The following is a 72,089-nucleotide window of genomic DNA, read 5'->3' on the forward strand; positions in this document are numbered from 1 at the left end:
AATCGAGAAGGGTAACGGAAGGGGAAAAAAGCCTCCCACACAAAATGTGCAACGGAAGGACACATATCAAAGCTCTAACAAGCATTTCTACCAACGATTAGCAAAGAACGTGGAGCACGGAAGGAACGTTGTTACCTGCATTGTTCGTGGCGGATTGAGTTGGATCTAACAATCATCAACTCTTTCTGTTGCCCTAACAAGCCGCTAGACCTAAAATCCACAGCAAGAACCACAACACCGTCGCAAATCAAACAAAAACTCCAGCTTTTTCTCATAAAATCACCATATTGGAAACAAAAAAAAATGGTCGATTCAAAAAGCCCAACAAAAAGATCCAACTCGACCATCACCTCCATAATGCAGCTCCACGATAACCAACAAAAGCAAGACATAAAAGCAAACAGATCGGCCCACTCCAACCTTAGCTTGAGGACCTGACCGAAGGCTGCCGTCTCCAACAAGCCTTAACTGCTAAGTCTCCACTAAGTCTTCAGATTTCGACGATAAACATTAAAAAGTAAGGAGAAGCAAGGGAGAAGCAAGGGCGGAGAAGGGCTCCTATTCTTACCTAGAGGGAGGAGTTGGAGGAGATGCGGTGTGGTTGGACGAAGCAAGGGGCGTCTTGATCCTGATCGGGAGAGGTAGGGGACGACGCGATATAGGTTTAGGTTTGGAGGGAAGAGTAAAGTGTTGCAAATTTTGGCTAAGTATTGGTGGAAAAATTAAATTATTTTATTGTATCATAGACACCGGGTTTTAAAAATCGCTGTTAAAATCGATGTCTATTAACGAAAAAAAGGCGCTCATAGACATCGGCTTAAAAAACCGATGTCTATGAGCGAAAATCTGCGCTTATAGACTCCGATTTTTGGAAAAACCGGTGTAAAATACTCAAAGACATCTGTTTTTTCTTAAAATCGTTGTTGTTCCACCGATGTCTATGAGGATTTTTCTTGTAGTGCAGACTCTCGCCCCAGTGCGAGTTATAAGTGAGCATGGCTCTCACGCCCAACGACCTTCCAGGTCGGCTGTCCCAGACTCTCGCCCCAGTGCGAGTTATAAGTGAGCATGACTCTCACGCCCAACGACCTTCCAGGTCGGCTGTCCCAGACTCTCGCCCCAGTGCGAGTTATAAGTGAGCATGGCTCTCACGCCCAACGACCTTTCAGGTCGGCTGTCCCAGACTCTCGCCTCAGTGCGAGTTATAAGTGAGCATGACTCTCACGCCCAACGACCTTCCCAGTCGGCTGTCCCAGACTCTCGCCCCAGTGCGAGTTATAAGTGAGAATGGCTCTCACGCCCAACGACCTTCCAGGTCGGCTGTCCCAGACTCTCGCCTCAGTGCGAGTTATAAGTGAGCATGACTCTCACGCCCCAACGACCTTCTAGGTCGGCTGCCCCAGACTCTCGCCTCAGTGCGAGTTATAAGTGAGCATGGCTCTCACGCCCCAACGACCTTCCAAGTCGGCTGTCCCAGACTCTCGCCCCAGTGCGAGTTATAAGTGATCATGACTCTCATGCCCCAACGACCTCCAGGTCGGCTGTCCCAAACTCTCGCCCCAATGCGAGTTATAAGTGAGCATGGCTCTCACGCCCCAACGACCTTCTAGGTCGGCTGTCCCAGACTCTCGTCCCAGTGCGAGTTATAAGTGAGCATGCCTCTCACGCCCCAATGACCTTCCAGATCGGCTGTCCCAGACTTTCGCCTCAGTGCGAATTATAAGTGAGCATGGCTCCCACGCCCCAATGACCTTCCAGGTCGGCTGTCCCAGACTCTCGCCCCAGTGCGAGTTATAAGTGAGCAGGGCTCTCACGACCAACGACCTTCTCGGTCGGGCAATGATTTTCTCGAGCAGTATATCTTATATTCACCGACACACCAAGCCGGAAGCTAAGTTATCGCGTCTGGCTGGTCAATAAGCAGTATTCAAGAATACTGATTACGTAGGGAATCTCACAGGCCTATCTTCGACTGGCTCATTGACTTTGGTCAAGAGTTCATATGATATGAGGTAACATTAGGTAAGCAATATACCTTTTTTATCACTGTTATTTTTGTTAGAAATATTAGACAGACACAGGTGTTCTATAAAAACATGATGATATCCAAAGCAAAGTGTGGAGCTACAATAGGAGGGGAATACAAAAAACAACTGTTGTTCCATCAAAATCAGAGATACATTCTTTAAGGGTTTACATGGCTTCCAGAGCCAGAGGCTTGATCCTTTCTAGTCAGATGAGCTCAAACCTTAATTAGATCTTTTGTAATAAGGTCGATGGTATGTTTCAACTGCCCAATGGTTTCATCTTTGATACGTCCTTCCTCTTTCAAGAGAGCCACCTCATCATCATGCTTCCTCTTCAAATAAACAATATACTGCCCCTGACTCTGAAAGTCTGATTGAGTTTTATGCTTAAGAGCGATTTCAGCTCTGGTCCTAGATCTGGCGGCCAGCCAGAGGCTCTCCATCTCATGAGTAAGGGAAGCCTGAAGATCTCGGCTCGCGGTCATCTCCTAAAGGATGCCTTCCTTTTGAGCCAGCAACTCAGTCAAAGTAGCAATTTGCTGGAGTGAAGCTTCTTCTTTTTGAGCTGATAGCTCCAATAGATGGGAAGTCTGTCGAAGCAAAGAAGCAAGTTCACTAGGTTCTGTGGTAGGCTCCATAAGTACAGAGTACTGCATTAACAAAAGGATTGCTGGGAGCAGCGGATGTTCGGATCTTTTGTTAGACACCGTGGTAGTTTTGATGTGATCAACAAAGTTGGTTAGGTCCTGCTTTATGTTTAATCCCTGTGTCTGAGTGTGCAGGAGCTTAGGAGCGCAGGAAGTCGAGCAGAAGATGCAGCTAGCGTGAAGGACGGCACGGGAAGGGAGCCGACGGGCTCGGTGCGTCCGAAAGACGAGAGAGCTGCGGAAGAGTACTCCAGTGGGCGTGAAGAGTGTGTGCGGTGTTCGAGGGATGTTAAGCCGGGATGGAAGGCTGCTCGAGGAGAAGGCCGAAAATTGGGTTCGGGTGAGCCCTATTTTGGTTGGCCGAAATCACCCAAAAGAACGAAGCGTCGAAAGCTGAAGAAAGCCAACGCAAAAGAAGCTGAGCTGGATAAAACAGCTCAAGGGGCCTTTAAGCTGCCTTGAAGGTGCCTTCAGCTTGAAGGCGCCTTCAAGGCTGATGAAGGCGCCTTAAGCCTGGTCAAACAGACCGTTTGTGCAGCGGATAAAACTTTATCCGTTGAACCCTTGGAGGCGCCTTGGACCTTCGAGATCAGATTTCCAGAGGCTATTTAAAGGCCCCTAGAGCTAGGAATTCAGTACAACTCAAGCAATCAATTGTGTAGCCATTCCTAGCAATAGTTCTAAGCTTTCAAAGTGTAAAAGGCTTCTCCCCCTTCAGTAAAGGAGATTCTTTTTAATGCACTTTTCATTGTCTTGGATTAACAACCTCCTTGGTTGTAACCAGATTAAATTTCTGTTTCTTTTCTGTTTACTTCTTTAATTACTTTACTGCTTTATTTACTATTGCACTAACTGAGTTGAAAGCACGAGAAGGGTATAGTGTTATTTTTGTTTTTCAGCAATTCACCCCCTTTTGCCGGCCTCCGCTGCACCTACAATTGGTATCAGAGCCTGATCGCCTCAGAAGGACTAACCGCCAACTGAAGCACTACGATCAAGACGATGGCCGGAGCGAACATCCATCCCTCGAAGTTCGACGGAGACTTCGCCACATGGAAGCGCAAAATGGAGGTATTTTTTAAAACTGAATTTGACATTCTTTTAATAATGAAATATGGCTATGCAGTTCCGAAAGGTAAGGAGGAAAATACTTGGACGAAAAAGGAGCAAGCAGATTTCGTCGCCAACGGAAAGGCTGAGTTCCACCTACTCAGCGTTCTGCCGCCTCAGGAGGTAAATCAGATCGGAAGCTATGACTCAGTGAAAGATCTCTGGGAAAAATTCCTGGAGCTCCACGAAGGTACCTCCGAAGCGAAGCTAGCGAGGCGCGACATCCTCCGAAACCAGTTGACGAACCTCCGGATGAGCCAAGGCGAGAAGGTAGCGCAGCTCCAAGCAAGGATCAAAGAGCTGATCACGCAACTAACCAATCTTGGAGAAGAGGTAACGAACCGGGACTCTATCCAGTATGTTCTCAACGCCTTCCCGAGAACTCCCGATTGGGCTTCCTTAGTAGATGCGTACTACATCTCTAAGGACTTCAAGGTAAGTACTTTAGAACAATTGTTTTCGACTTTTGAACTTCACGAATCTTGAGTTGCAGAGCCCACTGGAGTAGAGAAAATCAGTCAGAACATTGCCCTAAAGGTGAAAGTAAACGGTTCTGACTCTGAAGCCTCGGTCGACGAATCCGAAGCGGCACTACTGGTAAGACGCTTCAATAAATTTTTCAGTACTAATAAATCACAGAGGCATCATCGAAAGAAGAGGACGGTTCGGTGCTACAACTGCAACGAAGAGGGGCACATCAAAGATGACTGCCCAAAGCTAAAGAGAAAGGAGAAAGAAAGGGAAAAGTCAAAATACAAGAAACCAGAATCCTCCAGGCACAAGAACCTGAAAGCCACTTGGTCAGACTCATCCTCCGAATCAGAAGTCGAAGAATTCTCGGGAATAGCACTGCTAGCCAACCATCAGCTAGAAGAAACGTTTAGCTCAGAGATGAGCATCGATAAAGGGGGAGAAACATTAGAAGAAGAAAGCAGCAGTGAAGGGGGAGCGTCACCAGATCAGGTAAGTAAGGTACGCAATCTAACCCCGACTCAATCTTTTAAATTTATCAAGTCTCTGTCCAAAGAATTAGATCAATTAGAAAATGAAAATGTTGAATTAAATAATATCTTAGATAAATTTAAATCAGAAAATGAAAGTTTAAAATCAGAAATTGAAAAATTGAAATCTGATGCATGTCTAAATAAATTTCCAAACTCAAAATTAAAAATTTATGGAAAATTAAATTGGTACATTAGAAAACACCAGGGTCAACTTAGAAAAGTGCCCAAAAATCATGTACCCCCTAAGTTTTTGACCAACCCTGTAGGAAGGAACTTTTATTGGGTTCCAAAGTCTCTGCTAGTTTAAATTTCTCTTTTAGTTAAAAGCTTACAGTGAGAAAATTAAACATTGAAATTCTTTATGGAAGCTTTGTCTAAGGAAATGGTTGTTGCTCCAATAACCAAGAAGGCCTAGTCCCTCGCCACGACCTGGAAGCTAAAATATTGAAAGAAAATGTTTAATTAACTTTATGAAAAAGCATTAAAAACAAGAATTAAATAATGCTTTGAAAGTTTATCAAACATTTTTTTTACTTAGAAACTTTTCTTGAAAATTCTAACTTAGAAATTTTTTTTAGTTAGAAATTTTTTCCTGAAGAAATTCTAAATAACTTCATTTGACTTAGAAATTCTTTTTGGGAACATTCAAAAAGTTTACTTAGATTTTTTTTAATTAATTGACTTAGAAATTTTTTTTTGGAAAATTCAGTTTAACTTAGAAATTTTTTTTTAAATTCTAAAAATTCATTTTTGCTTAGAAATTTTTTTTTAACTTAGAAATTTTTGTCTGAAAATTCATTTTTGCTCAGAATTTTTTCTACCTTAATAATTTGCTTAATATTCTCTTATTGGTACCACATTTTTGCTGTGATCAAAGGGGGAGAGAAAGGTACAAGTTTAGGGGGAGTACGGAAAATTAAAAAATTAAAAAGTTTAATATTTTTTCTAAACTGTGTTATAATTTTATTTATTACAAATTTATGCTTAAATATGTTAGTTTAGTAATTTCCTTTAAAATTACTATTTATGTCTATTTTAACTCTAACTTGAACTTGGGTTGATGCACATCAAAAAGGGAGAGATTGTTAGACCCCGTGGTAGTTTTGATGTGATCAACCAAGTTGGTTAGGTCCTGCTTTATGTTTAATCCCTGTGTCTGAGTGTGCAGGAGCTTAGGAGCGCAGGAAGTCGAGCGGAAGACGCAGCTAGCGTGAAGGACGGCACGGGAAGGGAGCCGACAAGCTCGGTGCATCCGAAGGACGAGAGAGCTGCGGAAGAGTACTCCGGTGGGCGTGAAGAGCATGCACGGAGTTCGAGGGACATAAGCCGAGACGGAAGGCTGCTCGAGGAGAAGGCCGGAAATTGGGTTCGGGTGAGCCCTATTTCGGTTGGCCGAAATCACTCAAAAGAACGGAGCGTCGGAAGCTGAAGAAAGCCAACGCAAAAGAAGCTAAGCTGGATAAAACAGCTCAAGGCGCCTTCAAGCTGCCTTGAAGGCGCCTTCAAGGCTGATGAAGGCGCCTTAAGCCTGGTCAAACAGACCGTTTGCGCAGCGGATAAAACTTTATCCGCTGAACCCTTGGAGGCGCCTTGAACTCCTATTGGAGGCGCCTTGGACCTTCGAGATCAGATTTCCAGAGGTTATTTAAAGGCCCCTAGAGCTAGGAATTCAGTACAACTCAAGCAATCAATTGTGTAGTCATTCCTAGCAATAGTTCTAAGCTTCCAAAGTGTAAAAGGCTTCTCCGCCTTCAGTAAAGGAGATTCTTTTTAGTGCACTTTTCATTGCCCTGGATTAACAACCTCCTTGGTTGTAACCAGGTTAAATTTCTATTTCTTTTCTGTTTACTACTTTAATTACTTTACTGCTTTATTTACTATTGCACTAACTGAGTTGAAAGCACAAGGAGGGTATAGTGTTATTTTTGTTTTTCAGCAATTCACCCCCCTCTTGCCGGCCTCCGCTACACCTACATCTTTTATAAGGAAGGAGAAGGTGAAGAGATTTTATTAAAATTCGAGGTGACGCTTAGAAAACAGTGTAATATTTATAGGAGGAAAGTGCGCTCGGAAGTTGAGGAGTCAACATGAGCACAGGAGATAATACCTCTCCTAGGAGGACAGGATATTCCCCAAGAGGTAGAGGGGAGACAGGGCAACAAAGGGTGCGGGAGCCAGGTCAGCTAACACAAGGACGGGGGTCTAGTCAGTCAGACTAGAGCCTCCTTCGACTAGACTTAAGGGGGAGGCTTGTGATACGGTGCGGGTTTTGTGGGGTCGATAGGATGATGTGGTTATGAGTCAAGGCCACAAGAGGGTATCAGAAGTCAAGCTGACCTGGAGGACAGGAAGGTCAAAAGTCAAGCCTCGATGGCCGATCAACAGTTAAGCTGACGTGGAGGTCAGGAAGGTCAAAAGTCAAGCCACCGTGGCCGGTCAGCAGTCAAGCTGACATGGACAGCAGGGAGGTCAAAAGTCTAGCTGACGTGTCCAGAGTCAAAGTCTCAGCGGACAGGGTGGTCAAAGGAGGGGATTATAAGACCAGCCCTGACAGTGAGTAATAAACGGGCCCGCGGGCTAGGTATAGCTGAGGACGGAGACTACGAACAAACAGGTCTGGCACAGACCCAGTGTACAAGTCGGAACATAGCGTTCAGGTCGGGAAATCCAAGCCAAGGAGTAAAGGTCTGGCATAGACCCATCGTGCAGGTCGGGACATCCAAGCCAAGGATCACAGGTCTGGTTACAGACCTGGCGTTCAGGTTGGGACATCCAAGCCAAGGAGTAGAGGTCTGGCACGGACTCATCGTGTAGGTCGGGACATCCAAGCCAAGGATCACAGGTCTGGTTACAGACCTGGCGTGCAGGTCGGTAAATCCAAGTCAAGGAGCCGAAGTCCGGACAGACCCAGCGTGCAGGTCAGGACGTATAAGTTATGGATAGCCGTGAGCAGGAGACAGGTTTGGATACAGACCCAGAGTGCAGATCGAGATGTGCATATCGGAGATAGCGGATGACAAAGGCAGATCTGGATACGAGCTTAACACAGATCGAGGCATACAAGTTAAGGGCAATAGTATATAAAAGCAGGGCGAGTCCAGATCGCAGATCGCAGGCTCGTCGGTCAGGCACTACAAGACAAATCAGCCAAGGAATCGTAACCGCTTGTCAGAGAGAATAATCAAGGTGTCAGGCAATATGCTAACAGTCGGGGCTCAATACACCTTCGGTTTTGCCGCCAGCCTATTAGGAGGAGCCACGTGTCAATCACCGCCAGACAAAGCCTGACAGCCGACATTCCCTGACACCCGTCAGACCCAGAAACTTTCATTGCAGTATAAAAAGGGATGTCTTGTCCCTTATGCAGGTATGCTCACTCGTCATTTCTCACTAGTCTCTACTTTTCGTCCTTTCTCTATGATTTCTGGGGAAAAGTACCTGATTTGAACGTCGGAGGGCCTGACCTGGGGACTTTTTCCCTGGTTTATGGTCTCTAACGACTGGGGGATTTGTTTGAGTGTGCGCAGAGCAACAGCGTCATCATTTGGATCATTTTTAGCCGTCAATCACCCGTGTGAACCTTTCCAGGGGGTACCCGGTAGATCCAACGCTTCAACGACTCTCCGTCAATTTTCCACACAACAAGGCCTGCCTTCATCCGACTCAGCTTCCGGACGGGATCAATAGCGATGCACTAGCATAAGCATCTTAAATCTTAGGCTAAGTCCTAAGCATCTGACATCGTTTTAAGTTTCACAATACACAAGCAAGGAATCCTACTATACTTATGAGATGATGGCTTCTAAATCTATATGACCATGCAATTCTACGATAAGACCCAATCAAAGAAAAGAGAGCACATCATGGTATCTTAAAAGTGAAAAGAGAGCACATCATGGTGTCTCAATGCTCTATTTACTCTAAAGTAGGGATAAGAAAAAGAAAGAAATCTAGATGAAAATTTATCTTCGGAAGAAGAGAAGAGAAAGAGTGAAAAAATTCCTTCCTTTGTATGCTTATTTATCTTGATAGAGAAAGATGAATACATGCAACGTAATTTTGTAAATAAAAAATTATACATACATCATGAGTTAAAAAGGGTACATGCATCTTTTTTATATATATAGTGTAGTTTTATAAATAAAAATGGTACATGCATCATTTGTTTTCTATTTATTATTTTTCATCCGATTTTGAAATGATCGATTTTGACTCTAAAATCATCCGTTGATAGATTACATTTATTTTTCATCTAAATTTTTTTTTTAATTTTAATTTCCACTCTTCCAAACTGACCATAAAAATGAAAAGAGAGCCCATCATAATACATATTGTATGTGCTTGCATCCCCCACTGCGCAGGAAGCGAAGCAAAGCAAAGCACATAGGATGCCATATCACATATTCACATGCCACTAGCTGGCTAGGACATCAACCCTGTCCTGTCCAAATGTCATCACTATCAAAACTTTTCACGGACAAACTTTCCAACCATTTTAGTGCCCATATTCCACATTAATCACATTGTGGCGGTCATGGACTACCAAAAAGATAAAGACAGTTCAATGCATGAATATTCTTTTAATGCTGAGAGTTATACAATTTTATTTTAGATGCTATTTCTATGATTGGAATCTTAATTATTAGATATCATTACACGGCTACCATGTATGCCACACATAATAATGGAAACATGATGAAAATCAGTCGCATGCCAAGCAAAACACGTTGATTAATTGATGGAAAATAATCAATTAATCAGTCGTCATGTAACGCTTCTTGTCTATGTAGATCTAAGATAGATCTAGGTTAGAAACATGTACATAATTTATTTCATATATCTTCGCAAGGATCTGTGGCAAGACTTCGAGGTTTTCGCAACACAAAAAGCGATTTTTACAGCTCGAAAGTCCCAACACGTCCTACTATATAGAGGACTACCTATCTGTCTTGGGGACTTTAACGCTCGTTCTTTAGGAACGACCAACCCTTAAGCAGGCTATCTTGGCATTAGAGGCCTTAGTAAGGTCGAGAATATGAACTTTGTCCCAAGGTGACCCTCCGACACTCATCTTGCCTTGACTTTGACCTCCACCTCATCTTGACTTTATCTACCACATCATCCTCTGTGTCTAGTAGTTACATCCCGTATTAATGAACATCAAAATTAATGAAAAGTTATGCAATAAGATATTAATCTATCCTTAATAGCTAATAAATAAAAAAGTCTAATAATAATAATAATATAATCTAACATTTAGGACAAACAATTTACATCTCTGATCCCGTCCGGAAGTTGAGTCGGATGAAGGCGGGCCTCGATGCACTGGAGGTTGACGGCAAGTCGCTGCGGCGTCCGATCTACCTGGCACCCTCCGGAAGGGTTCCCACGAGCAGATGACGAAGGGTGATGACCGGGATGATGACGCCACCGATCTGCGCACACTCAGACGAGCCCACGAGTCGTTAGAGACCAGAAACCAGGGAAAAAGTCCCCGGGTCAGGCCCTCCGATGCTCAAGTCAGGTACTTTTTCCCCAGAAGCACAGAGAAAGAATGAAAAGTAAAGACGAGTAAGAAATAACGAGTGAGCGTACCTGCATAAGGGACAAAACATCCCTTTTTATACTGCAACGGATGTTTCTAGGGTCTGGCGGATGTCAGGGAATGTCGGCTGTCAGGCTTTGTCTGACGGTGAGTGACACGCGGCACCTCCTCATAGGCCGCCGGCAAAACCAAAGGGGTAATGATCCCCGACTGTTAGCATATTCCCTGACACACTGATTATTCTCTGACAGGCAGTTACGATTCTTTGCTTGCTTGTCTGGTAGTGCCTAGCATCCTCCGCTCATGATTGCTACGCTGGACCTTTATGTTGGTGCAATATCCTTTAGGTAAAGGTTGACTGAGTTGACCAAGCTTGGGTCTTGGTCATAGTTTCGATGTTTGACAATACATGTAGACACATGGACAATGCAGGTGCAGGTGTTCATGTGGGGAGATTCTGATCAGGGATTGATCAGTTTGATTGAAGAAGAGTCAAGTAGGTCAAGGATGACCGGATACTTGACTGGGAAAGTCCTGGTGAGTGAAGCCAGGTGAAAGACCTAGTGAGTGAAGCTAGGCAATTGGGAAAGTCCTGGTGAGTGAAGCTAGGCAATTGGGAAAGTCCTGGTGAGTGAAGCCAGGTGAAAGACCTAGTGAGTGAAGCTAGGCAATTGGGAAAGTCCTGGTGAGTGAAGCCAGGCAAGTGAAAATCCAGATGGATCAAGGATGATCAGACATTTGGTGGAAGTCCAAGTAGGACAAAAGAGTGACCGGATACTTGGCACGACGAGTAAAGTCCAAGTGGGTCAAAGGGATTGACCAGACACTTGGTGGGAAGTCCTAGCAGGTCAAAGGAGTGACCAGAAGCTAGGTATGATATATCAACAGGTCAAGGTTGACCGGATGTTGGTTTGAGAGGCTTGGGACTTGGTTTTGGGCAAAAACCAAGTGCTAGATCGATCAGTGGATCGATCCAGGAGCTGGATCGATCAGTGGATCGATCCAGGCCTTTCCTAGCGAACAGAGAGCCTCTGGGTCGATTCGTGGATCGATCCAGATGTCCAAATCGATCAGTGGATCGATTGGGACGCGGCTGCTTTGCGCGATAAGCGCTGGATCGATCCGTGGATCGATCCAGGCGTTTTTCCAGAGCACAGAGGCGCTCTGGATCGATCCGTGGATCGATCCAAAGCCTCCCCGATCGATTGGGAATATTCGAATCGATCGGGATCCGACCGTTGCGTCGTATTTGAGCTGCAGGCATGCGTTGGCTGCAGTATCTCTTCACCGTTTCATCTCAGATCTTCGCCAGCTCCTCCACAGCACTCTCAAAGCTCGTGATCGCCAGTTCTTGAAGGTTCTTGGAAGCTCTCCGAGTCAAGAGGCGGATCAAAGGCAAGAAGAGAAGCTAGGGTTAGGGTTTTCTGCATTCATTGTAAGCTTTGTGCTTGTATTTTGTTTCCCTTTCCTTCTTCTTGTACCGAGAGTCTTGTAGGGCTTCTCCGCCCTCGGTAGTTACCGAAAAGGAGTGTTTCATAGTGGAGGGTGCGTGCGTGGTGTGGATCCTTGGATTAGTCACCTCCTTTGGAGGTGGATACCAAGTAAAATCCTAGTGTTAGCGTGGTTGTATTTGTTTCTGTATTTTTCGCTGCATATTCTTGAAGAAACAAGCAACGCCGAGCAACGCCAAGCACCGAGCGAACGCAACGAGCTATTCACGCCCCCCCCCCCCTCTAGCTACTTTTGGTCCTAACAAGTGGTATCAGAGCAAGGTTGCTCTTCACCGGAATCACCGCCGGAAGGGGCAAACATATCAAGAAAAGCTAGAGGGTGAAGAAGTTGGAGCAATTTCTTCAAGTTCAAGACTTTATCAAGCTCAACTTCAAGATGCAATTCCAAGATGGGCTTGGATTTGACACAAGGGTGGCTCCACCATACACTTCTACGAGTTTCGATTCTTAGAAATCAAGAATCGAAAATTTTCTTATGATGGAGATAGAGCAATGGTTTGCTCTAATGGAAGGTTTCAAGGCTCCAAGAAATTCAAAGGGTAAAGTTCTCAAGAGTAGCAAGTGGAACCAAGAGCAAGTCCAAAGGTGCGAGGCCAATGACAAAGTGACCAAGCTCTTGGTCAATTTATTGCCAAGCACCATCCTTTGCAAAATTGGAGAATTTGAAGATGCAAAGGAACTATGGAGCAAATTAGCCAAGCTTCATGAAGAGATCCCCTCCACTGTACAAGAGCAAGAAGAATCCAGAGAGGGTGACTCTTTGGAGCAAGACCAAGAGGAGGACTCCGAGGTTGAGAGATGCTCAACCTTCGAAGAAGAGGAAATCCAAGAAGTTTCATCCTCAAGGGAATGCAACGAATGGAACAAGGAGGGAGCATACTCCTTGTTTCATATTCAAGATGATGAAGCCTCCACCTCTAGGATTGAGGGGGAGCAATCCTTGGTGACGCCGGATCAAGAAGAAGGAGAAGCTTCTACATCCGGGTCGAGAGAAGAAGAGGAGGAAGAAGCCTCTACCTCCACAAGTCAAGAAAAATCAAATGGAGGAGAATCAAGGTCTGATCTAGAGGAAGCTTCTACCTCCGGATCCAAAGGAAAAAGCTGCCACCCCTACAAGCAAAGGTATAAATATTTCAATTAATAATAAAAATCATATTATATGCTTTGAATGTAGGGAACATGGGCACTACAAGAGCAAGTGTCCCAACTTGGCCAAGAAGAAGGGCCAAGTGGCAAAAAAGGGCAAGGAGAAGCCCAAGGAGACCATCCCCGGAATAAAAAGGAGCAAGGAGCACATTGTGTGCTTTTCTTGCAACCAAAAAGGGCATTACCGAAGTCAATGCCCCAAGGGGAAGAAGATGGTCAAGGCTCAAGGAGGCATTAGTCAAGGGGGAGCCTCCAAGGTAAAGAAGAAGGTAACATTTATTGAGCCTACCCCTTTACATTATGGTAAAAAGCATGATAGTTCTAACTTATATCATTTTAATGCTATTTACCATGAAAATAGAAAGCATGATAGCGTTAAAGAAAAAACATATAGCTTTTCATGCTAAAACTACTACACCTAAGGCTAGGAATGTAGGTAAAAGTCTAGGCAAGAACTCTAAGGATTGTAGCTACAAGCTTAGACACAAAAATGCTCATGAACTTAATGGAAAACCAAAAACTAAGGACTTAGTGATGGAAAATCAAGTCTTGAGGTCAAGACTTGATAAAATGGAAAAGACCCTAAAAAGGATGGAAAATATCCTATTAGGGCAAAATGAGCATAACCTAGGTTTAGGGGTACAAAAGTCATCCAATGGCCATAGAGGTTTGGGATACAAACCAAAGGCTAAGAAGGATGTGCCCTCTTACCATAGAGTTCCATATAGTTATGGAACAAACCCTAGGTCTACTGGTCAAGCCAAAAATACTAGGGAAGTCATCCCTAAGAGTATTTTTGCAATAAATGTGACTAAGACTTCTAAGAAGTCTAAGAAAGTCACAAACAAGGTCACAAGGGAAGAAATCCCTAGAGTTGACCTAGAAAAGGTGACCAAGGCTTCTAAGAAGCAAAACAAGGTCACTAGGAAGGTATCTAGGGAGGTTATCCCTAGTGAATACCTAGAGCATCCAAGGAGCACCAATAGGTTTTGGGTTCCTAGGAGCATCTTCTCTACCCCATAGATGGGTTAGAGAGTGTCAACTCCGATTAGAAGGGTAGTTAACCCAACTTTGAGGAAATTGACACTCAAGGAGCATTTTCAAGGCTGTGTTAACCTTTGAAAATGAAATGGAATTATTATTTACTCCTTGAAAGAGTAAAATGTGTCTAATGGTGGAAGAATTGATTTTAATCTTAAATGGCACATATTGGGAAATTCATAAGAACTATCAAGTTAGGATTTTGGTATGTTCTTAGGCAATTTAATGCAATCCGGGCCTTAATTTAAAAGTGCTACTCTTGAGGAAAAATGAAATATGCCAACATTTGAGGAATATGCTTAATTTCAATTGGCATAAATTAATCAAGGGAATTAGAAATGCCAATTTAGCCTTTGGCATTGTCTTGAAGCACTTTAGGGCAATCTAGGTTTAAGTTGAAACTAGTGGTATTTTGAGTTAGCTAAGTGGTTAAGGATACTTAGATAGATAATCTAGGTATATTTTATTTATGCTAAATCTTGCCATGATTGTTTGCCCATCGTATGCCATGACATCATGTCTATTTTTGCACTCATACCTTATTATGAAAATACAAAAATATCATGTCATGTCATACATACATCATGTAATTATAGGAATCTTTCTTTTGAAAGTTATTTCATTTTGATGTATGCCATAGCATAATCATGCATTAAGTTTAATTCCTTGTAATTAAGGACAAATGGCATTTAACAACACTTATTAACAAGTGACATCCTGGGTGGATGTCTAATATCTCTAAAATGCCTAGATAGATATGCATGATCCCTAGAATAGGGCAAAACTAAAATCTCACATCTCACAAGGACTATAAGGTGACTTGTATGTGTTTTAGTGCACATTAGATACAAGTGAGATGTTAGAAAGATGAACAAAACTCAAGATGTTGATTTAGTGCATTCTTTTGAGTTTTAGGTTCATCAAAACACATAGTTATGTGTTTTCCCATCATTGGGAAAGCTAATGTACAAGTCATGTGCATTAAGCCCAAGGAATGTGATGGGATATTGGTTTTGAAAATTATTTCAAAATGCTTTTGGAAAACCTTGGTGAAGGCTATCTTTTGATAGTAATCACCATTGAATAGTTAGACACAAACTTGAAGAAAACGCTAAAGTTTTAGCAAGCTTTCAAGTTTGTGTCAATCTTTGAAAATATGAGGTATTTTCATAGAAAACTATTTTTCCATGATAAAGTATGCCCTAAATAATGTCTACACGAAATTTCATGATTTTTAGATTTTTGTAGAATTTTCTAGGGGTTTCTGAAGTTGGCTGAATTTGAAATTCAGCAACTATCAGAGCTCCAATCGATCCATGGATCGATTGGAGTGCCTGAATCGATCCGTGGATCGATTCATAAGGCAATTCTCGCGAGCAGAAGCTCGCTGGATCGATCAGCCGATCGATCCACACATCCTGAATCGATCAGTGGATCGATTCAGATAGGTTGAATCGATTGGAACCCAACTCCAATCGATTCAGGATGCTGATTTTGGCTGGGAAGGCCTGATTTCAGCACTCTAAACCTATTTTAGTCTAGGTAACCATTCTAAACCCCTAAAAATACATTTGTATACATAAAAAGGGTGTTTTCGTGTGGAAAACAAGGATGGATTGGTTAAGGAAGGCTAAGTTGAAGTTTAGGTTGAGGTTTGTTTCAAATTTTGAATATTTGAACCTCAAAACTTCTAAATTTGGGTTTCCTAAAGTTTTGGGGATTCCAAGTCATTGTTGGTGCAATGACAGAAGTTACCACCATGTCTTTAGGGGGAGGGACTCTTTAAAGACATGAAAATTATTTTTCATGAACCTTGGAAGGTGGTCAACCTTCCGTTAAGAACATGCTCAAGGTTGAGCGTTTGAACTTTAATGGGGAGTGGATATCCTCATTGTTCAAATGGGTTCTAGTGGATAATGCTCAAGGATGGGCATTTGCCTACATTGGGGGAGAATGTAAGGTTAAGGATAATGAAGGGTATGGGACCTTCATTATCGTGTTGACCACAACGAGTGAAGTTGTGAACAACGATGAGCAACTCTTCAGGGGGAGAGTTTTCAACAATGGGGCATTTGTTGAAGTGTGCCTAAAATTGTGGCATGGGTTGATGTGTGCTCAAAGATGAGTTGATGTGTGCCAATAGGGGGAGAATGTGTGGTTTAAGGTAGGCTTTCATTACCTATGGGGGAGCTCATAGGGGGAGAATGAAGGGAACCAACATTCATACTTTTGGCATGAATGGAGTTAAGGCTATGGGATTAGCTTAACTCAGAATGGTCCTAACTTAAAGGTATTGTCAAACATCAAAAAGAGGGAGATTGTTGGTGCAATATCCTTTAGGTCAAGGTTGACTGAGTTGACCAAGCTTGGGTCTTGGTCATAGTTTCGATGTTTGACAATACATGTAGACACATGGACAATGCAGGTGCAGGTGTTCATGTGGGGAGATTCTGATCAGGGATTGATCAGTTTGATTGAAGAAGAGTCAAGTAGGTCAAGGATGACCGGATACTTGACTGGGAAAGTCCTGGTGAGTGAAGCCAGGTGAAAGACCTAGTGAGTGAAGCTAGGCAATTGGGAAAGTCCTGGTGAGTGAAGCTAGGCAATTGGGAAAGTCCTGGTGAGTGAAGCCAGGTGAAAGACCTAGTGAGTGAAGCTAGGCAATTGGGAAAGTCCTGGTGAGTGAAGCCAGGCAAGTGAAAATCCAGATGGATCAAGGATGATCAGACATTTGGTGGAAGTCCAAGTAGGACAAAAGAGTGACCGGATACTTGGCACGACGAGTAAAGTCCAAGTGGGTCAAAGGGATTGACCAGACACTTGGTGGGAAGTCCTAGCAGGTCAAAGGAGTGACCAGATGCTAGGTATGATATATCAACAGGTCAAGGTTGACCGGATGTTGGTTTGAGAGGCTTGGGACTTGGTTTTGGGCAAAAACCAAGTGCTGGATCGATCAGTGGATCGATCCAGGAGCTGGATCGATCAGTGGATAGATCCAGGCCTTTCCTAGCGAACAGAGAGCCTCTGGATCGATTCGTGGATCGATCCAGATGTCCAAATCGATCAGTGGATCGATTGGGACGTGGCTGCTTTGCGCGATAAGCGCTGGATCGATCCGTGGATCGATCCAGGCGCTCTGGATCGATCCGTGGATCGATCCAAAGCCTCCCCGATCGATTGGGAATATTCGAATCGATCAGGATCCGACCGTTGCGTCGTATTTGAGCTGCAGGCATGCGTTGGCTGCAGTATCTCTTCACCGTTTCATCTCAGATCTTCGCCAGCTCCTCCACAGCACTCTCAAAGCTCGTGATCGCCAGTTCTTGAAGGTTCTTGGAAGCTCTCCGAGTCAAGAGGCGGATCAAAGGCAAGAAGAGAAGCTAGGGTTAGGGTTTTCTGCATTCATTGTAAGCTTTGTGCTTGTATTTTGTTTCCCTTTCCTTCTTCTTGTACCGAGAGTCTTGTAGGGCTTCTCCGCCCTCGGTAGTTACCGAAAAGGAGTGTTTTATAGTGGAGGGTGCGTGCGTGGTGTGGATCCTTGGATTAGTCACCTCCTTTGGAGGTGGATACCAAGTAAAATCCTAGTGTTAGCGTGGTTGTATTTGTTTCTGTATTTTCCTCTGCATATTCTTGAAGAAACAAGCAACGCCGAGCAACGCCAAGCACCGAGCGAACGCGACGAGCTATTCCCCCCCCCCCCCCCCCCCCTCTAGCTACTTTTGGTCCTAACACTTTACACTTGCTAGCCTTGCTCTGATATCTTACTAACCTCGATTTGACATCGCCTCCAGACCTGTGCTTTGAACCTTGTCCTATGCATCTCCTATTGCAAATCTTGACCAGTCTTGTCTCTTAATGGCATTACGTGTTGCGCCCGGTATACTTTAGTTCGGTTCTGTTTATCCCTACTTCCAAGTTGTGCGTCTCACTTCGTTTGTCCCGACTTGTATGCCTACCTCCAACTTTTCTTATCTTGGTCCATGAGGATATAAATCCTGACTCATATCCTTGGCTAGCACATCCCGACCTGTACGTTTGATCGATCTACGTATCCTGCTACGTATCTTAAGTCATAAGGCTATAAATCCTGACCTGCGTGCATCGGTCTACTTCCACTAATCTTGAGTTCCGACCTGTGCTCTTTGATCCCTTTATCCCATTCCGTGAGGATATAAGTCCAAACCTGTAATCCAAGTCTGTAAACCGACCTACTTCTATCCTCTATTATCCATGGCTTGTACGTCCCGACCTGTACACCAGGTATATATTCTGACCTGTTTCTATCCTTAGTTATTCATGGTTTGTACGTTCCGACCTGTACGCCAGGCCTGTGTCCCGACCTGCTTCTGTCTACTGTTATTCATGGCTTGTACATCTTGACCTGTACGCCAGGCCTGTGTCCCGACCTGCTTCTGTGTACTGTTATTCATGGCTTGTACGTCTTGACCTGTACGCCAAGTCTGTATTTTGATCTGCTTCTGTCTACTGTTATCCATGGCTTGTACGTTCCGACCTGTACGCCAGAACTGTGTCCCGACCTGCTTCTGTCTACTGTTATTCATGGCTTGTACGTCTCGACCTGTACGTCAAGTCTGTATTCCGACCTGCTTTTGTCTATTGTTATCCATGACTTGTACGTTTCGACTTATACGCCAGGTCTGTATTCCGACCTGCTTCTATCTGCTGTTATCCCTGGTTCGTATATCCCGATCTATACGTCAGGTCTATATTCCGACCTGCTTCTATCCTCTGTTATCCATGACTTGTACGTTCGACCTGTACGCCAGACCTGTGTCCCGACCTGCTTCTGTCTACTGTTATTCATGGCTTGTACGTCTCGACCTGTACGTCAAGTCTGTATTCTGACCTGCTTCTATCCTCTGTTATCCATGGCTTATACGTCCCGACCTGTACGCCAGGTCTGTATTCTGACCTGCTTCTGTCCTTAGTTATCCATGACTTGTACGCTCTGACCTGTACGCCAAGCCTGTATTACGCCAGAGGCCTTTCCTTCCGTGCCTTTACCTGACCTGTGGGCTCAATCCTTAGTTGTACCCGGCCTGTGGGCCCTGCCTTTGCCTGCTGTCAAGGCTGGATCTTGCCCAACTTGCAATCTTATCCTTTGACTGCTCCGTCAGCTGAGACTTTGACCATGACCACGTAAGCTTGACTTCTGACCTCCATGGGAGCAGGACTTCTGACTTCCATGTAAGCTTGACTTCTGACTATCCTATGGTCTTGACTCCTAACCACATCATCTTGCTGACCCCACGATCGTGCACCGTATCAATCTCCAATTGAAGTCTAATTATGCAATTACATTCCAGACAATAACATAATGCAACGTTAAACGTAGTAATCATCTAAGAACATACTAAATATGAACACGCGATACGCTTTCAGAATAGCGTTTGGGCGATACCTAACATCAACCTATCAACTGAAACATACACACAACATAGTCATATTTTATAGACAAACAAACTTCATATGTAGATAAAAAACATTACCATAACAAATGAACTCGATGCATATCTTTGTTCTGTCTTAATTAGAGCTTAAGTTGTAGCATTGTTTATCTAATGGCTAGCTGAAGAGGCACAACCGTTGGAGTTCTGATTTGAAAAGAAATTTCCAGGGGAATTGATGTTGTTGGCACAAGAGTCGGATAGGCCTTGGAGAAACTTGGGAATAGGAGGAACGTTGATGTCTAGATTGCCCTCTAGAGCTTGAACAATTTGACTCATTGTTGGCCTGGAACTCTCATAATCTTGAATGCACCAACCGGCCACTTTACAAGCTACTTCAAGCTCTCCCAAGTCAGCTTTTCTCTCGAGCCGGTGGTCTAGCAAGCCTTCGACATCTCCATTAATGAGTTTGCTTGTTGCCACTATTGGAAAGAACTCAAAACAACTTTCTGTTGCACAGACTGAATTTCTCTTGCCGGATATGATCTCGAACAACATCATTCCATAGCTATAAACATCTACTTTGGCGGTGATGGGTGTACCTTGAATCCATTCAGGTGCAAGATATCCTCTACTCCCTAGAATGGTAGTGAGAACTTTGCTAAAGTTCCTTCCGACGAGCTTTGCTAGACCGAAATCCGCCACTTTTGGCATGAGCGCATCATCCAACAGTATGTTCTCTGGTTTAATATCGCAATGTATAATGTTGTCTCTGCACTGCTCATGAAGATATGCTAATCCTCTCGAAGTTCTGATAGCAATTTGATATCTTGTGTTCCAGTCCAAAACATTTGAATTGTTATGAAAAAGCTGAGTAGCTAAAGAACCGCTCGACATGAACTCATAAACAAGTAATTTCTTGGTTCCTTGAGAGCAAAAGCCCATTAGTCGAATAAGGTTTATGTGTTGAATGGCTCCTAGTGTGCTTACCTCTGCTCTGAACTGTTTCTCTCCTTGATAAAGACCTTCGAGTTTCTTCACTGCAATATCAATCGAACCAGGCAACGACCCTTTAAACACTGATCCAAAGCCCCCTCCTCCAAGCTTATCTGAGAAATTTTTGGTGGCAATACGCAGCTCATTGTATGTAAAAGAGACCAAAGAACTTTGCACAGCCTCTGACTTCTGAACCATTCTTCTACGTCCTGGCTTAAGAATTAAGATACAAACAACAAACAAACAAACAATGATACATGGCACAACCCCTACTATGACCCATATGGCCACTCTCTTTTTGCTGCTTTCAGAACTTGGCAACTCAGAGGCTGCCAACCGAAGGTAAAGTGTACCTCCATCAGATTCATTAGGTTCTTCTTGGAGATTAAGAAACTCTCCCTGCCAAACAAAACACCCACTAGAGTTAAAGGAATAAGCATTACAAGAGCAGTTATTCAAGCAAACTAGTTCGCAATCTTGTGAGCTCCTAAGCATGGTCAATTTGAAGGGGTTATCTGGTAGCCTAACATTTGTCATCTCAAAGAAGCCATCTTTCTCTGAATCGGCAGAGTTGTTATTTAAACCACTACATTGTAAAGCAGTCATCCTCTCACAACCCTGACTTCTATCACCCAAATCCCAATCTCTCTGAGACTTGATCCTGAAACCTTTAACACAATAACAGAAGGGTGATCTGAAGTCACTGCAGCTACCAAAAGGTCCACATACCCCATAAACTGAGCACTTGCTTTTTGGTTGAGCCCAGATGAGCATCCATGACTTCAAATTCTCCATCCACACCAGTTCTTGGATCTCACCGGAATCATAATCCAGTACTAGTCTAGACGTGAGATAATTGGTTTCATCTACTGTGTATGTGACATACATCTCATCTGTATCATTGACTACTTGCATGTGGTACATATAATTTGATGTGGCCTCAGGGACTGAACTAAATTCGTGACCATCCCACAGTCCACTAGCCCAACATATCCTAGACATATTCCACAAAATCAAGTATTGTAAGAGTCCAGTCGGATCCATCTCAAAGGTGAAGATCCCAGGAGAAGGGTCAACTTTATTCTTCCAGGAACTGAGGTGTTGGGATCTTTTGGTGATCTTATTGAACCCCAACTTGGCACCAGGAAGCCAAGTGTCAGTGGGGTGATCAAAGCTCTGCCAGAAGACGAGCGAGGAGTTGGATCCATCCCTGAGCTGCAGATTACCGTTGTCAAGGATGACCACGACGACTGTGGAGTTGGAGGATGAGATGGTGGTGACGTTGGTGGACCATATGACGGATTTGAACTGGTTGATGAGGACGAGGTTGCCATCAGCAGAGATCTTAAGCTCCGACGCGGTTGGGTCCGTGACTGGATTGGCTCTGTTGGCCACCCACACTGGGGTGACCACAGAGATCTTATCGTACCAGATGCCGATGTAGTAGTTGAAGGAGGTCGTGCCTGCGCTGCCTGGTGGCGTGAAGAAGCCAAGCACGAACGTGCCGCCTCTTGAAGTGATGGTCTGGTTTCCGGACAGAGAATGCTGTGCGGAGATTATGTCAGTTGACGTTGCGGAGGAGAAGAGAAGAGAGAGAGAAAAGGAGAAGGAGAAGAGCAAGAGCAAGAGTAAGAGTGAAGTTGCTCTGGAACATGAAGAAGCCATTGGAACTCCCATTGCTGATGGCTGATGAGCGACGAGAGGTTGAAGGAGAATATGGAATATTTAATGGCGTTGCTGGAATCTAGAAGGAACGGATCAGTGTGATCACTTTCTCAACTCCGTTCAGATATTGCCTATCCAAAATGGAATGACGAAGTCAAACAAAGCATTGAAAATCTGAGGCACTTTTAGAGTCGCATTATCAGTCTTAGTTCCGTCATCGGTCTGCTATTATTTTTTTTATAATTCATATATTCGATTTTTTAAAATTAATTAATTTTGAAAATGACCGATAAGAATCGAAATGATAGTGCGTCTCTACCGCTGCATAATCTGGGCAGTACTATATATATATATATATATATATATATATATATATATATATAACAGTAATTTTTAAAAGGGTGCATTTAAATTTTCAAAATACTTCAAAATTTATAAAACGACTGCTGATTCAATGGATCCATTCCTGTCACGCCCTCCCTGCATGAAATTAGCTTAGCTTTCCACGCCTGAACTAAATAACGTCCTAAATTGACTACATACAGAACTTTGAAAAAACTCCATTAATATTATGCACATATCTTAGCGATTAATTTGAAGGTAAAAACTTCAAATATAAGCAAAAATATGTAAAATGAAACATCTCATTAGTCCAAAGAATAACAAATAGTAAAAGTCATAATTTTCTGTATTTAACGTTGTTAATCTTTTATCACAATTTCTCTTAAATAATTTTATCATTTTTCATTTGTTTTATTCTCTTACTAGTATTTTTAACACGATCTTTAATGTATCTAACAAAGGATGCATTTTATATATATAGGGTTGATAGCCCACACATCTGTCCATCAACAACTCCCGTACACTACTAAATGCACGCGATGTCCAAAAGTGATCTAAGCGCTTGAGAGTAGCCAACTTTGGGCACCCAGAGCACTCAATCACGCACGGGAGTTGTCAAGGGTGTGTGTGCATGCTATCAAAATTATATATATATAAAAAGAATGATAACTTGCACATCTTTATGTGAGCTATTGTAGGCAACGTTTGACATGAGCGATCTGACATGACCGAAATGTATTTTTTTTTTTAATTCTTCTCTCATCTACATGCAATAACTCTCTTCTCTCTCAATTAGTGGCAAAAGACGAAGCGCTCACCCCATCGTCCCCGCCAACTTATCCTAGTACCAATACGGAGGAGGTAAATTACGGTGACTAAGTAGGCAAGTGGATGTAGGGATGAGTTACACGGGGTGCGGGGATTAATTACACCCACCCAGCCCCTCAAGATTCGACCCCTTGACCTCAAGTGGCAAACATCCATCCACATACCACCTTAGCTATGTCCATGGAGGCTAGGGGTGATCACGGATCAAGTTGGTTCGGTTATTGGGGTAAAAAACTATCTTGCCCTACTAGATCAGATAATACAATATCAGGACACTACATCCGGCCCCATATCCGATGGTTCTTATATATCAGATATCTGACAGAATATCGGTTATTTAGATATCCAACCCTATATCCAATGAAATATAAAATATAAATATAAATATAATTAAAAAAATATTTTTTAAAATGATAATAAGCATTATTCATTACACGTTGTAGCAGTAATCGACAGTAACTGCTACAATGTGTAGCAGCTTATCGACAGTAGCTGCTACAAGTAGGGGTGATCGCGAATCAGGTTGGTTCAGTTATAGGGGTAAAAAACTATCCGACACTATTAGATCAAATAATACAATATCATAACTTTACATCCGACCCTACATCCGACGGGATTTTTTTCGGTTTGGTTTGGGTCGATATGAGCGGGTTGGTCGATTTGGCAGGTTGACTGCTCACCCCTAGTGGCGACAAAAATAATGAACCAGGTAACATCGAACCTGGGGCAACTGATCCAATCTCACAGAAGTTTTCCATTGACAACCTAGATAAATCAGGAAATGCACATGGATGTTCATCTTGACAACTAGTATTTTCTCTCCTTTGATTGCATACAAGATAGTACCACTTTCTACAAATCAGTACCAAGGTGGTGTTGCAACCACCTAACCAACACCAACACCAACTGGTGCTAGTTTGTAGAAACCAACACTTGGTTTGTAAACCAACACCACCTAATTAGTACTAGTTTCTACAAACCAACACTACCTTGGTGCTGGTTTCTACAAATTAACCAACACAGATGATGTTGGTTTGGAGGTGTCAACACCAAGGTGGTGCTGGTTTGTAAAAACCAATACCAAGATGGTTTTGGTTTACAACCCAAGTGATGGTTTCTACAAACCAGCACCACCATGGTGCATGGTTTGTAGAAACCAACAACACCTTGCATGCAATCAAAGAAAAGAGAAGAGAGTTGTTGTATGCAGATAAGAGAGGGATTAAAAAAAAGAGATTTTGGCAACGTCAAATCGCCCACGTCAGACGTCGCCCACAGCCGCTCACATAAAGGTATACAGACTATCATTCTTGTGTATCTATCTCTATTTATATATATTCACTAGCTACGTCCAAAATGCCTATACAAACTAAATTTGTCATGATGGAGATGTAGAATTAAATGGTATATTGAAGATGAAAAAACAACTGCAAGTTTATTTATTTTTAAACAGAAAATATTTCTTTTTTTCTTTCCTTCATCCTTTCCATTAAAATAAGATTCCAATAAAATGATATGATTCAAACTCTAACCCTTTTGAATGTAGTAGATAATTATAGAGCCTGAGAATTGATGTGTATTCGAATCATAGGACCTAGTAATTATAGATATGCTCATACATATTGGTGACATTATTGTTGCTGTAATTAAAGATGTCTGAATCTAACCGGAGTTCATGGTGGTGGAGGTGGGGGAAGCGGATCGAAAAAAAAAAAGATTCTAGTTATAAGATATCTAATGAAACCATAGCAGGAATTGAGATATCATTCAAAGAGAAAGATAACAAATATCTAAAGTTTCTTTTTTTTTATCCTATACGGATGATCTGATCCGCAAGGACCATGATTGAGAATTGTTTGATTGTCTTTCTTCAAGGAAGAATTGAAACATAATCAACTTGAATTCGGGACAACTATTCGAAATCTTAGGGAAAGACTTGATTTCTTATCTCATGTCTGTTTTTCGTGAAAAAAGACCAATTGAAGGGGACGGTAAACGATCTACATTTCGCTTAATGCGAGATACATCATAATATATATAAAGGTTGAACGATCCATAATACAACTAGTAAGATATATGTATTGTATATACATAGGATGAACGACCCATAATCTATCAAATTTGAAATACATCATGTGTATGCACATATACATATATTAGGTGAATGACCTGTAATTCACATAAAAGTATCTCACATGGAATAGGATGAGTAACCCATAATCCATCCAATGATAATGTATTATATATAAAAGTGAATGACCCGCAATCAACTCATTAAAATACATCATATACACACAACTCTTCTAAAAGCAAAGTCGAAACTCTAAATTGCAAGTAATTACACAATTCTTAGAGTATGAAATCAAAGCTCTAAACTATAAATAGTCACACAACTTTTTTAGAGAGCAGGGCAAAATTCTAAACTATAAGTAATGATATAATTCTTAAAGAGCGGGGCTAAAGCTTTAAATTATAAGTAATTACGTAGCTCTTAGAGGGTGAAGCCAAAGTTATATAATGAAAATGTTTTATTTATTATCTCGTCAATTTAATATCTATAGTACTAATGCGCTCTTTTCAAAATTTGGTGTTAGAAACTCTAAGTTGCATCTATTATTTTGGTAATTCATATTAATGCTAGCGCAACTCCTTTTGTGAACTTGGAGCTAAAATTTTATGATAGAATTAATTTTCTATTTTATTAATTAGCATAATTAATTAGATAATTTAATTTTTCATAGATCTAGAATAAGAAACAAATAAACTAAAAATCAATTCTGAATAAAAGGACAAGCAATATAATAGGAGTAGAGATGAAATTAAAGTTAATTTTATTTTTTATAGTATCTACTTTCGTAAATTAAATCAGGCATAAGGTATATGGAGACTAGCAAGAAAAAACCATCTTGGAGTAGAAATTATATCTACACACGTCGACTCCAATATCTCGTGGTTACGCTACAACTATATGCAATGTGACTGAGACTGTGTATTAATACTTACGCTAGCAACTATATGCAATGTGACTGAGACTGTGTATTAATTATAAATTTATATCGTATCAGTTGTCATGACAAGCACACTTACCTTCCTCCTACTCAACCTTAGAAGGGTCGGTTTACTCAATTCCCTCGCTTTAGGGGATGCACAACCAAACCTCAAGACATTTACAAATTATAAATTGAATTGAGTATGTTCTCCATCAGCATCACCATCGAAAGCTCTATTCCTCTAATTTTTTTTTAATATTCCTGGTATCTAAACCTTTCCCTTGATTTATCCATATGATAAATCTGAAAGTGAGAGGCAACACTACACACAACAATCAATGTCCTAGATTATGTTGAAAATCAATACCAACTCGTTAACGGATAAAAATAAAAATATAGATGGAAGTATTCTTTCTCATTCAATGGATAAGATTTAACAGATAGAAATTAGAACGTGTGGTTGAGAGTATTTCTCTCATTCAATAGATAGAATTTAATTGATAATAATTAAAATGTATGGTTGAGAGTATTTCTCTCATCCAATGGATAGGGATAAAATTTCCTGGTAGATAGAATTTAGTTTTCTGATCAACTATGTATCTTGTATGGTGAGTACTATAAATACTCCCTCTGTATTCTTGTTTTATCATCCAACGAAAAATAAAAGTATAGAGTCTTCAAGTTGAAAGTTGTTCTTCATCTTCCTTTTCTTTTCCTCTCTAAAATTGTGAGTGATCCTCAAAAGCGTTGTAGTGTCTTTGTAGTGTGAATATAATACAAGTAATTTATTTACTTGTTTATACTCCAATTTGTTTTCTCGACAATTGGTATCAGAGCTGAATGATCAAGGATTGTTCTTGATGGAGTTATCTTGAATCGTGAGGAGGTTTATATTGTACAAGGTTGTTCATCAAACTTGTTCGGTATAATCAAAATCTTTTCGACACGATGGGCAACCTTCAAATAGTAGGAGGAGTCAAGAAACTCAACAACAAAAACTATAACACGTGGACAACATGTATGGAGTCCTACCTACAAGGTCAGGATCTTTGGGAGTTTGTTGGTGGTAGTGAAGTCATGCAACCAGCAGAAGATGCTAATGGCATCTTGCGAAAATGGAGGATCAGAGCAGGTAAAGCAATGTTTGCTTTAAAAATCACAATTGAAGAAGAAATGTTGGAGCACATCCGAGATGTCAAAACACCAAAGGAAGTATGGGATACCTTTGCTACACTCTTTTCAAAGAAGAATGATGCAAGATTGCAACTCCTGGAGAATGAGCTACTAGCAATAGGGGAACGTGACAAAACGATTGCCCAATACTTTCACAAGGTAAAGTCGATATGTCGCGAAATTTCATAATTAGATCCAGAAGCTCCTATTGGGGAAACCAGGATAAAGAGAATAATTATCCATGATTTGAAACCAGAATATCGAGGATTGGAGGATTGGTTGCTGCTATACAAGGATGGCCAACACAAGCATCACTTCTTGAGTTTAAAAATTTACTTACAGGCCAAGAAGTTATGGCTAAGCAAATGGGAGAAGTCTCGCTAAAGGGTGAGGAGGAAGCGCTCTACACCAATAAAAGTAAGGGCAACTTCAAACGACATGCTGGTGATGGATCTAAAAAGGATGGTGGCAAAGTAAAGAATTATCAAGGCAATGAAGGTCATCATCCAAGAAGAGCCCCACAGAATCATGCCAATAATAGAAAGTTTATTGGCAAGTGTTATAACTGTGGGAAGGTGGGCCACATGGCAAAAGATTGTTGGGCCAAGAAAAAGTTTGTTCAGAGTAATACTGCTACCTCCAATCCTAAGGAGAATAGAAAAGATGACTGGGATGTTGAAGCCTTGTTCGTTGTAGAGGAAAATGAAGTAGCTTTTACAACAATGTCAGACAAGATTAACTACAAAAATGATTGGATCGTAGATTCAGGCTGCTCAAATCACATGACAGGTGATAAAGAAAAGCTACAAAACTTGTCCGAATATAAGGGAGCTCGTATGGTGGTGACAGTCAACAACTCAAGGTTACCAATATCTCACATTGGTAAGACAATAATTACGCCTCGATATAATTCTAATCAGGTGTCACTTCAAGATGTCTATCATGTCCCAGGAATGAAGAGAAATTTATTATCTGTGTCTCAACTAACATCATCAGGTCACTATGTTCTATTTGGTCCTGAAGATGTAAAGGTATATCAAAATCTCAAAATCTCAAAATATCAGAAACACCGATAATGGAAGGGCAACGACTAGAGTCGGTTTACGTGATGTCAGCAGAGTCTGCATATATAGACAAGACAAGGAAAAGTGAAACATCAGACATATGGCATATGAGATTAGGTCATGTTAACTATTCCAAGTTAAACATGATGATGAAGAAGTCAATGCTTAAGGGGCTTCCTCAACTAGACATACGAATAGACGCGGTATGTGCAGGATGTCAATATGGTAAAGTACACCAATTACCATATCAAGAGTCAAAGTTTAAAGCAAAGGAACCATTAGAGTTAGTCCACTCTGATGTATTCGGACCCGTTAAGCAACCATCAATCGGCGGTATGCTGTACATGGTGACATTCATTGATGACTTCTCAAGGTATGTCTGGATCTTATTTATGAAAGAAAAATCTGATACATTTTCCAAGTTTAGAGACTTCAAACAGTCAGTCGAAGGAGAATTGGGAACAAAGATCTATTGTCTACGCACAGACAACGAGGGAGAATATAGCTCAAGAGAGTTCTCCCAATACTTAAGAGAAAGTCGAATATACCATCAGTACACATGTGCCAACACACCACAGCAGAATGGTGTAGCAGAAATAAAGAACCGACATCTTGCAGAAGTTTGTCGGAGTATATTGCACGACAAGAATGTACTTGGACGGTTTTGGGCTGAAGCAATGAGGACTGCAGCTTTTGTCATTAACAAACTTCCTCAGCCAAGGTTAGAATTCATTTCACCTTTTGAGAAATTATGGAACATAAAACCTATAGTTAGCTACCTTCGAGTATTTGGTTGAGTATGTTATGTATTTGTTTCTGATCACATACGAACCAAGTTCGACAAGAAAGCTATTAGATGTATCTTTTTGGGATATGATAGCCAACGAAAGGGGTGGAAATGTTGCGATCCAACAAGTGGAAGATGTTACACTTCACGAAATGTAGTGTTTGATGAAGCATCTTCTTGGTGGAATCCCGTTAAGGAGGTATTGTCAGATTCTAAAGACCTTGAAGACAAATTGCAACAAAAGATGGGAGAGCATATTGTTCAACTTCAACCAAGTTCAGATGAATCAGGAGATCCAAATGACAATGATATTGAACAAGGAGTGGCTCAGAGTCCTTGGCAAATCGACATATATCAACAACCAAATGAAGAAGAGAGACCTAGTGAAATGGAAGAATCAACTCCACAATCTCAACTCCAAAGGTCAAACAGAACACGAAGGTCAAATCCAAAATATGGCAATGCAACCATAGTTGAAGAAGCAACAGAGCCTGAGACATTTGAAGAAGAGTCGCAAAGTCCTAAGTGGGTGATAGCTATGAAAGAAGAGATTGATGCACTGCAGCAAAATCAAACTTGGGATCTCATACCAAAACCAAGAGATGTGAAACCCATTTCTTGTTGGGACCGAAAAGTAGCTAGAGGGGGGGGGGTGAATAGCTCGTCGCGTGCTAGATGCTCGTCGTTGCTTGTTTCTTCAAAGATGTGCAGCGGAAATACAAGAAACAAAACACACAACGCTAACAAGGTTGGTTTACTTGGTATCCACCTCACAAGAGGTGACTAGTCCAAGGATCCACACCTACTCACGCACCCTCCACTAATGAAAACCTCATTTTCGGTAACTACCGAAGGCGGAGAAGCCCTACAAGACTCTCAGTACAAAAGAAAGGGAAGGGATACAAGAATACAAGCACAAGCTTACAAGCACAAGCTTACAATAAGCGTAGAAAACCCTAACCCTAACTTCTCTTCTTGGCTTTGATCCGCCTCTTGACTTGGAAACCTCCAAGATCCTTCAAGAACTGGCGATCTGAGCTTGTTGAGAGAGTTGTGGAGGAGCTGGTGAAGATCTGAAGTTTGTCGTGGAAGCGATGCCGAAGGAAATGAACGCCTGCGGCTTAAATCGACGCCAACGGTCTGATTCCGATCGATTGGATTGCTCCCAATCGATCGGGGAGGCTTTGGATCGATCCACGGATCGATCCAGAGTACCTCTGTGCTCTGGAAGAACGCCTGGATCGATCCACGGTTCGATCCAGTGCTTATCGCGCGAAGCAGCAGCGTCCCAATCGATTCACTGATCGATTGGGACCTCTGGATCGATCCACTGATCGATCCAGAGGCTTTCTGTGCGCTGGGAAAAGCCTGGATCGATCCACTGATCGATCCAGCTCCTGATTTTTTGTCCAAAACCAAGTCCCAAGCCTCTCAAACCAACATCCGGTCAACCTTGACCTGTTGGTACATCGTGCCTAGCATTTGGTCACTCCCTTGACCTGCCAGGACTCCCCATCAAGTGTCCGGTCAATCCCTTTGACCTACTTGGACTTTTCTCCTCTTGCCAAGTATCCGGTCAATTCCTTTGACCTACTTGGACTTTTCTTCATCATGCCAAGTATCCGGTCACTCTCTTGACCTACTTGGACTTTCACCTGATGTCTGGTCAACCTTGACCCATCTGGATTTTCCCTCGTGCCTGGCTTCACTTACCAGGACTTCCAATCTGCCTAGCTTCACTCACTAGGACTTCTTTTCTGCCTGGCTTCACTCACTAGGACTTCTCTTCTGCCTGGCTTCACTCACCAGGACTTTCACCTAGCTTCACTCACTAGGATTTCTCTTCTGCCTAACATCCCAGTTAGGACTTCCCAGTCAAGTATCCGGTCAATCCTTGACCTACTTGACTCTTCTTCAATCAACCTTGTATTGTCAAACATCGAAACCCAAACCAAGACTCAAGCTTGATCAACCAGGTCAACCTTGACCTGAGAGATGTTGCACCAACAATCTCCCCCTTTTTGATGTTTGACAATACCACAATAACACTTACAATACCACATGTAAGTTAGGCTAATCCCATAGCCTAAACCTTCTTCATGCCACTAGGTAATGGAAGCATAAGTTAAGCTCTTCATTCTCCCCCTAAGAGGGCAAACTCCCTCCTAGATAATGAAAGCCTAACTTACCCCCTTTCATAAGTCCTTTCATTCTCCCCCTATTGGCACACATCAAACCATGCCCCATTCTTGGGCACACATCAACAAATCCACTTGTTGAAAACTCTCCCCCTGAAGAGTTGCTCATCGTTGTTCACAACTTCACTCGGTGTGATCATCATGACAATGAAAGTCCCATACCCTTCATTATCTGTAACCCTACATTCTCCCATTAATGTAGTCAAATGCCCATCCTAGAGCATTTCTAACTTAAACCACTTGAACAATGAGGATATCCAATCCCCATTAAAGTTCAAACGCTCAACCTTGAGCATTTTCTGAAAAGAAGGTTAACCACCTTCCAAGGTTCATGAAAAATAGTGTTCATGTCTTTAAAGAGTCCCTCCCCCTAAAGACATGGTGGTAACTTCTGTCATTGCACCAACAATGACTTGGAATCCCTAAACCTTTAGGAAACCCAAATTTTGAAGTTGTGAGGTTCAAATATTCAAAACTTTGAAACAAACCTCAACCTAACTTCAATATAGTCTTCCTTAACCAATCCATCCTTGTTTTCAACATGAAAACTCCCTTTTTATGTATACAAATATATTTTGAGGGGTTTGGAATGGTTACATAGACTAACATATGTTCAAAATGCTGAAATTAGGCCTTCCCAGCCAAAATCAGCAACTTGGATCGATTGGAGTTGGGTTCCAATCGATTGAACCTTTCTGAATCGATCCACTGATCGATTCAGGATGTGTAGATCGATCGGCTGATCGATCTAGCGAGCTTCTGCTCGCGAGAATTGCCTTCTGAATCGATCCACTGATCGATTCAGGCACTCCAATCGATTCATGGATCGATCGGAGCTCTGATAGTTGCTGAATTTCAAATTCAGCCAACTTCAGAAATCCCTAGAGAATTCTACAAAATTTCAAAAATCATGAAATTTCGTGTAGACATTATTTAGGGCATACTTTATCATGGAAAAATAGTTTTCTATGAAAATACATCATATTTTTTTCAAAGATTGACACATGCTTGAAAACTTGCTAAAAACTTTAGCGTTTTCTTCAAGTTTGTGTCTAACTATTCAATGGTGATTACTGTCAAAAGCTAGCCTTCACCAAGGTTTTCCAAAAGCATTTTAAAATAATTTTCAAAACCAATATCCCATCACATTCCTTGGGCTTAATGCACATGACTTGTACATTAGCTTTCCCAATGATGGGAAAACACATAACTATGTGTTTTGATGAACCTAAAACTCAAAAGAATGCACTAAATCAACATCTTGAGTTTTGTTCATCTTCCTAACATCTCACTTGTATCTAATGTGCACTAAAACACATACAAGTCACCTTATAGTCCTTGTGAGATGTGAGATTTTGGTTTTGCCCTATTCTAGGGATCATGCATATCTATCTAGGCATTTTAGAGATATTAGACATCCACCTAGGATGTAACTTGTTGATTCCACTTGTTTATAAATGCCATTTGTTTATACCACTTGTTGGTAAAAACATTTGTCCTTAATTTTAAGGAAATAAACATGATGCATGATTATGTTATGGCATACATCAAAAGGAGATAATTTTCAAAAGAAAATATCCTATAACTACATGATGTATGAATGTCATGACATGGTATTTTTGTATTTTTCATAATAAGTCATGAATGCAAAATACAAAACTAAAACATGATGTCATGACATATAATGGGCAAACAATCATGGCAAGGTTTAGCATAAATAAAATATACCTAGATTACTTATCTAAGTATCCTTAATTATTTAGCTAACTCAAAATACACCACTTGTTTTATCTTAACACGTTAAACCTAGATTGCCCTAAGTGCTTCAAAGAAATGCCAAAACCTAAATTGACATTTCTATTTCTCTTGATTTGTTTATGCCACTTAAAAATTAAGCATATCCTCAAATATTGGCACATTCCATTTTTCCTCAAGAACAATCACATAAATCAAGGCCCGGATTGCCTTAAATTTCTAAGAGAATACCAAAATCCCAACTTGGTATTTCTCTAGGTTTTCCCAATTTATGTCATTTTAAGATAAAATCAATTTTTCCGTCATTAGGCACATTTTACTCTTTCAAGGAGTAAATAATAATTCCATTTCATTTTAAGGTAACAAAAACCTTGAAAATGCTCCTTGAGTGTCAATTTCCTCAAAGTTGAGTTAACTACCCTTCTAATCGGAGTTGACACTCTCTAACCCATCTATGGGGTAGAGAAGATGCTCCTAGGAACCCAGCACCTATTGGTACTCCTTGGATGCTCTAGGTACTCACTAGGGATAACTTCCCTAGATACCTTCCTAGTGACCTTGTTGGGCTTCTTAGAAGCCTTGGTCATATTTTCTAGGTCAACTCTAGGGATAGCCTCCCTTGTGACCTTGTTAGTGACTTTCTTAGACTTCTTAGAAGTCTTAGTCACTTTGGTTGCAAAGATACTTCTAGGGATATCTTCCCTTGTATCCTTGACTTGACCTCTAGACTTAGGGTTTGTTCCATAACTATATGGAACCCTATGATAACTAGGTACATCCTTTTTAGCTTTGGGTTTGTATCCCAAATCTCTATGGCCATTGGATGACTTTTGTACCCCTAAACCTAGGTTATGCTCATTTTGCCCTAATAGGATATTTTCCAATCTTGTCTTGACCTCAAGACTTGATTTTCCCTCACTAAGTCCTTAGATTTGATTTTTCATTTGATCCATGAGCATTTTTATTCTTGGGCTTGTATCTATTATCCTTAGTGTTCTTGCCCAAATTTTTATCTACCTTCCTAACCTTAGGTTGGGTAGTCTTGGTATGTAGGGCCACATGCTTTTCCTTAACGCCCTCATGCTTTCTATTCTTATGGTAAATTGCATTAAGATGATAACAATTAGAACTATCATGCTTTTTACTATAATGTAAAGGGGTAGGCTCAATAAATGTTACCTTCTTCTTTACCTTGGAGGCTCCCCCTTGACTAGTGCCTCCTTGAGCCTTGACCATCTTCTTCCCCTTGGAGCATTGACTTCGGTAATGCCCTTTTTATTGACACAAGAAGCACACAATGTGCTCCTTGCTCTTCTTTGTCTCGGGGGTGGTCTCTTTGGGCTTCTCCTTGCCCTTTTGTGTCACTTGACCCTTCTTCTTGGCCAAGTTGGGACACTTGCTCTTGTAGTGCCCACTTTCCCTACACTCAAAGCATATTATATGATTTTTATTTTTAATTGAAACATTTATACCTTTATGTGTAGGGTTGACACTTTCTCCTTTGGATTCGGAGGTAGAGACTTCCTCTTGATCCGCAAATGATTGTCCTCCCATTGATTTAGCTTGACTTGTGGAGGTGGAAGTTACTTCATCCTCTTCTTCTCTTGTCCCGGATGTAGAAGCTTCTTCTTCTTCTTGATCCGGCGTCACAAAGGATTGCTCTCCCTCAATCCTAGAGGTGGAGGCTTCATCATCTTGTACATGGAACAAGGAGTATGCTCCCTCCTTGTTCTCTTCATTGCACTCCCTTGAAGATGAAGCTTCTTCTTGGACTTCTTCTTCGGAGGTTGAGCATCTCTCAACCTCGGAGTCCTCCTCTTGGTCTTGCTCCAAAGAGTCACCCTCTCTGGATTCTTCTTGCTCTTGTACAGTGGAGGGGATCTCTTCATGAAGCTTGGCCAATTTACTCCATAATTCCTTTGCATCTTCAAATTCTCCAATTTTGCAAAGGATGGTGCTTGGCAATAAATTGACCAAAAGTTTGGTCACTGTATCATTGGCCTCACACCTTTGGACTTGCTCTTGGCTTCACTTGCTCCTCTTGAGAACTTTGCCCTTTGAGTTTGTTGGAGTCTTGAAGCCTTCCATAAGAGCAAACCATTGCTCTATCTCCATCATAAGAAAATTTTCGATTCTTGATTTCCAAGAATCGAAGCTCGTGGAAGTGTATGGTGGAGCCACCCTTGTGTCGAATCCGAGCCCATCTCGGAATTCCATTGTAGAAGTTGAGCTTTTGAATTTCTTTGACTTTGATAATTTTGCTTCAACTTCTTCACCCTCTAGCTCTTCTTGTTATGCTTGACCCTTCCGATGATGATTCCGGTGAAGAGCAACCTTGCTCTGATACCACTTGTTGGGACCGAAAAGTAGCTAGAGGGGGGTGAATAGCTCGTCGCGTGCTAGATGCTCGTCGTTGTTTGTTTCTTCAAAGATGTGCAACGAAAATATAAGAAACAAAACACACAACGCTAACAAGGTTGGTTTACTTGATATCCACCTCACAAGAGGTGACTAGTCCAAGGATCCACACCTACTCACGCACCCTCCACTAATGAAAACCTCTTTTTCGGTAACTACCGAAGGCGGAGAAGCCCTACAAGACTCTCAGTACAAAAGAAAGGGAAGGGATACAAGAATACAAGCACAAGCTTACAAGCACAAGCTTACAATAAGCGTAGAAAACCCTAACCCTAACTTCTCTTCTTGGCTTTGATCCGCCTCTTGACTTGGAAACCTCCAAGATCCTTCAAGAACTGGCGATCTGAGCTTGTTGAGAGAGTTGTGGAGGAGCTGGTGAAGATCTGAAGTTTGTCGTGGAAGCGATGCCAAAGGAAATGAACGCCTGCGGCTTAAATCGACGCCAACGGTCTGATCCCGATCAATTGGATTGCTCCCAATCGATCGGGGAGGCTTTGGATCGATCCACGGATCGATCTAGAGCGCCTCTGTGCTCTAGAAAAATGCCTGGATCGATCCACGGTTCGATCCAGCGCTTATCGCGCGAAGCAACAGCGTCCCAATTGATTCACTGATCGATTGGGACCTCTGGATCGATCCACTGATCGATCCAGAGGCTTTCTGTGCGCTGGGAAAAGCCTGGATCGATCCACTGATCAACCTTGACCTGTTGGTACATCCTGCCTAGCATTTGGTCACTCCCTTGACCTGCCAGGACTCCCCATCAAGTGTCTGGTCAATCCCTTTGATCTACTTAGACTTTTCTCCTCTTGCCAAGTATCCGGTCAATTCCTTTGACCTACTTGGACTTTCCTTCATCATGCCAAGTATCCGGTCACTCTTTTGACCTACTTGGACTTTCACCTGATGTCTGGTCAACCTTGACCCATCTGGATTTTCCCTCGTGCCTGGCTTCACTCACCAGGACTTCCAATCTGCCTAGCTTCACTCACTAGGACTTCTTTTCTGCCTGGCTTCACTCACCAGGACTTCTCTTCTGCCTGGCTTCACTCACCAGGACTTTCACCTAGCTTCACTCACTAGGATTTCTCTTCTGCCTGGCTTCACTCACCAGGACTTCTCTTCTGCCTGGCTTCACTCACCAGGACTTTCACCTAGCTTCGCTCACTAGGATTTCTCTTCTGCCTAACATCCCAGTTAGGACTTCCCAGTCAAGTATCTGGTCAATCCTTGACCTACTTGACTCTTCTTCAATCAACCTTGTATTGTCAAACATCGAAACCCAAATCAAGACTCAAGCTTGGTCAACCGGGTCAACCTTGACCTGAGAGATGTTGCACCAACATTTCTTGCAAGTAGGTTTTCAAAATAAATCGTCATCTAGATGGGTCAATCGAGAGGTACAAGGCACGATTGGTAGCTCGTGGTTTCTCTCAACAGTATGGACTAGACTATGATGAAACATTTAGTCCAGTGGCAAAACTTACAACTGTACGAATCCTTCTTGCACTTGCAGCCAACAAAGACTGGAATCTATGGCAGATGGATGTGAAGAATGCTTTTCTTCATGGAGAATTGGATCGGGAAATTTATATGATCCAACCAATAGGTTTTCAGAACCAACATCATCCTGAATATGTGTGTAAGCTATGAAAAGCACTCTACAGATTGAAACAAGCACCCAGGGCGTGGTATGGTAAAATTGCTGAATTTCTAACTCAAAGTGGTTATTTAGTAACATCTGCAGATTCCAGCTTATTTATCAAAACAAATAAAGGAAAATTAACTATCGTGTTAGTATATGTGGATGACTTAGTCATAACAGGCGATGACAAAGAAGAAATTCTTCAAACAAAGGAGAATTTATCAGTTCGCTTTCAAATGAAAGAACTTGGGCAACTTAAGCACTTTCTTGGTTTAGAGATTGATCGCACACAAAATGGAATATTTCTTTGTCAACAAAAATATTCCAAAGACTTGTTGAAAAAGTTTGGAATGCTCGAATGCAAGCCGATTTCGACACCCATGGAGCCAAATATCAGAATATGTGCACATGAAGGGAAAAGTTTAGAAGATGCAACTATGTATCAACAATTGGTAGGCAAACTCATCTACTTAACCTTAACTCGACCTGATATTTCTTATGCAATCAGTGTGATAAGTCGGTATATGCAAAATCCAAAGAAGCCTCATTTGGAAGTAGCTCGACGAATATTAAGATATGTAAAGAGCACAACTGATTATGACCTTTTGTACAAAAGAGATGAAGACTGCAAGTTGGTTGGCTACTGCGATGCTGACTATGCAGGAGATTGTGACACAAGAAGATCAACAACTAGTTATGTATTCAAGCTTGGTTCTGGAACAATCTCGTGGTGCAGCAAGAGACAACCAACTGTATCATTGTCAACTACTGAAGCTGAGTATCGAACAGCAGCAATGGCAGCTCAAGAGAGCACATGGATAATACAACTAATGAATAATTTACATCAACCAGTAGATTATGCAGTTCCAGTATATTGTGACAATCAATCAGCAATTCGTTTGACAGAAAATCCAATCTTTCTTGCAAGAACTAAGCATGTTGAAGTTCATTATCATTTTATCAGAGAAAAAGTTCTGCAAGGAGAAATTGAGATGAGACAAATCAGTACAGATGATCAAGTTGTGGACGTGCTTTCAAAAGGATTAAACGCCAATAAATTTAAGATGTTTCGTTATCAACTCAGCACAGTACAAAGGATTGGTATTGAGGGGGAGTGTTGAAAATCAATACCAACTCGTTAACGGATAAAAATAAAAATACAGATGGGAGTATTCTTTCTCATTCAATGGATAAGATTTAACAGATAGAAATTAGAACGTGTGGTTGAGAGTATTTCTCTCATTCAATAGATAGAATTTAATTGATAAGAATTAAAATGTATGGTTGAGAGTATTTCTCTCATCCAATGGATAGGGATAGAATTTCCTGGTAGATAGAATTTAGTTTTCTGATCAATTATGTATCTTGTATGGTGAGTACTATAAATACTCCCCCTGCATTCTTGTTTTATCATCCAACGAAAAATAAAAGTATAGAGTCTTCAAGTTGAAAGTTGTTCTTCATCTTCCTTTTCTTTTCCTCTCTAAAATTGTGAGTGATCCTCAAAAGTGTTGTAGTGTCTTTGTAGTGTGAATATAATACAAGTAATTTATTTACTTGTTTATAGTCCAATTTATTTTCTCGACAGATTATTAATCTTACTGGAGGAAAAAGTCTTACACCGTAGTTGGGATTGGAACTATGAATATTTAAATAAATTGGCGAACACTTTACTGCTACATGTGCCAGGAGGGGGCAAAATTTTTTTAAAATTTTTTTTTTTAGAACTTTAGCACATTAGAACTATTTGAACAATGTCAGCCATCATTTGTTCAGACAATATCAGCCGTCATAGTGATATATACATGCTATGCCTACCCTTTGAGGCAATTTCTAATCCTTTTAAACTGTTTTTTGGTTGTCCCGCTTCTAAATCACTTTTCCCTAAGCATAGAAGATGTAGAGTTTGGGTGATGATCCTGTATTCCTGATTTTGTTCGTACTAATCCACCGTGAGTCATCGAGATTGGAGCTCTCGATCCTCTTCACCATATCATCATCATCCATCTCCATTCAGGTGAAGAAGGCATAATAGAGCGAGAGAGACGAACGAGGTGGTGGTGGTGCGGGATAACAACGTCACTGACCGACGCCATCATGAGGCAACGACGTCGTTGGGAGGCAACAATGCAAAATGACAACGACGTAAAGTGTGGAAAGGACAGCGTAACTAAGGCAAGGGAAAGTGCTGAGGGTTAGGGAATATTTTTAAAAAAACAAATAGGCTTGGACGGGAGTTGAAATTGTTGGTGCGGGAAGTATTCAACGATCGAATCTGTGTTTTAATTATGTCAAAGGGTCCAAAGTTAAATTGTCTTATTATCTAATAAGCTTCATTGAGCTTGCAGGAAAGTCCTAAGTTGTTTAGGTAAAAGTCCTAGTGGATTCTAAGCAGGTGAAAAATCCTAAGGGGTGGTAACGCTAAGTCCTAGGGGGTGGTAACCCTAGGTGGTGGAAAGTCCTAGCTGTGGTTAGCCATGAGGAAAATCCTATGGGCTGGTAACCCTAGGTCCTAGGGGTGGTAACCCTAGGTGGTGGAAAGTTCTAGCTGCGGTTAGGCATGAGGAAAATCCTAGGGGATGGAAACTCTAAGTCCTAGGGGGTGGTGAGCCTAAGCTGAGGAAACCCCTAGGGGATGATAACCCTATGTCCTAAGGGGTGGTAACCCTAGGCTAAGGAAAACTCTAGAGGGTGGTAACCCTAGGTTGAGGAAAACCCTAGGGGTGGTAACCCTAGGTCCCAGGGGCTGGTAACCCTAGGCAGAAAGTCCAGTAGGTCTGGAGGACTGATCTGACAACAGATAAACTCTCCTGAGAAGAGTAGATGAGGACACGTTCCCCGATGAGGGAACAGTAGGCGTCGGTTCGACCTAGGGTTTCTAGAGTTGAAATCCGAAGTTAGAACCGGATAGTCCAAAGACTGTCAAAATAACTTTCTATTTATCTTATTTTATTGTACTAATCTTGTTTTGCAGGGTATACTTTCTTTATAGACTAACATGCCTTGCAGGACGAAAATTGCACAAGAAAAGCCTCGGATGAACAGTCCCGAGGCACCCTCCATGGAGCTTGGAGGCACCTCGGGTGACTTGGCCGACAGCCCCACAGCAAGGCGCAAGGGCGCCCTCCATGGAGCTTGGAGGCGCCCTCAGGCGGATAAGCAATGAGCGTTGCGGAGCTTATCAACGCGGTTGACTCGGCTGGCTGGGGGCGCCCTCAATAGGCTATTTAAGCCTGGTTGGAGTAGCAGCTTGGAAGACACTTGAAATCGTAACCCTTCTTCCGTGTGCTGCTCAAAGAACAATCCAACAAAGCTGTATCTCGACTCCGACGACTAGAAGCCTTAAAATTCCCTGTTTTTCATTGTTGGTATAATTTTCATTATTACTTTATATTGTACTTCAAAGTTGTAATTTTCTGAATTGATAGTGATTGCCCAAAGTAAACACTCAACGAGTGTGGGCCTTGGAGTAGGAGTCGCCACAAACTCCGAATCAAGTAAAAACCTTCATGTTAGTATTGTTTTTATTTTTCCACTGCATATTACTCAATTGTTTTAAAACGATCGTGAAAGCCACAAGCACTATTCACTCCCCCTCTAGCGCTTTCTATCCTACAATTGGTATCAGAGAAGGGTCACTCTGAATCGGTACAACTACCGTTCGAGCATTCTTATTCGTCGCTTTTTCGTCCGTTTTTGTTAAAACTAAACCTTACGCCTTTCTTTTTTTCCCTCCAAAACTACTTTTAAAAATTCATTTTCATCTTTTCACCATTGGTCAGTATTAGTGAAATATCACATTTTCAAAAATCTATAATAACATTTTTTTTATTTTTTTATTATTATTTTTTCTCAAAATTAGTAAATTGTTATTTTTATTTTTCTCCCGCATTACTAATCCAAGACCAAGTCTTGGAACATTTGTTTCTTTTTATTTTTGTGTGTAAGATTCTTGTTTTAATGGTCCACCAAGAAGGCTACAGCATAGCTCGCCCACCTCTTTTCTCCGGCGAGGATTTTGGCTACTGGAAGGACAGAATGGAGTACTACCTGAAGACAGAGATAGAGATGTGAATCATCATTCAAATGGACTTCTCCCTACCAGTCGACAGCACCAGAGCACTTGTCCCCTGCGACAAATGGGATGCACCAACTCGTAAGAAAATTGAAGCCAATGCAAAAGCAACACAAACACTTCAATGCGGCTTAACCAAAGAAGAATTGAACCTGGTCGGCCCGTTCTCAAGCGCCAAAGATCTGTGGGAAAAGCTATTCAAGCTCCACGAAGGGACTTCCGACACGAAGGTAAGTAAAAGAGATCTAATCTTGAATAAATTATATAATATAAAAATGCAAGAAGGTGAGTCAGCGAGCCAGCTTCATGCTCGCATACAAGATCTACTGAACGAACTTCAAACGATCGGGCAGAAAGTGGAGAACCGTGACGTATTAAGGTATGCACTTAATGCTTTTCCAAGGAATACCTTGTGGGCATCCATGGTAGATGCTTACAAAGTATCCAAGGACCTTTCGTTAATTAGACTAGACGAGCTATTTTCAGAATTTGAATTGCACGAACATACTAATGCACGTTCAACCAAGAAAGGTATAGCTCTTATTGCAGGAACAAGCAAAACGCGGGAACCAAAAGCAAAGCACATAACCGAACCCGAGTCCAAAGATGAATCAGACTCAGACGATGACAACGACGAAAAGATAGTAGCCGAACTCGTCAACCTGATATGAAAAATGTGCAAAAAGAAGAAGGTGACTCCATCGAACATGAAGGCCAAATCTGGAGTTACCTGCTACGGCTGCAACCAGAAGAGACACTACAAGCCAGACTGTTCGAACCAGAAGCAATGAAGAAGGAAGTCCTTGAAAGCAACATGGTCCGAGTCCTCTGAAGAGTCCAATGAAGAAGGACACAAGCAAACAAGCTTCTTCGCTCTACCGGCACAAGAGTACGTTGCCGAAACTGACTCCAAGTCTGAAGCCGAGAGCGAATTTGAAGCCGAGTCTAAAACAAGCCACAGATCCGTATCCGTTTCCGAATGGACAAACACCGCTGTAAGATCTTCTCAAGTAGATAAACTCTATAATTTAATTAACTATTTAATACACAAATTAGCTAAGTCAAATATCCAAGCCAAGTTACTCCAAAAGGAGGTAACAACCCTTAAGAAAGTGACTAGCCCAAGCTCCTTGACTGAACTTATTCAAACTAGAACTTCAACTCAAGTTCAACAACTTGAGAAAGAAAATTCTAGTCTGAAAGGTCAAGTCAAGGAACTTAAGGGAACATTGGAACGGTTCACTTTGGGTTCCAAGGTTTAAAGTAGTTAACCAAACCCAAATTAATTAATTCAATTAAGTTAACTTAATTAATTTTGAAAAATTAATTTCAAAATGTTAATCTTAATTTCAAAATATTTTCAAATCATAATTAAATTATAATTATTTTTAAATCATGATTAATTCTAAAATTATAATTAATTTCAAAATCTTTATTTCCGAAATTATAATTTCAATATCATAATTAATTTTAATAAAATTCAAAATCTTAATAATTTGATTATTAATTTTCAAATTATAATTAAATTTTAAATTATTAATTCTTAGATTTTCAAAATCTTAATTATTTTTTAAAAATAGATAATTAATTTTCAATATATTTTCAAAATCTTCAAAATTTTAGTTATTGTCAAATCTTTAAATCTAATTAAACATATATTTTAAAAATTAAAATTCAAACTCATTGAAAATTCAATCTTATATTTTAAATCTCAATTTCAATATTTTTAAATATTAATAAAATTAAAATAAACTTAAACTCCGTCTCACACAAACTCATAAGTTGAACATGCTTGATAACATAGAATGAGTGAGATGGAAAATCAAGAAAACAAACAATAAATCTTTATGTTTTTTTACATGCTTGGATTCTAGGACCCTATAAAATTTCTGGCATTAATCAAGGGGGAGTAAAGAGAAAATTTAGTTTTAAAAGTATTTTTGAAAAGACAAAAACTAAGTATTTAATAAAGTATTTTTCAAAGTATTATTAACTAAAATTTTTTTAGACTAAGTACTTAACTGAGTTTTGATCAATTTTTTTTAAACTAAGCTTTTATCAATTTTTTTACAAGAAAATCTATTTAAAGTTAAATATTTTATCAAAATCCTTTTAAAGCTAAAGGTTTTTTAAGCTAAGTTTTTATTACAATATTTTTAAAGCTAAAAGTATTTTTGGTATCAAAAGCTTAAAAAAAAGGCTAAGTACTTAACATAGTTTTTATCAAATTTTTTAAATTAAGCTTTAATCAAAGTCCTTTTTAAGCTGAGTACTTTAAACTAAGTCTTTTTTCAAAACCTTTAAAAAGCTAAGAAAGCTAAATTCTTATCAACTTCTTTTGAAAAAAAATAAGTATTTTCAAAGCATTTCTAAATTAGCTAAATCTATTTCAAAGCACTTATTTTCAAAAGCTAAGTTTAGCTATATTTTTTTAAAAGGCTGACTCACTTTTAAATGCTTAAAAATTAGCTAAATTATTTAAGTGCTACCCTTCAAGGGGAGCTTAAAGTTAATAGAATAAATATTTTGTTATCTCTACTTGTAAAACAAGCTTCTCTCTATTTAGTGTTTTTGATTTATGTCAAAGGGAGAGAGAAAAGCCAAAGTTAAGAATTTAAATATAATTTTTATAAAAGGGGGAGCATAAGGAAGTTTTTTTTTTCAAATTATTGTATTTATGCTCATGCTTAAATTCATTTATTATTTTGTTATGTTTTACTTAACTTTGAACCGTGTTGTCATAATAAAAAATGGGGAGATAGTTGGTGCGGGAAGTATCCAACGGTTAAACCTGTGTTTTGATTATATCAAAGGGTCCAAAGTTAAGTTTTATTGTTATCTAACTAGGTTCATTGAGCTTGCAGGAAAGTCCTAAGTTGTCTTAAGCAAAAGTCCTAGTGGATTCTAGGCAGGTGGAAAACCTTAGGGGGTGGTAACCCTAGGTGATGGAAAGTCCTAGCTGCAGTTAGGTAGGAGGAAAACCCTAGGGGGTGGTAACCCTAGGCTGAGGAAAACTCTAGAGGGTGGTAACTCTAGGTCCTAGGGGATGGTAACCCTAATTGAGGAAAACCCTAGCGAGTGGTAACCCTAGGCAGAAAGTCCAGTCGGTCTGGAGGACCGATATGGCAATAGGTAAACTCTCCTAAGAGGAATATGTGAGGGCACGTTCCCCGGTGAGGGAACCATGCGCGTCGGTTCGACCTAGGGTTTATGGAGGTGAAATTCAAAGTCAGAATCGGACAGTCCAGAGACTGTCAAAATACCTTTCTATTTATCTTATTTTATTGTACTAACCTTGTTTTACAGGGTATACTTTGTTTGTAGACTAACATGCCTTGCAAGAAAGAAATTGCACAAGCAAAACCTCGGATGAACAGTCCTGAGGCGCCCTCCATGGAGCTTAGAGGTGCCTCGGGCGACTTGATCGACAGCCCCACAGCAAGGCGCGAGGGCGCCCTCCATGGAGCTTGGAAGCGCCTTGGGCGCTGGATGCAGGGCGCCCTCCATGGAGCTTGGAGGCGCCCTCAGGAGGATAAGCAACGAGCGTTGCGGAGCTTATCAACGCGACTGACTTGGCGGGCTAGAGGCGCCCTCAGCAGGCTATTTAAGCCTGGTTCAAGCAGCATCTTGGAAGACATTTGAAATCGAAACCCTTCTTCCGTGTGCTGTTCAAAGAACGATCCGACAAAACTGTATCTCGACTCCGACGACCAAAAGCCTTAAAATTCCCTATTTTTCGTTGTCGTTATAATTTTCATTATTACTTTATATTGTACTTCAAAGGTGTAATTTTTTGAATTGATAGTGATTGCCCAAAGTAAACACTCAGCGAGTGTAGGCCTTGGAGTAGGAGTCGTTATAGGCTTCGAATCAAGTAAAAATCTTTGTGTTAGTATTGTTTTTATTTTTCCGCTGCGTATTACTCAATTGTTTTAAAATGAACGTGAAAGCCACGAGCGCTATTCACCCCCCCTCTAGCGCTTTCGATCCTACAGAAATCTCTAATTGCACTTTTGTAAATAGGTTCAAATACATTTCAGAATTACGACTATAAACAAAAAGAATTTATATATGCATATATATAATATTGTGTCTCACCTTTTAAAAATAAATTCAGTCATTCAAATTTAATACCTTAACTAAAGGGGGAAAAATCATTCTCGGCTTCTAGTAACTTCCTGATAAGAATGATATTTGCCAAATCACTTTCACTAAAGAAAGTTTAATGAAAAAAAACTAGATCCGCTACCTAAGAGGCCTCTTAGTGTCGGCCCTATAAATATGGAGAGAGGTGAATGTAGGTGCACATACCATAGACGTATGGTGGGGTAACTCTGTTGGATATAAGTGATGTGAATGGAGAAGAGGTAGAAGAGAAAAGAGGCTCAATGGGACTTTAGTCCCATATTGGGATTTTCTTGGCATGTTGGTTGGTTTATATTGATTCACATGTATTGAGGATGTGAACAAATGCATGGGGAGAGGCTCTCTCTCACGCGTGGGTGTGCAGGGGGTGCAAATCCAGGGTTCGAATTGTACTGAACCATGTTGACTCGTGTGCGGGCACGACCTGCATGTGTCGAATGCCCGACCGATTGGGCAAAACTTGCTCAAGTGGAACAACTGCTGTTGATCTAAGCTCCTATATAAGGAGGCTGCGATCATAGGCAAAGAACATACAGCAACACAAGTAGAAGCTCTCCACCTTCATTCCCTCCTCCTCTATCGTGTAACTCCTGCTCGGCAGAGTGCCTGTGATAGGAATCGGGTGACACTCAGTTCGCCGTGACCACCAGTGCTTGGTGGGAATCATGGTCAACCGTTGTATCATGTGAAACAGACAATCCTAGTGAGCCTCGAAGCACAGCTGGAGGTTGGCGAATCTGTTTCAAGGAAACTGCGGCTCTCACAGGTCTCGATCCTTTTTCCCACTCGGGAGGTTGTTCGCCTGCTTGGGTTACTATGCTCCTTTAGTCGCTCGGCCTATCTGATTCTCCTGATCGGCCACTTGCCCGCTCATCCTCTCCGCTCGCCCGCTCGGCAACTTGCCCAACTGACTCAGCTTGACCGACCGACACTTCTTACTCGGGTTGCATTTCTGCTTCGCCCGACTGGTATCAGCTCGCTCGACCTATCTGCTTCGCCCGACCAGCCTCTCTGACCTCTCAGCCTATCTGTTCGACCTATCTTCTTGCCTGACCGGCTTCTCGCCCAATCTGCTCTCTGTCTAGCCGAACTTGCTCAGCCTTACTGCTCGGTCGACCAATCTACTTCTTGCCCGCCCAACCATTAAGTTCGCTTAAACTTTGCTGCTTGGACTCAAAGCTCAGTCTGCACTCAGCAATTAGCAGAAACCAACCCCTACTGACAGCTTAAGATTATTCGCTCAAGTCATCTCGATTGTATGTTGAATTTAATTCAATATAGTTTAAATTCAACTAATACCCCATAAATCTCCGGCAACAGATTGTTTGTTCCAACAATCTTGAAACAGATTTGATTCTGTTGAGATGACCACAGAATAGAATATTGAGGTGCAACAAACTCAACACGTGCAGGCCCCCTTCATCTCGATTGGAAATATGCCAATCAATTATGGGGAAAAACCAGAGAAGTTCAGTGGACCCTTCAAGAGGTGGCAACAGAAGATGTTCTTCTACCTAACCAAGCTCAATCTGGCTTGATTCTTGACCGACGACCCTCCCAAATGTGCTGAGGATGCTGATGCGCAAACAATCAATGCAGTGGAGGCATGGACTCATTCTGAGTTCCTTTGTCGAAACTACATCCTCAACTGCCTTACCGACTCATTGTATGCTGTGTATAGCATGAAGAGAATGGAAAAGGAGCTGTGGGAGTCCCTGGACAAGAAGTACAAGACGAAGGATGCAGGTGCCAAGAAGTTCATCGTGGATCGATTCCTGGATTACAAGATGGTTGACTCTAAGATGGTGATCAGCCAAGTCGAGGAGCTTCAGGTGATCTTGCATGAGATCCACTCAGAAGGGATGGTTCTGAGTGAAACCTTCCAGGTTGCTGCTATCATTGAGAAGCTGCCCCCCGACTGGAAGGATTTCAAGAACTACCTAAAGCACAAGCAGAAGGAGATGAATGTGAAGGAACTCATTGTTCTACTTCACATCGAAGAAGACAACAAGAGTTTAGAGAGAAAGCTAATCTCTCAAGCTACTGTGAAAGCTAATATGGTCGAGCACGGTCAATGCTCAAAATGGAAGAACCCCAAGTCTTCCAAGATAGGGCCCAGAGGAGACATCAACAAGAAGAAGTTTTCTGGGAAGTGCTTCAACTGTGACAAAGTAGGTCACAAATCTTTGGAGTGCAGGAAGTCGAAGAAGAAGCAGGAGGTTAACCTGAATGAGGGACCAGAAATGGACGACCTCTGCGCAGTGGTCTCAGAACTGAACCTAGTCGGTTCAAACCTGCGGCAATGGTGGATCGACACTAAAACCACCAGACATGTGTGCCGCAACAAGGAGCTACTCCATAACTTCGAAGAAGTCACTGGAGACAAACTATTCATGGGAAACTCAGCAACCTCGGACATCATGGACCAAGGAAAGGTGGTGCTGAAGATGACCTCAGGCATGGACCTTACTCTGAACAATGTGCTCTATGTTCTGGAGATTCGAAAGAATCTAGTGTCCGGATCACTGTTAAGCAAGCATGGGTTTCACATTATTTTTGAGTCAGACAGAGTTGTATTGTCCAAGAATGGAATGTTTGTAAGAAGGGGCTATGTATCTGATGGGATATTCAAGCTCAATGTAATGGCCATTAGGCCCAAGATAAATAAAAATGAAAGCTCTTCCACTTATATGCTTGAGTCTTCATATTTGTGGCATGATAGATTATGACATGTTAACTATAATGTATTGCATAGATTAATAAATATGGAAAGCATATCTACATTCCACCTTAATCCAAAACATAAGTGTGAGATTTGTGTTGAAGCGAAAATGACAAGGTCATCCTTTCAACATATTGAAAGAAGTAACGAACCACCTAACATAATCCGCACTGATGTGTGCGACCTAAAAGGTACTCCAACACGTGGTGGTAATAAATACTTCATCACTTTTGTAGATGATAATATAAAATACTATTATGTGTATCTTCTTAAAAGTAAGGATGAAGTTATAGAGAAATTTTCTCTACATAAGAATGGGGTTGAAAACCAGCTTAATAGAAAGATTAAGGTGATTCGAAGTGACTGAGGCAGTGAATATGTATCACCATTTGTTGAGTTGTGTGTTGAACATAGAATCAGATATGAAACAATAACTCCTTATACTCCTCAGCAAAATAGAGTTGCTGAGTGAAAGAATCGAACTCTAAAGGGGATGATGAATGCTCTTCTATTGAGCTTTGAATGCTCTTCTATTCGAGAAAAGTCGCATCTCTCGAATCTATTTCGGAAATGATTCCATCTAGTTGCTTACCTATGAAAACATAACCTTTGAAGGTATCATGATATCTAATAAAGATACATTACTTATCCCTAGGTCCCAGTTTTCCATACATGCGAGAATTATCATGAACATAAGCAACTGACCCTCAAGGTCTCTGATTATTCAAATATGATTTTCTACCTGTCTAACGTTCGTATGTGGTAGATAGAACTAACTTTGAAAGTACTTTATTAAGTATATAGATCATAGTTAATAATGTATCTCCCCAATAGAAGATCTGTTGGGTCAAAAGCGCTAAAGGGAGGGTGAATAGTGCTTGTGGTTTTCAAAATCGATTTCAGAATCGTAAAAGTAAATGCAACGGAAAAGAAATAACATAAACACAGAAGACACGAGAAGTTACTTCGTTCGGAGCCTATCTCGACTCCTACTCAAAGGCCCGCGGTCGTTGACCGCTTTCGGTGGGCAACAACTATATAGCGCAAATCTTTAGAAGTAGATGAGTACAAGTATGAGCTTAAAAAGAAAGATTATACCGACAAAATACAATATATTAAGAGTGGTCGCTGATTGTCGGAGCAGGGCATTGTTGAAGCGTACGGAGCAGCACACTAGAGCACAGGAGATCTTCTGTTCGAGAGTTGTGTTCAAGCTGCTCCTCGAGGCCTCCTTTTATAGCTCTGCAAAGTTTGATCCAGATCCCCAAGCTTCGGGATCACGTTTGACCAGACGCGGATCGGTCGACCGATCCCAAGGTTCGGTCGACCGATCAGGCGATCCCTCCTATCTGATCCGCCCGATCTTCTCGCTCCGCTTCGATCCGGTCAAACTCCATCCAAGGTTCGGTCGACCGATAAAAGGTCCGGTCGACTGATAATCTCTTCTGACTCAGCCCAGTCAGCCTGATCCAGTCGACACCCAACCTAGGTTCGGTCGACCGATCCCAAGGTTCGGTCGACCAATCCCCTGGTCGAGGCCGATCCAACCTCTGGAGATCTGATCTGTTGATTTGTGGGTTCGGTCGACTGATCCCAAGGTTCGGTCGACCGATCCCGGTCACTTCTAACTCTGCATAAAAAATGTTAGTTACCTACAAAACAGAGTTAGAACACAATGGAATATATAAACAAATAAACTGACAGCCTTCGGACTGTCCGGGTCTGACTTCGGGTTTCCGACCGGAAACCCTAGGTCGACCCTACGCCTACTGTTCCCTCTACGAGGAACGCGTCCTCACCTACTCCACTCAAGAGATTTACCTGTTGCCAGTGCGATCCTCCAGATTGACTGGACTTTTGCTTGGCACTCGTTGCCTCCGGACTTTCTACTAGACGCCCGCTTCCCGACCCGTCCAGTCTTCCACCTGGTTCGCGACACTAGGACTTTCCACCTAGGGTTACCACCGCCTAGGACTTTTTCCTGAAGCACTCGACCTGCCAAGACTTTCCGCATAGGGTTACCACTCCCTATGACCTAGGGTTACCACCCCCTAGGGTTTTTCCCTTGCCTAACCGCAGTTAGGACTTTCCTAAGACACTCAATCATACACATTAGATAATAATTAAACTTACCTTTAGATCTCTTTGCCATTATCAAAACTTGAGTTCGATCGTCTGATGCTTCCCGCACCAACAATATCCCCCTTTTTTATTATGGCAACCGAAATTCAAAGTTAAGAAGAAATGCAATAAGGATACGCAAAAACGTAAGTACATTAAAGCTCCCCCTTAATTGAACCTCCCCCTTAACAAAAATTTTCTTTGAACAGTCTTTAAATTTTCTTTGAATTTTCCTATCTTTGAATTTTCCTATTCTCCCCCTTTGTCATTTATCAAAAAATATGTTTGAGGATAATCAGAGAGATAATTTGGGGATAAAATTGTTTGGAAAACACTTGGCTTTTCATAATTAATAGAGTTTAATTTGGGGATAATTTTTGCTAAGTGAAAAATAGAATTTAATAGAGTTTACTTAGCTCAATTTTGAATAAAATTTGAAAGATTATTTTTGCTTTGAAAGTTTGAAAAATTTGATATATTTGAAATAAAATTTTCTCAAAAATTGACTAAGTTTAAAAGTATTTGCTAAAATATTTGTAGACAGCTATAGAGATCACGTAGCTAAGCATTTTGCAAATACTTTAGTTGAAAATATTGAATTTTGAAGGATCCTAAAAGTATATTATAAATTTGATAAATGTTTTAATATAAAAATATAGCTAAAGTTGACTTATAAAAATTGGAAAGAGGGAGTAGTTAGACTTATAAAAATTTAAGTAAGGTTATTCATTCAAATTCAGTTGGTCCTTAAGTCCAAGCATGAGTCAAGTTAAATATATTTCAAATTATCCAGTTTACTTTAGAGAGGTATCAGAGCCCTAAAGTTCATGCCTGAGTAAACTCAAAACGGCTTAAATATCAAGCACATTGTTTTGCGGCCACATGTCTAATCCTTTAGCTACTAGCTGATTACCTAGAGGGCAACAACTTTCACTTAGTTAATCAAGTTAAGTCAATAGATCCAGTTAGATTTGACTAGTGCTGGAAGACTTAACTTGATTACTGTTGACTTGGTGTTTAACGCTCAGACTCATATTGATGCACAGATATAAGCATTCTTGAGTCCAGACTGTACCCTATGCATCTCACGTCGTTCTATGTTTTTCAAACACAAGCAAGGTAAGCCTAGGTGTTTGTGAGATGCTCTGGCTGAAACTTAGGGGAATAAGTTTTCTAGGGTAGAGCCTAAGCTAATTCCATATTTTGAAAATCTAGTAAAATTGGAATTTTAAAAGCAATATTTTCCTAGAATTTTTAAAACCTTATTTTGAAAACAAGTAGAACAGGGAAGCTAGGAAACTGATTTGAAACTCAATACCTACTCTACCCAACACATTTCTATTTGTCTTCTAAGTGAGCTAAACTCAAGTTCAGGTAAGAGCTTTGTGAAGATGTCAGCTAGGTTTGATATTGACTCAACATAGTTGAGTTCAATATCACCCTTAGCTACGTGATCCCTTACAAAATGGTGCTTTACTTCTATATGTTTAGTACTTGAGTGATGAATTGGATTTTTTGTTAGATTTATTGAGCTTATATTATCAATTGAGAATTTTGTTTTATGATACTCCAGTTGATAGTCTTTAAGGGTATGCATCATCCATAGCAACTGAGATGTGCATTCACCTAAGGCTATATATTCAGCTTCAGTGGTAGATAAAGCAACACAGTGTTGCTTTCTACTTGACCAACTTACTAGGCATTGTCCTAGAAATTGACAGCTACCACTTGTGCTTTTTCTATCTAGCTTGCATTAGGCATAGTTTGAGTCAGAGTAGCCGGTTAGGTCAAGGGTGCCAGATCTAGGGTACCATAGTCCTACATTTAGGGTTCCCTTAACATACCTAAGGATTCTTTTGACAAGGGTTAAGTGAGACTCTTTTGCACAAGATTGGTATCGTGCACACATACCTACTGCGAAAATAATGTCTGGTCAACTCGCAGTTAGGTACAGTAGACTTCCTATCGCACTTCGATAGTATTTCAAATCTACTGGTTTACCTTCTAAGTCTGAGTCAATTTTAGCATTTGTAGCCATTGGTGTATTAATTATTTTTGAGTTCTCCATGCCAAATTTTCTAACTAATTCTTTAGCATATTTAGTTAGGAGGTGCCAGCTATTCTGGAGCCTTCCTTTGGATTTTAATTTGAATTTGATTTAATTTGGATCTTAGTTTAATTTGATTTAATTTGAATTTTTATCTTATTTAATTTGAATTTTAATTCAATTCTATTTTTATTGTTTTTCTTCTGGCTCCCCCTGGATCATAGCCTCGATATGGTCTATCAAGGTAATGTATTTGATCCTTAGGGACCCAATATTGACCAAGTCCAACTTGATTAACCAGGTTAGACTTGGGTACCCATGCTTGGACTGATTTATTATTTTGTTTATTTATAATTGACAAATATGATTTATATTTCCTTTTTGGTTTAAATCCTAGTCCAGTTCTATTGTAGATTGCCCTTTGTGTCCCAAGAATCAGATCAAGGTTCTTGGAACCCAAAGAGAATCGTTCTAATGTTTTCTCCAAATCCTTAACCTGAGTTTTCAGGCTGGAATTCTCTTCCTCAAGTTTTTGGACTTGAGTCGAGTTTCCAGTCTGAACTGGTTCAGTCAAAGATTCGGGTTAGTCACTTCTTTAAGGACAACTACTTCCTTTAGAAGTGACTTAATTCTAAGATTAGACTTAGCTAATTTTCGTAACAGGTAATTGACTAGATTGTTTAATCGAGGGATACTTACAGTGCGATCGGGCCCTTCGGAAACGGATGCAGATCCGTGGCTTCTTTCTGATTCTACTTCTGACTCACTCTCGGACATGTCGATCTGGTCCCGGGCCATCAGTGCAAGAAGGCTCGTCTGTTCGAGCTCGTCGTCGGTATCCTCTTCTGAAGATTCGTCCCATGTCGCCTTTAGGGCCTTTTTCTTCCTTGATTTCTTCGGATCTTTTTGATTTGGGCAGTTCGCCTTGATGTGCCCCTTCTGATTACATCCGTAGCACGTTACCTTGAACTTCACCTTTGATTAAACTTCCTTGGATTGAACTGCCTTCTTGAGGTCCTTCTTGTTGAACCCCTTCTTCTTCTTGTACAATTTCTTTACAAGATTGACGAGTTTAGTTGTTAGTTCGTCGTCTTCATCGTTTGAGTTTGGTTCTTCTTCTGACTCTGGTTTGGTTCTGCGCTTTATCTTTCATTCGCGCATTCTCCCTGTTCCTACAACCAAAGCCAACCCTTTCTCGGTCGGGTGTGTATTAATCTATTCATGAAGTTCGAATTCTGGAAAAAGTTCATCTAATTTAATGGTAGATAGATCCCTAGATACCTTGTAGGCATCTACCATAGATGCCCACAAGGTGTTCCTCGGAAAGGCGTTTAAGGAGTACCTTATGATGTCCCGGTTATCTACCTTCTGTCCAATTGCATGAAGACCGTTGAGCAGATCTTGAATCCGGGCGTGGAGTTGGGTAGCCGTCTCACCTTCCTGCAGTTTGATATTAAATAATTTATTGAAGATTAGGTCTCTTTTACTTACTTTGGTGTCGGATGTTCCTTCGTGAAGTTCAATGAGCTTCTCCCACAGCTCCTTGGCACTGTTGAAGGGGCCTACCCGGTTAAGTTCTTCTTTTGATAGGCCACACTGGAGGGTGCAGGTCGCCTTGGCATTAGCTTTCACCTTCTTAATCAGAGATGCGTCCCAGTCCTTGTATGGTAATGGCTTGTCGGCGCTATCAGTTGGTAGTTGGAGTCCGGTTTTGACGATCATCCAGACTTCAAAATGAGTCTGGAGATATGCCTCCATCCGACCCTTCCAGTACCCGAAGTCGTCTCCGGTGAATAGCGGGGGGCGAGCTGTATTGTAGCCTTCTTGAAGGGCCATTTTAGATCAACTATGAAGAAAATAAACGACAAGAAAATTCCAGGACTTGGTCCTGAATTAGTAGTGCGGGAAGTATTTAAAAGAAAACAGACTCGAGTGGTGTTGCACCAACTTCGAGCAAAAACTGATTCGAGAAAAGAATTAGAATATAGTTATAAAGCTAAATTCTAATTGACTCCGAAAAATTTGAAAATACCACAAAAAATTATTTTGAATGGTGGTTGCACCGATTCAAAACGACCCCGCTCTGATATTAATTGTTGGATCAAAAGCGCTAGAGGGGGTGAATAGTGCTCGTGGCTTTCACAATCGATTTTGGAATCGTAAAAGTAAATGCAGCGGAAAAGAAATAACACAAACACAGAAGACACGAGAAGTTACTTCGTTCGGAGCCTATCTCGACTCCTACTCGAAGGCCCGCGGTCGTTGACCGCTTTCGGTGGGCAACAACTATATAGCGCAAATCTTTACAAGTAGATGAGTACAAGTATGAGCTTAAAAAGAAAGATTATACTGACAAAATACAATATATTAAGAGTGGTCGCTGATTGTCGGAGCAGGGCGCTGTTGAAGCGTACGGAGCAGCACACTAGAGCGTAGGAGATCTTCTGTTCGAGAGTTGTGTTCAAACTGCACCTCGAGGCCTCCTTTTATAGCTCTGCAAAGTCTGATCCAGATCCCCAAGATTCAGGATCACGTTTGACCCAACGTGGATCGGTCGACCGATCCCAAGGTTCGGTCGACTGATTAGGCGATCTCTCCTATCTGATCCGCCCGATCTTCTCACTCCACTTTGATCCGGTCAAACTCCATCCAAGGTTCGGTCGACCGATAAAAGGTCCGGTCGACCGATAAGCTCTTCTGACTCAGCCCAGTCAGCCTGATCTAGTCGACACCCAACCTAGGTTCGGTCGACCGATCCCAAGGTTCGGTCGACCGATCCCCTGGTCGAGTCCGGTCCAACCTCTGGAGATCTGATCTGTTGATTTGTGGGTTCGGTCGACTGATCCCAAGGTTCGGTCGACCGATCCCGGTCACTTCTAACTCTGCATAAAAAATGTTAGTTACCTGCAAAACAGAGTTAGAACACAATGGAATATATAAACAAATAAACTGACAGCCTTCGGACTGTCCGGGTCTGACTTCGGGTTTCCGACCGGAAATCCTAGGTCGACCCGACGCCTACTGTTCCCTCTACGGGGAATGCGTCCTCACCTACTCCACTCAGGAGATTTACCTGTTGCTAGTGTGATCCTCCAGATCGACTGGACTTTTGCTTGGCGCTTGTTGCCTCCGGACTTTCTGCTGGACGCCCGCTTCCCGACCCATCCAGTCTTCCACCTGGTTCACGACACCAGGACTTTCCACCTAGGGTTACCACCCCCTAGGACTTTTGCCTGAAGCACTCGACCTACCAAGACTTTCCGCATAGGGTTACCACTCCCTATGACCTAGGGTTACCACCCCCTAGGGTTTTTCCCTTGCCAAACCGCAGCTAGGACTTTCCTGAGACACTCAATCATACACATTAGATAATAATTAAACTTAACTTTGGATCTCTTTGTCATTATCAAAACTTGAGTTCGATCGTCGGATGCTTCCTACACCAACAAGATCGACAAATTAGCCTGTTGCATCATAAATCTAATCATTTCAAGAAGAATCTAATTTCTTCTTTTAGCTACCCCATTTTACTATGGAGTTTCAGGGATTGTCATCTATTTAATAATCCCTATATCATTATATATTGTCTTGAACATATTAGACAAATATTCCCTTCCACGGTCAGTGCATAAAGTATTAACTTTACGTTTCGTTTGATTCTCAACTTTATTCGTATAACAAATGAAGGAATTATAATAAAATTGTACAAAACAATTAAACCATACCTCATTGCAGTGGAATTGGGAGAGGAGAGAATGTTGGATGAAGAAAGCCGCCTCTTGCTATCGGAAGAGCAATCATAGATGCAAAATTAGAAAGTGCTTACAAATTCACAAACCAAATCCCTGTGTTTATGGATATTCTCCTTCTTTGTTCTCACGGACACACCCTTTGGACGAATAGATTGGACGCTTAAATAATAGGAATCCCATGAGGGATATATCGATAAATTATCCCAAGGAAATATGGGCAATGTGGGCATCTTGGGTAGTTCAAGTCCCCATTACCAATAATTTCATAAGTAGCATTTGGATAAAGATGCAAACTTGATGCATGTTCCTCCTTAGAGTGATGAACTCTCTTCTTTCGACATTGGTACAGGTAGGCTATTCCTCTCGCGATGCCTATTGTGATTTGGTATATGGTCCTCTAACTCAAATGAGAGGAATGGTCGATGTGGAAGAGATGGGAGTCTAAAGAGACATTTGCCTCTTCGATCCTTGAGAAAAAAAAATCCAAGTAGACGAACGAGGTTGACATGTTGGATCCTCCCGATAGTGCTCACCTCCGTCTGAAACTACTTCTCTCCTTGAAGAAGGCCTTCCAGCTTCTTCATGATGATATCATGATGTCGGATAGGATAGCGATTATACTACGGGCTTACTAAGAGAAAGAGGCAAGAAGAGATAACCACCGTCTTTCATATTTTTCTAAAAAATAGAAAATTTAATTAATAACCTAGGATTATTTCTCAAATAGCTAAACACATGGTTATATAGATTCCAATCCTAAGACACGAAGAAATAAAAAAAAAATCTAATATGTAAACTATGATTCCTATTTTGTAAAGAAAGGAAAGAAATCTTAAAAGAAAAGAAAAAAATTATTAACAAATTTACAATCATAAAATTCTTAAACGGACTCAAAATCTAAAAATATATTAAAGATAGAAATTACCAAAATTATTTTTTAAAAAATAAAAAATACCTTAAATACCAAAAGGTAAATATTAATAATAATAATAATAATAACTTACGGATCTTCCTACATTAGTTACCTCGAGTTAAAAGAACTTATCCTTGAGTTTATAGTAGTTTCAGGTGATAGTCCAGGAGAAAGATCATCTAACACCAAATATGTAAAATCTACTAGTAGATGTTGAACTTTGGGAATCCTCATTGATCTGCTGATGAGCACGACATCATGGATATTGTTCTTGTCCATCTTCATCTCCCTTTCCACGGAGAAGGCTTCTCTTAGGAACTTGGCAAAGTCGACCATGGAGTAGTCGTTGGGGATGTGCGTAGGGTATATGCTGAGCTCCTTGTGAGAGGAGAGGCCAACTACAACCTTGCTGAAGCAATGCACCTCCTTGTCCTTGTTGTAGTTGATCACTAGAAACTTGGAGAGCTTCTGGAACACCGGGAGGTAAGGTAGACTGACTCACCATCATTCTCGAACAACGGGTTCACCCGATGAATAGGGATGATGGGGATGACCATCTCTTCAATAGCTTTGACGGTCTTCATACCATCATCCTCAGCCGCAATAGCCTTTCCTTGATAGGAACCAATAGGGTAGGTAAAGGTTTCTCCTCTACTGGGGGAGCAAGCTCCTCGTCCTCCAGCTTTGGAGGCTCCTTCGCAACTTCCTCTGGCTCTATCTCATCTTTGTTTGGGTCTTCTTCATCTTGGTGATTCTCTTGTTGTTGCGCACCTAATGAATCCAAGCTTGAAATATAGCCTTTCATAGGACAATTAATATCCTGAGTACCACCAATAGATTTATCCAATTCTACCAATGAATCCTTGGAAATCAAAAAAATCTCCTAAACAATTAAAGTAACAAGGTCATCATCATAAAGTACCATGACAACTTCTTCTTCCAAATCATCTTCGAATTTGTCAAGGTCAACTTGAGCGTCAAAGCTATTGTCCTCCATGAAAAAACCTAATCGTCCTTGGAATAAAGTTTGAGTGTACCCAAAAGGAAAAAAGTGATCTTTCATCTTTTTCTTCATCTTCTCTCAATCCTTGATCTTGATTTTGTCCTGTCTATCTTGTGAGTGTTGCAAGTGCTCTCACCACACCAATGCTCGACCCATGAGTCTGATGGCAATCAGCTTCACCTTCGCATAATCCAAAACTTACTTATAGTTGAAGATTCACTCCACTTTTGATCCAATCAACAAAATTATCTGTCTGTAACGTACCAAAAAATTTGAGTATATCAACTCAAATTCTGAGGTCTCCATGTCGATCCTCTCGACCATGTACCTCACAAACTTCAAGATTTCACATTGCCCGATGTTGGATTAAATCTGAAACTTACCTCTGTAAATTCTCAATCCTCAACTATTTTTCATGGTGCTTGATAAATCCTAATTTTGTCATGAAATAAGTATCAAAAGAATTAAATAATCGAATTCATTCTACACTAATGTAGCATCGCGATGACTCGGGCCGTCTCCCAACGAATGTATTAGTAGGGTGATAAACTCAGGATTGAATATTATTGCTTGGTATTTTGAAGTTTAAATGGGGGGTTTGTGTTCTAAGACTAAGGGATGAAAAGCAATGCACATGATAAGAACCTAACCTAACCTAGACTACAATAGAAGAACAGGAAAGACAACATGAAGAGAATAAAGCATTTAATGATCCTAAAGCATGAAACAAAAGAAACCTATATCATTTAACAGAACCTAATCTAATCTAAACTAATTGCATCTACATGAAGAACAAGCATCAAATTAAGAATAAGCACTCAACTAACTAAAGCTTTGCAAGAATTTAATGAACTTCAATGTAACAATCATAGTAACATGAATGGTTGAGGAATTTCATCAGACACGTTGAAAGCATCCTCAAAATAGACCCAGATACATGAAATCCAAAATATGGGGAATTCAAGTCAATTACAATTCAACCAACAATGAATCCATACCGGAATTCAAACATGAACACAAGCAAGCAATCAATACATCAAAGAAGTATCAAATTTCAAAATGGAGCTTACAACCAAGCTAGTACTTCTCCATGCTAAGATAGAACAAAGGAGATCAGTGGCGAAGAAGATGATGGCAGAGCTGCTCGAAACTCCGATCTGGAGAAGAAGGTAAACCCCACTCTCCTCCGATGATTGAGTCTCGATGATCGGCGTCGAAAATGTGATGGAGGATGCGTCAGATGGTGGCTCGGCGGCGGCTCTGTGTCGAAGAAGAATGCGACGGAGATGGCTGAAATGTGGTCGGAGCTTGAATGGAATGGAGGTGGAATAGAGAAGTGAAACTCCTTGACCCTACTCTGATGGTGGAGGGAGCTCCAGTGGCCGACGGAAGCGGATGCAGAAGATGTAGTCGCGCCCTCTGCTTCGTCTCCAAAGATCGCGATCAAGATATAGATCAGATGATTGAAGTGGCATCACCGGCTTGAAGATGGATGATGATCAGAGGAAGGGAAATGCCCTTGACCTCATTGGTTACCGGCTGTGGAAGGTGGATAGAGGTGCGGGATCACCTGGGGAAGAAGACGCGATCGCGCCTACACTCAGCAAATTGATTAACACGGGCACTGTAGCTTCTCACAGAATTTAAATCTGATCAGATTCGGATGGACGGCTAAGATTCTTCCATATCTTGATCAACGGTCGGATTAGTTCAGATCTAGTTCAAAGGATTCAGATCTTGATCTATGGTCCTTATCTACCCTCTCTTTGACTTGGATGGAGCATATGTTTAATGGATGGCACAGATCTCTCCGAATCTCGAATGGACGACCTAGATTTATTCGAAGCTTGATCTCCCCAATTAATCTAAGAATTGAGCCCAATTTGGATCGATCTGACTTGATTCCTTGCCCTTTGATGCCTACAAAGATCATATTCAAATATTAGCATCAAACATTGTAATTATGAAATAGTTTGCAACTAAGTCTAAAAATGACTCTAACTCATAAAACATGATGTAAACATGAAATTAACATATGAGATGAGAAGATTAAAAAGTATGCTTATATGAATCAAAATATCATAATCAAATGATGGTTATCAAATTCCCTCACACTTATTCTTGCACGTCCCGGCAAGCAAATAAAACAAAGAAATAACTAAAAACTATCTCCACAATAATTTCCTAGCAATACCTAGAAGATAATAAAAGAAATTTAACTAAGATCATCTAAAGATCAAAACAATCATGAATACAATTACTCCAATAATCAATAGGCATGGTGATATCATCCATCTGAAAAATTAAGAAAGATGCAACCTTACCAGGTAAATGTACCTACTCTAACTCTCACACTCAAACATGGATGGAAGTGGAGGTTCACTTAATGCAACTCAAAATATTTCACTATCATAAGATTGCTTATTTTCTAATTCTCCATCACTGTAAATATATAACATGCATGAATTAAAATAATTTTATAACTGTGTGAAGAAAATAAGAGAACAAGCAAAAGACTAGATAAGAAAAGAAGAATCAATGAATGGAAATTGAGAGCGTTGGATTGATAAACCTGATGAGTCAACCAAATGTCATATATATAAGAATACCATTTGTAAATGATAGATCAAGTGATCTAGTTTGGCTTTCCTCTGATCAAATAACTACTCAAAGAATTCGGCACGCTATAGCTCCAACTTGGCACACCTTCTTTTGTATGACTATTTTCTTCTTCTTCTCTTTTTTTTTACAAACTACACAACTTACAATTGGACTGCTGTGATGTACAAGTTCAAAGGTTCTAGGAAATATTTAAGATGATCAATCCTACAATTCATAAGCTCTAAAATAAATTCAGAACTCACATCCAAGATTGGACTAAATTCTGAATTCTGCCTAGGAAAACATAGCCATCATAACATTGGGTTGGCACATAGAGATCAAGACACTCCCTCTTTTATTCTTTCTGAACTCAAGCAACCAAGCAATTTGATTCATAACCTCAAATCCAGCAAAAGCTCGAATCATTGAAGCTGCCAAAGAATCAGAATTTTAGAAACTTACATATGAAGATTGTTCAAAAATCAGCACTGTCTATGGCTGTTGCCATTGCCCTCCTTCATCTTCAAATAATCCCTACACTATTATGTAATCATCCTTCCTTCCCTTGTCAATTAGTGACTAAGAGCTTCACTTCAGTTCTTCAATGATCAGAACTTGCAGCAAGTTGTTTAGATAAAGAAACACCTATTCCCTGCATTCCCATCCAAACAATTCCAAATTCTAAAAATCCTGATATCAATTTAATTCTGATTCCTGGATTTCAAGTTTTGATTAATTAAAATTTGATAAGAGTAAAACACCAAATGACAGTACAATACATGACTCAAGTTGGATTTGTCACTGTCCAGAATTATTCAAGAGAGCTTGACACAATTTAGTTTGCTTTTGACTCCAAAATCCTGATAACACTGTTATTTTTTTCTTTCTCTATTAACTAGAAAAACTTGCTGAAATCATGGAACTGATCTCTACAATTCATGAATTCAAAACCATATTCAAAATCATGCCAAAACTCCAGAAATGAAACTCATTTCAGAAATTCTAGTTTTCCAGAACTCAGTTTCAGATTTTGAAAGTCTGAAGTAGTTTAGGCCTGACTCATGCAGAGTTTATAGAGGTTATAATACCATTTAGCACTGAATTGTTAGGAGCCTCAAGTTAAGGTATTCGCTCGTTAGAAACAGGGATCTACTTGGCACTAAACTGTTATTATTTTTTTTTCAATCCTTCTTATTTTCTGCAACTCCTCATCTGTGTGCAATAGCCCAGCACTAATTAAAGTTCATTAACTCCCCCACCATAGGCACACCAAAGAGGCTTTCAATTTGCATTCAAGACTCCCTCCTGAAAATTTTAGAACTTCAGATTACAAAACTAGAATTCAGAATTTTCATAATTGAAACTTTAAGTTTCAGAATTGGGATCCAAGAGAATTCCAACTTAAGTCAATGAAGAATTCAGCTTAGACAAAGGACTCATTTAGCATTCCAATGGTAGAAGTTTGAATTCGAATTATTTCTATTCATAATCAGCATTTAGAGTTGGCACAATGCTGGGCTCTGATTCCATTTCCAGCATTCTAAATTCAAGTGGCGTTTGGTTAAATGATTGGAATGACTATGGGTATGTGTTTGATAGTAAGGTGGAATGAGAATGAGAATGGGAATGAACCCACCAGTTATATGGGTTTTGCTGATTCTCATTAATTTGGAAATCATTTCTAAATTATCATTCCCAAACTTACAATTCAAATATTGTCTTTTACTATCATTCCATTCCTTTATTCCCAAACCCATCAACCAAACACCCCCTCGGATTCAAGATTCCATATGTGTCATTTACATTTTGAATTCTGCAACTTTCTGACTTCAATGTTTCAAAAATTAAAAATCAAATGAATGAAAACTTTCGAATTTTTTTTCCGACTCCAGTTCAGAATATAGTTGGAGCTTCAATTCCAATTTGTTGTTGATAAGAAAATTCAATAAGAATTGGCACTTCACTTAGCAGTTATTTCTAAATTATCATTCCCAAACTTACAATTCAAATATTGTCTTTTACTATCATTCCATTCCTTTATTCCCAAACACATCAACCAAACACCCCCTCGGATTCAAGATTCCATATGTGTCATTTACATTTTGAATTCTGCAACTTTCTGACTTCAATGTTTCAAAAATTAAAAATCAAATGAATGAAAACTTTCGAATTTTTTTTCCGACTCCAGTTCAGAATATAGTTGGAGCTTCAATTCCAATTTGTTGTTGATAAGAAAATTCAATAAGAATTGGCACTTCACTTAGCAGTTATTTCTGAATTCAGCAATAGCAGTTAATACTTCCTCAATTTTTTTCTATTCTTCTTCACTTCACTTTGATGGATCTTCATTCCTTAACAACAACCCTTGAAATATGAACTGCTAAGAATTTTTCTAGCAGCAATCCTTAAGATCAGCAGCCATCCAATTTTTTCTTTTTGAGCTTTCTTTCAAATTTTTTCTATTAGATGTGTTACTAAATCTTACACCACTAAAACAGTATTCCCTCATATTTACACAAGAACATGACTGTTGCTTCCTCAGATTTTGAAATTTTCTATCTCAAGGACTTCACCAACATCAAAAATCCGAGTGCATCTAATTAGTTAGGATCAACAATTCTAGCCTTCTATCCCAACAAAACCAAAAGTAGAACCTTTGAATTTCAGCCATAACTATTAAACATCACAATACACCAAATGACAATAGCAAGGCAATGGTTTAATACATCCAAGGAAGGCTCTTTGCTCCCATTTTCCACAATAGCATAAGCTTGAACTAAACTTCCAAAACATGCTAAAAAATCAGAGATCTAAAACACCATGAACCCACCCAAAACTTCAAGATCTCCCCACATATGCAACCCTTCCCCCACACTTAGAATTTTGGGTCTTCTAACTCATCAAGACATCAATCCAAACTCTCAATGAAAGAATGTCAAGCAAATATGGTGAAAGATAAAAGTATTGAGTGAGGGATTTAATTAGGCATTTGATAAATTTAAGGCTCAGTTTCAAGAAGTAAATATACAAAAAATTCTTCGAGCTGAGAATCAAGTAGCGGATGAATTAGCTAAATTGGCCTCTGCTATAACGCCATGGAGTTTGGATCGGCCAGTTGAACAGACGTTGTTAGTATCTTGTATTGAGAGACAGGCTGATGTAGAGATACAAGGTGACTGGAGGGCACAAATTATATTATATTTACAGCAAGGTATTCTTCCAATTGATGCAGAACAAGCAAGGATATTTAAAAAGAGGGTTGCTCAATATACTATGATAGGGGAGCAGTTATATAAAAGGGCTTTCTCTATACCTTTACTTAAATGTATTGGGACGGAAGATATACAATATATCCTGCAAGAGGTTCATCAGGGCTCCTGTCCTGTGGTAGTCATATAGGTGGGAGGTCCTTGGCCCACAGAATTTTATTAGCAGGATATTTCTGGCCTACTTTACAGGAAGATGTTGCTAAATTTGTAAGAGTTTGTATCTCTTGTCAGAAATATCAGAATATTCCATATCATCCTACACAATTATTGAGAACCTCTATAGTTTCCTGCCCCTTTGATCAATGGGGCATGGATATAGTTGGTCCATTTCCTATGGCAACTGCACAGAGAAGATTTTTATTAGTAGCAGTAGATTATTTCTCTAAATGGGTAGAAGCAGAACCACTTGCTCGAATTACTGAAGATGTAGTTATTAAATTCTTGTGGAAGAATATTGTTTGCAAATTTGGTATTCCTCATAAATTAGTCTCTGATAATGGAAGGCAGTTTTAAGGAGACAGAATCTTAGATTGGTGTAAAAGCTATCGTATCACTCAAGCATTCACCTCTATAGCGTATCCACAGAGCAATGGCCAAGAAGAAGTAACCAACCGAGAGATTATCAGAGGTCTAAAAACCAAACTGGATCATGTTGGAGGCAGCTGGGTAGATGAATTGCCCCGTGTTCTTTGGGCATATCGTACTACACCCCGAGAAGCTACAGGAATTACTCCTTTCCAACTGGTTTATGGAGGAGAACCTATGATTCCTATAGAGGTGGGAGTAGAATCTGACAGAAGACAACTATATGGTAGTGACAATGCAGATAAATGACTCATGGAGCTAGATTTGATAGAAGAGATTCGAGACAAAGCTATAACTCGTCTCACATCATACCAACAACAAATGAGGCAGAATTATAATAACAGAGTCATCCCAAGATTCTTTCATGTGGGAGATCTAGTATAGAAACGTGTCAAGCCTGCTGGCGATGTTAACAAATTGGCACCACAATGGGGAGGACCCTACAAGGTGGTAGAAAAACTTGCATCGGGTGCATTTTATCTCCAGGACACTGAAGGAAGAATTCTCGAGTGTCCATGGAGTGCAAATCATTTACAACCCTACCGAACTTAACAAGCTCATATCATTCAAGAATACGTCCGAGAGAACAAATCAAATTTACTTGAAGCAGTTTCCCTGCGAACAAATAACAAGTATGCTCATAATCTATGTACTTCATTCAATTTGATAAATACAATGCAGGCCAAGTATCGCCCAAAAAAAAGACACAGTTTTAATAACATAATGATCACCGGGTAAACCTTCTTACTCTGCTCAAGTAGCTGTAGATCGGGAGCATTAAGGAAGGACCTACCAGGCTTCCTTAAGAAAATCTCAAAGGCGTTAAGCCATCACAAGGTTAGTGCTAGCATCTTAGTTTTACATAAAGCATAGTCGATCGGGAAATCTCTTGAAGTAACCCAGACGGGTCTTCATGGGAGGAACCGGAGACTTTAAGCTATCATAGAACATAGTCGATCGGGAAATGCATGAAGTAACCCGGACGGACCTTCATGGAAGGAACCGAAAACTCTAAACTATCAAGAACATAGTCGATCAGAAAATCGCATGAAGTAACCCGGACTGGCCTTCATGGGAGGAACCGGAGACTCTAAACTATCAAGAACATAGTTGATTGAGAAATCACATGAAGTAACCCGGACGGGCCTTCATGGGAGGAACCGGAGACTCTAAACTATCAAGAACATAGTCGATCGGGAAATCGCATGAAGTAACCCGGACGGGCCTTCATGAGAGGAACCGGAGACTCTAAACTATCAAGAACATAGTCGATCGGGAAATCTCTCGAAGTAACCCGGACGGGTCTTCATGGGAGGAACCGGAGACTTTAAACTATCAAGAACATAGTCGATCGGGAAATCTCTCGGAGTAACCCGGACGGGTCTTCATGGGAGGAATCAGAGACTCTAAACTATCAAGAACATAGTCGATCGGAAAATTTCTTGAAGTAACCCGGACAGGCCTTCATGGGAGGAACCGGAGACTCTAAACTATCAAGAACATAGTCAATCGGGAAATCGCATGAAATAACCCGGACAGGCCTTCATGGGAGGAACCGGAGACTCTAAACTATCAAGAACATAGTCTATCAGAAAATCGCATTAAGTAACCTGGACGGGCCTTCATGGGAGGAACCAGAGACTCTAAACTATCAAGAACATAGTCGATCGGGAAATCTCTTGAAGTAACCTAGACGGGTCTTCATGGGAGGAACCGGAGACTTTAAACTATCATAGAATATAGTCGATCAGGAAATCGCATGAAGTAACCCGGACGGGCCTTCATGGGAGAAACCGGAGACTCTAAACTACTAAGAGCATAGTCGATCAGGAAATCGCATGAAGTAACCCGGACGGGCCTTCATGGGAGGAACCGGAGACTCTAAACTATCAAGAACATAGTCGATCGGGAAATCGCATGAAGTAACCCGGACGGGCCTTCATGAGAGGAACCGGAGACTCTAAACTATCAAGAACATAGTCGATCAAAAAATCTCTTGAAGTAACCCGGACGGGTCTTCATGGGAGGAACCGGAGACTTTAAACTATCAAGAACATAGTCGATCGGGAAATCTCTCGGAGTAACCCGGACGGGTCTTCATGGGAGGAATCAGAGACTCTACTATCAAGAACATAGTCGATCGGAAAATCTCTTGAAGTAACCCGGACAGGTCTTCATGGGAGGAACCGGAGACTCTAAACTATCAAGAACATAGTCAATCGGGAAATCGCATGAAGTAACCCGGACAAGCCTTCATGGGAGGAACCGGAGACTCTAAACTATCAAGAACATAGTCGATTGGGAAATCTCTTGAAGTAACCCGGACAGGTCTTCATGGGAGAAATCGGAGACTTTAAACTATCATAAAGCACAATCGATCGAGAAATCCCTTGAAGTAACCCGGACGGGTCTTCTCAGGAAGAACCGAGGACTTTAAACTATCATTAACAAAGTCATGCAGGATTGAGTACCTGATTAAAATATGATAGAGCACAGGACCCTATTGACTCAAATTGATCAGGATTGCACGCCCGACCAAAAACTCAAAGGTTGAGGAGATTCTTCATATTAAATCGGTCGGGATTATGCGCTCGATCAGAGGTTGATGAAATTCTTTATATTAAGCTGATCGGAATTATACGCTCAACTAGAGATGGATGAAATTCTTCTCGTTCTGGGTTATATGCATGGTCTAGATTCAAAGTCATCTGAATTTCTTTATAAAGATCACTCGGTATTACACTCCTGATCAGGATTCAAAGTTCAGAGGGAATTCTTTATATATATAATCCTTTAAAATTACATGCCATAATCATATAAAGTTCTCTATTTAAAATCGCTCGAGACTGTATGCGCGACAGAGAATATATAAATCCTATGGAGTTTTTCAGATAAAGTTACTCGAAATTACACATCCCTCAGAAGCACTAAGGTCTTTGAAATTCCTTATGTACAGTCAGGTCTGAATAGAGATCAAAGGGTTTACGCAAAAAGCCTTATTGGTCAGAGCCATATAATTACTTAAGATACCACAACAGGAGAAGCTTTTAAGCAAGACAGTATGTATTCTCATGAAGCAACAACCAGATAATGAAGGACAGAAAAACAGGTAAGCATGAATTTTTTACAAATATTGCAAGTACTTAATTACAAGTTTTTTATTTACAAGTCTTGAAAATACATAATTACAAATCTTTTATTTATAAGTCTTTTGGATTACATAATAATGCTTACTTAAAATTGTCTGTCAAGTCTTGAGGTAATTCATGATTAAGTCTGCGACAATTTATGAAATGAAGGGAAGGTTCGCGGGGTAGATAACCACCTTCCCTCAATTGTTGAAAAATTCTAGTTACGGAATGGTTTAAAGTCCCTATGACCTGGCGGATATATTCATTAGTGAATGCTGGGGATCTTAGATAAGCTAAGCGCCTGCCCTCCCATCGATCCTCCTCCTGCTCCTTATAACTTTGAAATTCGGTTTGTAGTGTGGTAGCTTGGGCTTTGAAAGCATCTCTGTCTAATTTAAGTTGCTCTATCTCCTTCTGAAGTGAGGATATCTCGGCATCCTGAGCCTTTCTTTGTTCTTGCTCTTGTAGAATAGCAAAATCTCTTGAGGCTGAATCTTGAGCCTGATCAGAAAGAAAGATATTATGAAGCCTCTCTACTTTCTCTAGGACAATGCTTTTATGAGAAATACCTGAGAGGGCCTTTTCTTTCAAAGCGGTTTCCACCTGAAGGCTGGAATGTAATCTGTCCACTCGTAATTCCAAGGTTTTCCTTTCAAGCTCTTTGTTTGCCAACAGCTACTGCTGATGTTGCAGTTCCTTCTTCAGACCCTCTATTTGTTGAGTCTGTGCAGCTATCTTCTCTCGTAGTTGAGAAAGCTCAGTGTGAGAGGGAGGAAGATTGACTTTCAATGCCTCTACTTGAGCCTTTAACTTGCTATTTTCCCGCTCTAGAGCAATGAGTAGCTGGTCTAGGTGAAAACTCGAGGCGTGAAACTAAAACAATAATGCAGTTAGCAGGAAATAATAATACGATGACAATATATAATGAAAAACACTTACGGCAACAGCTTGACGACTATGACTATCAACACGGTGGGACATACTCGTGCCCCTTAATAGTTCTTGGCTATGCTGCCAAGACTCAGCCAAAGGGCCTTGTAGTTGCAGAAAACCATAACTAGGAGGGTCCGAAGCTTGTGCCAGTTGAGAAGGTAAACCTAAAGCCTGCCTAAAAAGAGGTGTGGAGGCAGAAGGAGAAGAGGGTCATGTAGAATAAGAAGGAAGAGAAAGGAGGGGAGTAGTAGAACCAAGAATGACAGAGGAAGAGCTAGAGGGGATGGAAGATGGTAGAGCAATAAAAGTTGATTCAGCTGTCGAAGCATGGATAACTGATGGTCCTAGACTCGGAGAAGATCTCCTGCAAGGCGTTCTTTTAGCTCAGGGTCCAAGAGCCAGAGGAGGCAAGGCCAGGGTAAGAGGTTGAGAGGAGGCCGAAGTAGTAGTAGCCATTTGAGGAGCAGAAGTAGCTGAAACGATAGCAGAAGAGGAAGGAATGAGTAGACCCGGTCTTATCATTCTAAGAGAAAGATTGGAAATAATGTGGGTAGGGAGCATTGGCACCTTACCTCTCTCAAAAGAAATAGGTAGAGGAGCAATAGGAGTCTGCACAAAGGTACCAAAAGTGTCACGAAAGGGAACATCCTCAGTCAGCCTGGGTTTCTTGAGTATGGTAACAAAAGGTTGTTCCTCTTCCTCTTCCATAGAAGCAATAGCTTCGACCGCTTGTTCTTCTTCGGATAACAAACTCAAAGTAGAAGCAGTAGGATTGGCTCGACGAGCTTGCAGTAATTGCTCTCCAAGTTTATTCAAAAAAGACTTGGTCATGGTTGTATTCTTGTACATGAAAGCAGGTAGAAGAGCATCAGCTGAAACACAAGAATTGGGCATCATTATAGAAAATAATTAGCAAGTAACTGATAAACATAGCTTAGAATATTTAGACATACCAAAAGAGACATCCAAGGGAGTGTCAATGCTACTTATCCCAAAGGGAAACATCAAACCCTCCACAATCAAGGACGGTAAGCTGAATTTAGCCCCCTTTAGCTTGGATAAAGCAACAGAGACAGAGGGATCGGCGAGGAGGTTATCAGTGTTAGGAGCCGGGGGGAGATTGTGTATCCAAGCAATAGGAAAGGGAACAAAAGAAGGGAGACGTACAAAGAAAAATTTGTGATGCCATTTCTCCTAAGGAGGAATCCTGCTAAACAAAAGGGCCTTAGGGTGAGACTTTAATTTAAAAACACCAATGTCCACTTGGCGGGGAATGAAGAAGTAGTGAAAGAGATGAGGGGATAAGGGGAAATCTAGTAGTTTAGACACCCTAACAAAACCCACAAGGATAGAAAAAGATTGAGGAATAAACTGATTAAGAGGAATATCAAAATAAAGACTAACATCAGCGAAAAAGGGATGAAGGGGGAATCGGAAACCTTGTAAGGCTTGAGCCCAGAAGATCGATATGCTTCCTAAAGGAGGAAGATGTGGACTATCCTGAGGGATAGGGTGAACTATATAGGAAGGAAAACCATAGTTTACTTATAACTCCAACTCCTCTGGCTCGGTAAGGTTAGAAGCGTACGAAAGAAATCACGCTGTGGAAGGAGTGGCCATGGCGGAATAGCAGAAGGGAAGCAAACAAAGGAAGAGGAAGGAATAGTCGGGAAGAAGAAGATAGCATTTTAAACCTTCTTCTCTCTCTCAGGGCCTTATACCCAAAAACCTTTAAACAGAGGGAGACGAAGAATTGGAAAAAGGAGAAACCCGAAAGCATAGGGATATATAAAATAATAAGATCAATAACAGTTCATGTAGAACTTAAGTATAAAAGTGGGTATGAAAAGAAAGAGTATGAATCCAATAAGGAAGAGTACCCGGAATCATAACCGTCATAAAGAGGTAATGTCATCGAAGGATGGAATCGAATTCAAAAAGAAGGATGAATCCCACGAAAAAGGTATTAAGTTTGGCAATCCTCCTCGGAAAACGCGACCAAGTTTTTCTCTCTCTATGTGCTTGATTCTTAAAGAATCAAAAAGGTATGAAGAAAATGGGTCAGGTACGAGGTTGATAGGATAGTTTCAGATTATCTATTTGATTAAAACAACAAACCCGGACGGTCATACTCGACCGGACGAGATTTAGTTAAGTATAAAGCACCGGTTGATATGTGCGAGCCTCATGGTAAATCGACCAGTTATAATAAACCAAGCGATATTGAAGATAAAATATTATAACGTACCATATTATATCGGGCGGGACTTGGTTAAATACAAAGTACCAGACTATATTTGTCAGCATAAGTATAAATCGAGCGGTTATGACAGACCAGTCGAAATGGACGATATTATAATATATTGATCACGGCTTTATAGTCGGATAGTTATACCGAATTGGGTGAAAACTAGTTAAGTATAAAGCACTAGTCGATATGTGCGAGCCTAATGGTAAATCGACCAGTTATAATAAACCAAGTGATATTGAAGATAAAATATTATAACGTACCATATTATATCGGGCGGGACTTGGTTAAATACAAAGTATCAGACGATATTTGTCAGCATAAGTATAAATCGAGTGGTTATAACAGACTGGTCGAAATGGACGATATTATAATATATTGATCACGGCTTTATAGTCGGATAATTATACCGAATTGAGTGAAAACTAGTTAAGTATAAAGTATCGGTCGATATGTGCGAGCCTAATGGTAAATCGACCAGTTATAATAAACCAAGCGATATTGAAGATAAAATATTATAACGTACCATATTATATCGGGCGGGACTTGGTTAAATACAAAGTACCGAACGATATTTTTCAGCATAAGTATAAATCGAGCGGTTATGATAGACCGGTCGAAATGGACGATATTATAATATATTGATTACAGCTGTATAGTAGCAAACCGAGTGACATTCAACATGCTTAGATAAGATGAATAACCACCATGAACGAAAAGAAGCAAATTTAGTGGTAGAATGAGAAGTTTAACCTTACACAAACAAGTTAGATTGTCATGACAAGTTCTAGTTAACTTTACAATGATCCAGACTCTAACGAAAAGATTACTCTAGAGATAGCTGAGGAAACAAATCAGCAGGCCTATCATCCAGGAGTTTGCGTCGGTTTAAGAAGTTAGGAGGAGGATCACAAGACAAGAAGTTTTCTTCTCGCAATTACTTTACTGCTCCTTCGGCTCTAGTGGTATAGGCGGCCAAAATAGATTTTACGATCGGCCTATTGAAGTCAGTAGAATTGATCAAGGTGGTAGCCCGCTCCTTGAAGCCATCGTCTTCACAATTTTTGTAAACCACCAGAGTTGATTGGGAAGATTTCAACTCAGCATCCTTGGTGGAGGCCTCTGTCTTAGCCGTATTCAAGGAAGTGTTTAAGGAAGTTATTTCATCATCTTTCAAACGTAGAACCTTTAGTTTATCAGTTAACGCAGACTCATAGTCAGACTTCAACTTGTTAGTCTCAGC

The 72,089-nt window shown here is 40.7% G+C and overlaps 2 protein-coding genes across 2 annotated transcripts in view; both read right to left on the reverse strand.

Moving 5' to 3' along the window:
- LOC122050293 (serine/threonine-protein kinase Nek3-like) overlaps positions 1–176 on the reverse strand; it is a 1,290-nt gene extending 1,114 nt beyond the window's left edge. The window contains exon 1 of the mRNA XM_042611213.1: positions 136–176. The gene's annotated coding sequence lies outside the window, so the exon portion shown is untranslated. The remainder of the gene's footprint in view (positions 1–135) is intronic.
- A 19,387-nt stretch (positions 177–19,563) lies between these two features.
- LOC122051581 (G-type lectin S-receptor-like serine/threonine-protein kinase At2g19130) lies at positions 19,564–22,128 on the reverse strand. The gene has a single exon (XM_042612773.1). The coding sequence runs from the start codon at positions 22,110–22,112 to the stop codon at positions 19,611–19,613; it is 2,502 nt and encodes an 833-aa protein (XP_042468707.1). The 5' UTR covers positions 22,113–22,128; the 3' UTR covers positions 19,564–19,610.
- Between the last annotated feature and the right edge of the window lie 49,961 nt (positions 22,129–72,089).

Source organism: Zingiber officinale, chromosome 3A (genome assembly GCF_018446385.1).
Source record: "Zingiber officinale cultivar Zhangliang chromosome 3A, Zo_v1.1, whole genome shotgun sequence".
Classification (NCBI taxonomy): Eukaryota; Viridiplantae; Streptophyta; class Magnoliopsida; order Zingiberales; family Zingiberaceae; genus Zingiber; species Zingiber officinale.

What these genes read in the sequence shown, in the direction of transcription:
- LOC122051581 (XM_042612773.1), bottom strand. Translation starts at nt 22,112, where the DNA reads ATGGGAGTTCCAATGGCTTCTTCATGTTCCAGAGCAACTTCACTCTTA.